Source organism: Syngnathus acus, chromosome 1 (genome assembly GCF_901709675.1).
Source record: "Syngnathus acus chromosome 1, fSynAcu1.2, whole genome shotgun sequence".
Classification (NCBI taxonomy): domain Eukaryota; kingdom Metazoa; phylum Chordata; class Actinopteri; order Syngnathiformes; family Syngnathidae; genus Syngnathus; species Syngnathus acus.
Genome location: NC_051087.1, coordinates 2897749 through 2961866, shown reverse-complemented (window position 1 = coordinate 2961866; position 64118 = coordinate 2897749). Strand labels below are relative to the sequence as shown.

Genomic DNA, 64118 nt, shown 5'->3' with positions numbered 1-64118 from the left:
CTGCGTTATTGGAGAAAGCACCGAGCGTTGCGTCAGGGCCCGCTGTGTCGGGGTCATGGGTCAAAGTTGACCCCCCCCCCCTGCCCCGACGCTCTACCCACTCCCTCATCCAGTTACTAATCAAGCACACGCCGCACCTCGCTGACCCCGCTCCCGCGTCTGTGGACCAGATCAAACGCGGAGCGCCGCTACCTCTGGCCTGCTCTTATCAGCTTGGTTGTCTCATCACATCAACATGCAGGGCTAAACAATAAACATCACCTAGACTGCTTTGACTCTCGGTGTGTGTGTGTGTGTGTGTGTGTCATGTTACTTCTGGCTGTGGGATCCCATTATGTCATTGTTTGGATTCCTTACATGAGAATTTTATTAGATTTGTGTATAAGGCAGCGCGGTGAAGGTAGTGGTTAGAAGGTCTGCCTCATGATCCTCCGGTTCAGGGTTTTATCCTCAGTTCACAGGTGTCTGTGGTTGTTTGTCTACTAATACCCTGCAAATGACTGGTGAACAGGTCAAGGTGTACCCCACCTCTAAAAGTCGTATGTTTGGGGCCAGGCTAGATAGCTGACTTTTTGGGGATTTACAGATTTTTCCAGGATTTTTTTTCCACCCCACATTTCTCCCCGTCCACTGTGGAGAACCAATGAATCTTTATAAGCGTTTTCTGAAGAATTTTTTGGTTTGGTAAAAATCTTGTTTTGCAGATATTTCTGGCCGCCCCATGACCCCCCCCCCCCCCCCAAAAGGGGAAAATAGATTCTAGCTCCGCCCATGCGCAAGATGTCAAAAGCAATGAATGAGTTCACAGTTGTATCTTGTTTTCAACATTCATCCAAAATTCTCTTAGAGCCTCCACATGGTGCTTACCGTCTCTTCCAGCACTTTCCAAACTACACACACGCAAACCTGCAGACATCCCAATAGATTTTTCCTTCTTGCCATAAAGTCGACTAATAATTCCATAGCGGTATTTTACAGAGACATGACATGTTTTTTTTTAAAATATCTAGCCAATAAAAATGATTCTGTTTCTCAAAGGGAAGTCCGGTGACGCTTAAATCTTAAAGTTTTTGTCACGCAAGCATGTCCTTGAGCACCGGCACACCTTGAAGCCATGTGACAATGGTGGAATGTTCAGTAAACATTCACTCGTGTACCAAACGTCCTTGCGTTTGAATAAAATGAACCAGGAAGACTTTCGTTTCGTTGACCTTCCAAAGCCTGTTGCTTTTATAATTTTTTTTCCGTTCTCTCCTCCTGTTTGTGACTTCCACCGCTGTTAATGTCATTCGCCCTCTTTTGGTTTCACTGCTCCCACCGAGTTGCCTTGGCGTCGACTCGGACTGATGCTCACAAACACGGCGCCCCTGGGTAAAGTCTGTGTTTTCATCTCCGTCCAGTGAAGGCCTATTACCTTATGAAATGTCCGTATTGCCAAATTGCGCTGAGGTCACCTTTTTCCCTGCACAGCCGTGGCGGAAATAAAGAGCCGTTCATCAAACCAAGTGGCCAAGATTGTTTCACGTCAAAGTCCGAGTATTTATTGTGGGTTTAAATAACAATTTTTCTTTATATTTACCTGACCTGTCAAAATTGATTGAACGTTAACAAGCTTATGGTTTGGACAAAGCCCAAAAAGAGAGTGATTGATTCTGAAACGGCATTGCTGAAAAAAGCCAAGGTCTCATCCATATGCCGCGTATCTCCGGTTCTGAGCAGATGACTTTTTCTTAGCATACATTACACATGCATATCATCTGGGCTAATCACACTATTTGTGGCGGCTGATTGCGATGTTGCTTAAGACGGGCGGCTTCTTTGTGTTGGAGCTAATGATGTCCCTTTGTGACGGAGCCCGGGCGCGAGGGCTGAGGACACCGCTATAGACTCCACAAGAGCTGTTGTGCGCGGGTCTTAGTCTGACTGGCAGCTGCGTTAATCCGCCCTTTGTGTCTTCGGCAGGGCCCCACTGAGCTCCCCTGACAGGGACCGACGTTCTCCACTCCGGCAGACAGCCCAGATGGGTCGAGTGAGGCAGGAGGAGGGAGGAGAGGGAGGGAGGGAGGGAGAAGGACGCTTTCAAGGAGGGAGAGAAGATCCGTAAGAGGTGCAAGGATGGAGGGGGAAATGAGGTGGATCCTTAGGACATTATTTGCAAAGAGCTGCAAAAGCAAAGTCGGTTGTAATATGCATGCCGGGCCACTAGTTGGTGATGTGTGAACAAAAAAAACAACTTTTGAAGCTACGAAAGTTTCAGGGGTGGGCGGTGTGCCTCACGTATTGAAGTTGAATAAAGTTGGACTCATTTGCTATCCTGGTTTGCTTCCCTTAAAGTATAATAAATTATTAAATGGAATACATTTATAACCCGGTGCTCCCTATATACAAAAAGATTGCACTTTAAAAAACGGTGAACAGTGTCGTCCGAGAAATACGGTACTTTTACTGTCCGTCACTAACGTTCAAAAAACAAAAGAAATTGGAATGAAAGCAAAACTTTTCAGGGAGTTTGCGCTGGATTCACACAAGTCATGTTGGGAGCCCGCTCCTAAGAAGCACTTCTCAGCGAACATGATGAAATGGTCCTTTAAAGTGCTCTCTGAGGCTGCCGACACTTCAAGGGCTCCTCAGAACCCTTAGCACCGCCTTGTATCACGCCAGCGGGAAGAAGCGGGAGCAAAAAGAGGACCGAGGAGACAAACACCATGAGGGAGAAAGCTCTAAAACACCCGGAAAAAAAAAAAAATGTGCAAAAGATGAGCAAAAAGAAAGTTGAAATGAAAGAATATTTCTGAAGCGATCCTATGATCAGACGAGATAAGAGCGCAGTAAATTCAGCCAGTGGAGTTGAGTTGCTTTGCTTTTTCCAAACTCCAGCGAAGGAAGGACTAAGAGGCGAGGAGCGAGAGCGGCGTGCCCACCAGCTTTTTACTCGGGGAAAGCCTAATGAGTTCCTGTGGGAAGGGTGCCGGCTGTCACTCATCGTCATTCTCCCGCAGCTCGTCCCGCACATCCAGAACCAAGGGGCATGAAATAATTAAAAGATGGCCGCCGCGGCTCGGGGAAGCGAGGAAGTCGCAGCTTGTTTCGCTGGAGAGGGGAGGGGTGGGGCGTTTGGAGAAGTCACGGTGCCCGAACGTAATTCATGGTGACAATGAGGCAACAGCGTTACAGCCTATTGCGTAATGCAAACAATGAAAGAAAGATGGCGCAAGGGGAGTTGAAAGGGAGCGCCCGCTGACGACGACGCGGCACGTTTTTATTTCGAGACAAAAAAACATAACGTGAATGAGCACGTAGTAACAAGCTCATTAGTTGGTGGCGAGTATTGGTTTTAAATTCAAGCTAAATGTCCTGTTCAAAGTCAAAATTTCAACCAAAATGTATAAATGTTGCTAAAATGTCTTTAAATGTATCCAGATTAGAGGAAAATATTTCTCTAAAATATTTCAAATAAATAGAAAATATTTAAATATAAATTACGCTCAAAATGTTTTTTTTGTTTTATTCTCCATACATAAATCAAGCTGTATGCGCCGAAAATAAAAACAGCCAAATTATTACGACACCTTTCGCTCAAACCCGAACAAGGAGGGCTGGCCCGGTGAGCATGACAAAACGAGCGGCACCTGAAACAAAGCAGCCGGCTTTGGTCAAATTTGCATGTGAATGGCCGCTGAGGGCTTCCTGTAATTGCCGACGTGCAACCGGTCAGCTTTGAAACGAAAATTATTTATTGACGCGGGTAGTCGGCTCGGTCCGTCGCAAAGGTCTCAACAAGGACGGTCTCTTTGTGATTATTTTGGGGCGGCTCAAAAATAGAAATATATTTTCTCTCAGGTCTTACTGGTTTAGAGATCGGGCCCAGTGACAAGCCAATGAGCCACAAAAGGTTAATCCACAAGTTTAGCCCCCCCCCTAAACTAGAGCGTCGCAAAGATTTCGCATTTCCCTTCCTCTCCACGAGTCAGTCCGAGGTTAATTGCACGTCCATCTCCTCAACAAAAAACATGGCGTCCGCCTCTGTTTGTGTAAACATTTGGCAGCCGAGACACGGCCGTGGCCGCCAGGGGAGGCGGAACGGGTCAAGGGGGGGGGGACGGGGGACGGAGTGTGACGACGGCCAAGGTTGGGCCGTGAGGTGGGCCGGCGGACCTGGCTGCAGATCAGAAGCGGCCGTGTTGAGGACGCCAGGGAGCTACGGGCAGAGCGCCAGCGGCGATTCTCTACCGACAGGCCAGTAACAAAACTCAGGAGGACGCCGAAACATTTTCCAAACCTGTCTTCGGTTACTTGAAGGAGTGCAATGTATCATGAGAAAACCTGGGTTGTATATATTGTACATTTTGGGTGGCCTCGCGATTGCCATTTTTCCATCCCGTCAACCGGGAGGTTGCTGCATGCTGCGCTGTCATGGGCTGAGCGCTTTGATGGTGTCGGGGGGATTAGTCATCCTGTTCATTGGCTCGTGTGCCACTGTCACATTTGCAGCCCACTCCTGACAAATTACCAATATTTGCCCATGCTGGAATTCTTGACACAGGCCCACTTTGATGTGAGATGCGTCATCGTGATTATTAAATGCAATCGCTAATTTGGAGCGCGCGTGTGTGTGTGTTTGACTTTTTTACTGTCATCTTCCAACACCACCATTAAAAATAAGTGAGTACGACTTTCCTATTTGGATAGAAGTTGGGCAGCATCTTGTGGCTTCAGAAGAAGAAGCAAAAAAAAAAAAGTCTTGGTCAGCGGTGCCATATACATCGCTAACAGCCGGGTGGAGTCTTTTGGCAAACAAAGGCGTACATTTTAACCAATCTAGGGGGACACATGCCAGTCTTTGAGGTTTGTGTGTATTTCCTTTGGAGGGGGGGGGGGGGGGGGGGTCTCGGGAGGAATTCAGGGGCATCTCCTTAATGGCAGCGAGAGAGCCGTCGACGTGTAGGCGAGCGAGCGGCCCAGCTCCACATCAGCTCATTACGGCCCACGGACTGGCGAGCTTGGAGCCACATTAAAGAGCCGCCGTGCCTTTCAACATGTGCCGGCTGCTCTCCCTTCCGCATTCACACCCGACGAGTTTGATCGCCGAGGCGAACGTTTGTACTATTTTGCCATTTTGTTTGATAGCGGCAGTGTTTCAAGCTTGCAACTTTGTGCTGTTCCGTTGACTGCGGTTGGAGTTTCTTGCTCTAGGGCTCCCTCAACAGGTCCGGAGAGGGAGTTATCATTTAAAAGAAGTCCCGCACAGTTCAAATGTCAAAGTGTGAGGACGCCCTGACATACAGACCAATCACAGTGACGGCGGATCCTCCTTTTCTGACTCCGGGGATCAAAATAATCCACTGGAGTCCTCTTCACACACTCTTAAAAGAAGTGGTGGGATTTGCCCCCTCACCACCCGGGGAGGTTTGACTTTTGAGGTTTCACCGGGTCAAGCCCATGCTTATCGTTGTCATGATGAAACAGCTGGTTAGCGAGCATGATAGATAGAGTAATCAGATGTAATCAACCCATTATTGTTGTTCATTTAAAATGGTGGGTGAGTGGTGTTTTTTTTCTTCCTAAGGTGTGGGAACGGATTAACGGTGTTTCAATTCATTTCAATAGGGAAAGCGTATTTGAGATACGAATGATTTGAATTACAAGTGTGGTCACAGAACGAATTCAACTTGTAAGTCGGGGTACTAAGTATAAATGTGGAAATGTCTATGATTTATAAAGTGACAGATGAACTTTAAAAGAAACAGAACAATTCATGAAAATAAAATAGAGAAGGGGGGGGGGGGGGGGGAAGGGTTTTCTACTGAAGTGAGTCCCTGTCACAAGTGTCACATGCACTTATTTTCCTCTTTTCACCATCATTCAATTAACTTTGCATTCTGTGATGCGGAAAAAAAAAAAACCCGAACATTTGATCTTTTTACATGATCACCCTGTGAACGTGTCACCGGCAGGCCTTTGATACGGCGAGACGCCCGTTGTGTCATCGCAGCACTGCGGGATACGGGAGCCTACGACTTCCCAACGGGGAGGGAACGTGACAAGGTAAACACGGGTGTCATGGCGATGCGCTCGTAATAACTTCCATAAAGCGCCTTTCAAGGGACGCGCCGCTGACTCGCTGGATGTTGTTGGATTTGAACTTTGAAATGACAAATATGGACATTTTAGGATCTTCAATGAATCTGACACCTGGAAGGCCAGAAATGCTAGCTAGTGCTAACCGCTAGCACATTTTACCGCCTCCGTTTTTTCCATATTAGTCAGTTTTATCTTGTTTCAGCAAGGATTTATTTTTTGTTGCTAAAAAGGATGTACGTTTCGGGGCACATCTGCATATCTTGATGCGTTCGCGCTCGCATGCTCGTACAAGAGTGCGACGACACAGCTGCGCTGGAGGTCTGCACACTCTCAACTTGCGGAATTCCCCTCATCCAGATCAAAGGAGGAAGAGATATATGGCCTCACGCTGCCTTCCAATTAATACTTCCCCTCACTTCCACGAGAAGATGAAATGCGAGAACGTTGAGCAGACAGAGTGATGAATAGACTTTATGGGATTGTTTGGAAAAAAAAAAAAAAGTGTGAAAAGCAAATACACCATTTGTGGGAGGAAGCTGGACTACGCAGGGCAAACCCATCCAAGCGCAGCAAGAAACCAAAACCTACAAACTGGGAAGCTAACATGCTAACTGCTAACACCCGTGCCTTGCCCTGCAAAGCAAACAAAAATGTTGATTCTATGCTCCAGATTAAATGGCAAAAACATGATAAGCACGGTCTCGTGGAAAGAAAGCGGAAATTGAGCCGCCTAGTTAGTCATAATTGGCTCATTTTGTTTTGTAAGGTCACGATAGCACTTAAAGCCTCTTTGGATGCTTTCCCGCCGAAATGCAACATGCAACACGGGCGGCCCTTTTGTGTGCCAGCGAGCGCTGATGTGCTTTCTGTTTCCATGCCAACTCACTTTCATCTTTCATCTTTCTTACGAGCTCATCCTACGCTCCAGATGAATTAGGTTGGTTACAAATTCTTTTGAAGTGCGCGCACGACCCCTCCCCTCCCCACACCACCATTTGCCGCCCCTCTTCAGCGAAACAAAACAAAAAAAAAAGAACGAAACCAGCACGGCGCTACAATTGTAAGCCAGTAATCTCGCTCGTTTCAGCTCCTTTAGCAAACGGGGGACGGCGCCACAGACGGGATATTCACACTTAATTTCTATTTGGAAGACGTCCCTCGCTCCTTCCATCCCTTCGCTCCCATTTTCTGCCGCCGTCACACACTTCCGTTTCCATTATGGAGACGCTCGTCGAGAGGGTCGCATTGAGGATTGTTAATGATCTTCAATTACGGCCATGCCGGCTCCCGAGGGCTAAAAAGGAAGGTGGGGGTCTCTTAAGGATCAAAGGTTTTAGACCTGAAGAGGGACTTGGTTCTCCATTTAGTAAAAGATGCTCGGCTCAATTCTGCCCGTGGACACAAAAAGGAAATTTCCAGCCTCGGGGTGTGTGCGCCCGTAATGGAGGCAGCGAGACATCTGAGAGCGAGTGGCTGCAACCCGGGTTGCAGATCGCCGATAAACACTTCAGCTCTGCTTTAGTTTGTGTGATTTTATTCTCAGCTTGACTTCATTAGCTTAGGGCTTCAAACGGGGGTCATGAGTAGACATTATATTTTGAAGGGGAGCAGAATGATAAGATCCCAACCCGATGGGAAAAAATACATCGGAAGGTCGAGCCAAACGTGTTCCGGGTTTAAATGATCACCCTTCGTTATTTTCAATCATTTTGAGATTGCAACAAGTGGGTAACATGAAAACGATGCTAGCGCTAATTCTGAGTTAGCTTAGCAATGTTAGCCATCATGCAGCACACCGTACACTGAATCATTTGATAATACAACTGGTGTGAAGACGATTCGACAATGCTTGATAGATAGTTAAGACCTCGAGGCGTTTCTTGCAGAAAGACAAACTCTGGCCCTAGTCTGAATCACAAGTTTCATGTTGAACTCCTCACCGCAGTAAAACTTGAAAGTAGCCTAAGACGGAAACGATTCGTCCCCGGTGGTGCCAAACACGCCGCCCGGATGTTCGTTTGAAGAACTCCGAGAATGCAAGCGCCGTTGTCTGGCGCTTCGCATCTGAACACAAAGGTCGCGATTCCTCCCGAAACAAGACGGCAGTTTTAAAACAAACGGAGATCAGAGCAAAGAAAGGTTTGCGCGGGTCGTCGATTCATCTCTTGAAACAAAGTGTTGTTGTCTTCTTTCAACTTAAGACGCCTTGACGGGAACACTAAAAAAAGCAGAAAGGTACCGATAAGCGTCCTTCGGTTTGAAATACAAATGTTGGCGGAGTTTGGTTATTATTGGAATCAGCGGCGGCTCTCTGTCATGTGCTCTACTCAAAATGCTTAGCCGCTAATTATATCCCCGTCAAACGGCGACAGCTTACGGAAGCAAGAGCAAAGTGAAAATACTGGATGACAAAGACAAGGCGCACACACACACAAATTCAGTTTTTTGGGCCTTCCTGTCCTTGACGGTCCACCCACCGCTGCGCAAATCAAGCAAACCAGGAAAGATCAGCTCATCAAAAGAGAAAAACAAGCAAATTCAGCGGCCAGCCTTTCAAAAACTGGGACGGTGCGGTCATTTCCTTGATTGGAAACACAATTTCCGAAACGCGATGAATTCTCGTCTGAATCGGAACGTATCGCGGGAAGACTGATTTATTTGGGTTAAGCTTAGGCGGGATCCTACGGCGGCTTTAAGCGGCAGAGTGACGTTTCATCGCGCGGAGGGGAGAAAACATCCACGCTGGTTGGAAGAAAAAGCCGATCCGAAGCGCATGAAAAGAGCCAAGGGTGATATTATAGCCCGACAACATTTGGTTAATTGGAGATTGGTCACGGCCTGTAATATTTGACTGTAATCTGAAGGGCCCGTGAAAGCGAGAGTGAGGGCTTGGCGAGGAGGGAGATCAGCACAAGCTGTGAGGAGCAGCCCGTGATAAGATTAAACCCATTCACATGCTGCAAATGGGAGAAAGAAAAAAAAAAAAAAAACAGCAGCGCCTCTTTATCAGCCTCATTGCTTACATCCTTTTGCTCCTCAAGCTTGTTTTCATGCAAATAACCGCATAAGAGAGGCGGCAACAATAACCTCCGACATGCTGCAACATACATCCGACGTGTTTGAGAATAGAATAACATCCGTTCTGGCCTTATTTTCCTCCCCGTTGCTGCGCACAAGAAAACCGACTCATTATGAACTTCAAAGACACAGATAGGAGTTTTAATTAAGAGAAATGCTGAGGAGCTGTGCAGATAAGTTAACACCCCCCCCCCCTTTCCCCAATCCCCCCGCTCCATTTTCCACCCCGCAACCCCCGTTAGCTCAGCCCCGCCCCTCCGAGCTCCGACAGCATCATTAGGGCATCGCGCAAGGCTGGCGGAGCGCAGCGGTGGACCGTCACGGCGACCCGTGAAACCAAGCGCTAATCCCACTATCGGGCTTCCTTTGTGCTGAAGCCGAGTGACACTGTGCTTTTTTTTTTCTCCGTGAAAATGTGCTAACAAACATGAGATTAGCGTATCGCCGCTGATCCGATGGGTGCTGCGGAGAATGAAAACCATCAATTTTCTATACGGTCCTGCATACTGGTCCTGAGCCTGACCCAGCTGAGACCCTGGACTGGTCCTAAATCAATCACAGGGTGTATTTTGCGACACTTCTTACGAATGTGCCGTCGACAAAAATGAAGCCGGTGAGGTCAAGGGAGTCAGGCGCAAAGTCAAAGATTTTGTTGACTGTCCATATTTGATAGCCTCATCAGGGGTGCGCCGGTGCGCGTCTCATATAGCCGCGTATACGCCCACGCACGCCTGGCTCACGAGTCAAGTTCGACCGGTGCCGAGAAATCCGCCGCCTTCGGGGGAGAGCCTAGTGTCGAGAAGATTAATTGGAGACGGCGCTCGGAGGCGCAAATGTGTTCATCTGCGAATGGGCCAAACTCCCGCTCAGGATCCGTCAGCACGTTGGATCCCACGTGAACATCAAACCCCTGCAGAGGTGCTTCTCTTTTGTCTCCGGGTAGTCCTGCCTGGCACGCTGCCCGGCGCCTCCCGCTTTCATGTGGCCAGGGAATTCTCCTCCCTCTGTGTGCTTTTGCGCCGGAGTGTGACGCCTTCGCAGGTACTGCCTTTCAAATCTGTTTTGTATTCTGGCACGCATCCAACCGGCCTCGCACAGGTGGCTGTTCTCCCGCAGGCTCCTCGCCGCCGACCAGACTGCAGCCAAGCGACTATTAACGGAAGCGCCAGAGGACCATAACTCTGGAGACGGCCGCACTCGCAGTTAAGCGGTGAAGTGTCGGGAAGTGGTTTGACATCCGCGTGAAGCTTGCGTGTGCCGTAAATCACCGAGGCTTTTTCATGTGCGCCGCCAGCGTGAGTCAGAATCCCAAAGAGTTTTTTGCGTGTGTTCATACGCGGCCACTCGTTTGGCTTCCTCCTGCGTTTTACTTTTACGCCGACATGGCGAAAAATGGAACGCGCAAACTTGCACGTGTGCCACCGCGTGTTGATTTTGGAGCAAACGTGACGACGTTTCTCGACTTTTTGCGGAGATCCCCGTTGTGAATCTAACTTAAAAGCTTTTCCATCCGCGCTGAGCATGGTGGCTGACAAAAGATCAGCAAAGAAAACGCTAAACATGGTTCAGACAAAGCACTCACTTGCGTCTTCTGGTGTCTTCATAGTTTTCCCAGTCCCAATGTGGTGCAGGTATGTTTACACGAGCAAAGAATGAGCCTGCAGGACATGCAGCACCTGGCCTCCATCTCGAGGGGCAACAGCTGGATGCCTTCTGTTGATAGCGGGCTGCAGCTGGACCAGGCGCTAAGCCGTCCTTCGCCCATGCGGAAACTGCTGTAAAAAGCCATGTGCAGAAACGACAACGGGGTTGGATCGATGTCGTTTGAATCTGGATTAAAAGGTACTGCAGATGGATGTGCTTTGTTCTGCCTAGGAAATAAAAGGATGGACGGACGGACTGAGTGGATGGATGGATTAAATAGGAGAAATGTTTTATAAATGACCACCAATACGGTATTTAAAGTGTTTCGCTATTCAGGTACTGGAAATGATTTCCTTCTAAGAAAAAAATATATATACAAAGAAAGCAAAGTATCGCCAGCCTTCTGAAACTAATTGCCTTCAACTTCCAGGAGCCAAGAGAGCCATTCCAGCTTTCTGATATCGGATTTTAAAAGAGGAGATGAAAAGGGAGAGAGAACAAAAATAAAGAACTCATCTAATGATTCATGTATGGTAACACAACGTTAGAAAAACTTTTCCAAATAATGCAAAGCAGAAGCAAGTCATGCTTGCGGCGCTGCCTCGGTAAGCGGCGACCAAAAAAAAAAAAAAAGATGTGAGACATCACTTATGGTTGCCTGATCACGCCGTTGCCTTAAGTCAATATTTCTTCCAAAATAGAAATCCATTCTCCCAGCCCTTGGTTGGCTTTGATGTGCAGTGTCTGGGTCTTACATCAGACACTGGGGTCAACGCCTGAAAAGGCAAGTCAATTTTCCGACAGACATCAGAGGGAGAGGCTTCTCCTGCGCAGGTAGCGGAGGGCCACGAGAGCCGTACCGCCATCGAAAATCTCTTCATCTGTCTCATCGGACTGGAAAAGACAGATGGGACAAAGCGGGCTCGTTGTTGCGTTACTTATTCATGTCGATTTACGAAAAGATAGGACAAACAGTCGGGGTCCGACGACAGCGACTGACTCCGGCGACGTAAAAGTCGGCGTAAAGGTTTTTATGTGTCATTACGATAAAAGGCAGAAAGATCTTGGTGAGTTCAATAATAACCGGCAACAAGAAGCAAGAACTACCAAAAACAAAATTTCAAAATCCAACTAATTTTTGTGCCAATTTCTGGCAATCTCCTCGTGAAATATAACGATCCGGTGGAGAGACATCAAATACAAGCACGAATGAAAGAGCGAGGCCCCTCGCCGCCAACGCAGCTCCCGTATGTGTCATTACACGCAGCGGCATTCATTAAGTCGAGTATGCGTGGAGAGTTAAAGGCTGCCGAAATGGGGGATTTCCCCCCCGACTGTCTGAACTTGACTTACAGCGTCTTGGAGTGTGTGTGCAGGCAAACGCATGGCTGACGGCGTCTATCCTTCCATATTTTTTTTTACAAGTATGCTAGTTGAACAGCACTGAAATACGGCTTTGATAAAGACGCAGTACTGATTTACCGTCCTGACTTTTATTATTGCTCGCAACGTAACGCAGCGACCCTCCAGGCATTTTTTTTTTCCTGTGGGAGGAGTTTCGGGGTTGGAAACCACCTGCTTTGAATGATTGAAAATCGTAGTCCGTGCTAATGTTGAGTGAACTGCCTGACATGTTGTTTATTCAGTTACCCGATGAACTTTTAAGTCCTACGCTGCGACGGAACCGTCCCTGTATTGTTTTACGGCTATCTCGACACCCACTCGGCAGAACGATGATCTGCGATGCTGTCGCCGATAGACGGCGGTGCCAGAGATTCCATTAGGCTTCAAATTAAAGCAAGCACATCAAAGGCTACCGAAAAGGCAGCACGAAAAAGTGACGGGGCAAAGGAGGAAGGAAAATGAAAAAGAAGAGTCTAATTTGCGCAATCAACCAAAACGATGCAGAACTTAATCCGAATCAATACGTGCCGGGATAGGAATATTGTTACCATGCTGGTGTGGAACTTATTAGCCAAAGATGAAAGCTTCAAATTGGCCGGCGAGATTCATTTACAGTCTTTTAGAGCGCAGGAGGGGAAAGAAAAATAAAATAAATTGCAGACGCTCATGTCAATTTTTTCTTGCAGACCACATTTGAACCGGGATACGTTTCTAAAGCCGAAATTTGGACGGCACCTGACTGACAGCTCAAAAGACTGTTTTCTCCGGCAGCCAGCGCCAATAAATTCATTAGAACAACATCAGTGAAATCACTTGACAACATTTTGACAGCAGCTACAACGCACTCCACTTTGTCTAGACGCTCGTACGTCCAGCTCCATTTTATGTACGCTCAATCCAAAATCTGTCACTATTGGACAAGAGACCACTGGGGGATTACATTGTCTCTGCGGATAATCGCTATTTATTTTGCCGTCCAGGGTGGAAAATTTACACGCGATCCCCTCGAGGGGTTTCTGCGAGTGTTTTATCACGTGGAGATATTGAAGTAGCGGACGGGACAGACTCTGGACTGATGCTGTCTGCTTAAGTCCCAAAGATTGTCCACGAGCTGTTTAAACAGGGTCTCTCTTGACTTTTTTTTTTTCTTTTCCAAAAAGCAGATGAAGGGCAAAGAGGGGTATCGGGTAAGAGGAGTGCTTGTGTATGAGTGTGTCTGGCTGATTGCATCGCCACACAAGCGTGCCTTCAAAGCGTTCCCCGCCGCCCAGTTTGACCAGATAAGCCCCACACACACACATTCTGCGGTTCAGCGAGGGGACAGGAAGACACACAGAGGGGTCAACGGTAGTGCCATCTGCTCCCCGTGTACAACAAATAGTATACGTCAACAAAGCTGATGCACCATCCGAACATATTGCTCAGAATGATCGGCGAGCAATTTAGAGGCGCATATGGTGCGGTCTATCTAGCTTGTTTATTTGTGGCCATACCGTCTTGCATTTCTATATACACCCAATACGTAGAACTCAATTATCACGGGAAAACCGACCCACGGTTGTCGTACGGCTAGCTGGCTTCTCCAAAATGCGGGGATACGTGACTAAAGCGAGATCTCGTCATCGGGAACTTTGTCTCTCTCTGGGTCGACGCTACAATGTTGCTTGCTAACTCGGTATCGAGCCGTTGAGAACGATCAACGCTTCAGGAGTTGAGTTGTTTTGGTATTTCCAGTTGGTCCGCTGAGGGACTTCTAGCCTCGAGACAGGGAGGCCAATGCACAATCAGTTATGACAAGTGCATCGACGGTTTTAATCATCTAATGAATGAACTTGCCGAGACAACAAAGGAGCTAGCTCGGCACAGGCACCGCGCTGTCATGAAACCCAATAACAACGTGATGAGTCACTTTCGAGGCAAACATGGAGAGTGAAACTGCCATGCGGGGGCTTGTCAGCGAGCCAAAGAAAACACAATCGGCTTAGCTGAAGAGAGAGGAAACTTACACAATAGCGGCCCTAATATCTGGTCAAACAAACCTAAGATGGACGCTTTTTCAGACAATAGACTGCGAGGACTGACTAGCATTGGTGCGGCGGCGGCTGACGAGTCATCTTTCGAGGGCGAGGCTTTTGCCGGTAATCATACAGTGCTGTATTTTGTTGGGATAACTCTGCTTCGTATTAGAGCTGATGGGAAACAAATGCGGCCAGCGTGTCTTCTTAAATTTGAGGAACACCCTCATCCAAATCCACAAGCTTCCGAAGGCAAGAGACGAGTTAACCTCGGAAAGCCTCCCGTTTGCTTTGCTGTGGCGGGGATGGTAATGACAAGGAAGGTTGGAAGTTCCCGATCCGTCTCCTGGCACGGGAATGCGAAATCCACAAGAATGACAAGGCGGTATTATGTACTTCGCCACAAGGTGTACGGGACATTGACTGGGGCGAGTCATATCACTGTAACAGAGACTGGGAGAGGAAGCGAATCAAAGGGGTGAAACTGGGAGACCACATAGAAAACGGAACAATGAGGTTCTTTCAGCGAGGCTTGACGATGAAAAGAAAGCGGACAGATGAAGGTGAAACGGCAGCGTTACGATCCTGAGAGACGACGGCAACAAAGTCGAGAAAGTTTTACGACGGAAACGAATCAGTGGGTAAATGCTCAGCGGTTGTTGACAACGCGTAAGGTCAAAGGGCGGGGCGTCCAAAGGGCGACTCCCCGAGCCCGACTTGGGAAGAGATTCTTTCATCAGTTCTAATCTTTGAAACATAAACAGGGAACGCATCCGACACGGTCGTTCTCTGGCCGATGGGTGGCCCTCCCACGAGGGGAGACGAGGGGCAACATAAACCAACTGTGGGAAACGCCTTCCCGCTATCGATTCAAATGTTTTGGGTCGGGACGCTCACGTTGCGGCGCACGTCGATGGAGCTGGTATCTCTCCCGGCAATCAGGGAGCTTCTGAGAATTGTGTTTATTACTGGAAGGCATCACTGCGCTATAAATCTTGGTGCTAGTTAGCAAACAGCTTCATCCGTAACAACACATGACCTACCACAATGTTTTATTTTTAATCGTATAATGTCCCGTGTGGGCTTGTTTGCGCTAAGCGGTACAGTTTGGTTCAGGTCATCGCAGTTCAGATCAGGGAGACGCTTTGATTTTCCACCGCTGGCCGGATGGTCCAAGCAAAACAGCAAAATGGTTGTATACGTTATGTACATGTTCATGGTGTAGCCCCGCCTCTTCCCCCAAGGCTACAGTACATCAGATTTGGGGGCAATAAAAAATATGAGTTGACTAAATATTAGGGATACGACGGAATCAGAAGGGAATGATTGTCGGTTTTGGCACAGTATGGTAAAACTCCGCATGACAGAGACACTGTGCGCTAAGAGCAGCTAAAGCAGTTTTTTTTAGGGGGGGGCATTTGAAAAGATAAGGCCAGTGAGCTAATACAGACATACTGCCGTAATCCTTTTTTTTTTTTTAACCCCCCCCCCACTTCAGCAGCTTCCCCGCGCTTCTGCCGCATATCTGTGACAGATTAGGCCAGATCACTGAGGATTACCTGGACCAGACACAGCCTCGACACGCCGACCATAGACACCCCCCTTCTCGGTGCGACGCATTTGAATTTCAAATTGAATAGATGAACATATCGACAGTCAAGAGTCGGAAAGTGTGATATGTACAAAAAAAGTATCTCATCACGTGTGCGATGGCGCCGCAAGGGGGTTAACCTGCCAGTCCGTTGGGATGTTGCCGAGTGAATATAGGTCAGACCTTGTTTTGGTTGCTATCTGCCTTTCATTGCGGGATAAAAAGGTGCCTACATCCTCCAGCTAATGATCAGTTCTTTCTAAAAATAAAATATATATATATATAAAAAAAAAAACAGGGGCAGCACTCTGTAGCCATAGCCAAATATCAGAGAGAAAGACATCATTACTGTCTGTCTTTGTTCTGTTCTCAAATTCGTCTCCAATTTAGCACTGTCTTCTGGTCGCTTGTGGTACGACACATTTTTAAGCGTTGGGTGGGGGGGTCCAGTAAGGGGGGGGGCATTCAGTCAAGGGGGTTTAATCTCACAGATTTGACGCGAGCGTGAGATAAAGTGAACGTGACGGCTTGCCACTCTCAAATGTTGCTTTTGATCATTTTTAAAGGGAAACTTTTTGCATTTGAAATTCATTTAAAAAAGGACAGAAACTTTTGGCTCAACTTTCACAGAGTTGATCAGATCAGATCCAGGGAGGATATTTGACGCAGAGCCATCAGACTCGACTAGTGAAGCGAGAATAAATCAGCAACGGCCTTCATCTTGAGTCACACAGACATTTTTGATTAAAGACAGTATATACAGATTTGTCTTTTCTTTCCTGTAGAAAAATAACAGAAATACACATCACGATCGGCACTTGGGGTGCCCAAGCATTTTTCACGGGGCGGGCAGTTCCCCCGCTGACCCCCTCTAGCTCCGCCAGTGCTCCACAAGTTATATTAGTTTCCTTAAATTAGGAGTCGAAGATTTATAATATGTAGTTGACCTGTTTTGAACTGATTTATTGGCACAAAGAAGCCCCTGCAGACGCTTTCATTTGCGCGTAAATGCCTGGGAGGTAAGGTGTGTGTGTGTGTGAGAACGGGAGAGTGATGGAGCAGGTGTACAAGAGACGAGGTTGTGTTTGTGTGAATGCTTGCAGGCGTGGGGTGGGGTCGCAGGCTGAGACCCCACCTGGACTCACAACGAGCGGGGACCCGGCCGGGGGGATGCGGACACTCCATAATGCTCACTACAAAGAGGCCGAGGCGGGGCGAGGTGCACGGCCGGCAAAACAGCGCCAAAGTCCCATTGTTCTGTCGCCGTTTCATCTCTCCTCCTCCTCTCCAAATATTTGGAGGAAGGCTCTGAATAACATGCTGGTACTGAGAATATTGCGCAGTGTATATTGTTGAAAGGAACTCCGGCAGTGGCAGTTTTTGGCTCTTCAAAGACATTTGCCTTTGTTTTGTTTGGGTTTTGTTTGCTCCTGTATTGAATTGTGTGGCGGGATTTCGTGGATATCTCATTGTTTCGGGATTTGGGATTGTTGGACAGCTGAGCGCCCACTGGCTCATTTATTTTTATTGCGTCATGTGACTCATTGTAATTGCAGCGCGCTGGCTGAAATGAGGCAAAGATAAGAACGAGCGGTTTCCCACTGTCGTCGTTTTTCCGAGGGAATTTTCTGCCATCGCTCATGCCGATGAATACCAGGGGGCTCCTCACTTTACCCGACCCGATCATTTTATTTGTCTGGGTAATGATGAGTTTGAAATTATATTAAAGTCTAGTCGTCTACATTGAACTATAAATATATGGGCGCATTACAGAACTCTATCCGAGGGACCTCTGCTGAATAGTGTACAGAACCGCAGCTTGGTGTTCAGGCGTTAATCATGTCATCGCAGAGGGGGGAGGGGGTGAGCATGATTCTCTGCATTTCAGAATTATGCTATAGGGCCGTTTGATGGTCCTTTCCTGGGGACACCAACAGTGATTGGGCCCTGAGGGTGCCCCGCGGCACGGCCCAGTTGCCCCGAGTCTGAGTGACAGCTCTAATGAAGCTCGCCATCGCGGGGCAAGCGACCGCTCCGGAGCAGCCGAGGCGGGAACTTCAATCGGCCTGCGTGACGTCCGAGGAGTTTTGATTTCTTTGCATTAGTGAGGGGAGGGGGGAGGGGGTGGGGGGTCCCTATGGGAGAATGGCAGCCCTCGTCTGTCTTTGAATACTTCTGCATTTACCGCATGTCACTTATCGCAAAGAAGAGACGACGGCGGAGGGGTTGTACATTAAATATAAGATCTCATTTCTATTGGATTGGATCATATGAAAACTGATTTTGTCATTGGCACTTTGTTATGCAAGTGTCCAAAATGTTGACAGTAAGTGTGGGCCAACCCTGAAACTAAAAGTACTTTGCGAGTTGAAATGAGTTGGGTTTTTGAGACTTGAAAACTCTTGCTCGACTGCAATTGCGCTTCCCGAGCAACAAATTAGCTTCAACTCGCTCACGAGAACACGTTCTTTGGACCAATAAAGAGCAGCCGAACCTCGGAAGACTCATCGCCACTTTGTTCTATTATTCAGCATCTCCGTGGGGTTGCGTTCAAGATCCTGACGGCAAGACTCGTGTGCCGCCGGGAGCGTGTTTACGCCCCGGCTCGGGCCCGCACGGTCCGTCCGACTCGAGCGTGCAACTCATCACGAGTGACATAAAAAATAAATCAAAAAGTAGACGAACGGGAGTGTACCGTTTGTTAATCGCATGTTCGCTAGCACGTTTGGGGAAACTTTTTGGTATTTTTTTTTTTTGTTTGCGGGCAGCCTTTCTTGGATGCGTGACAGCGTGTGACTCACGCAAACAAATGACTCGACTCCACTTTTGTTTTTGTCATTCAGCACGCGTGGAGCGGTCGTCACCGGCGTGACACGCTCAGAATGCTCATTTTGTAACCGCATAAATAGTCGTTTGAAAGATAAAAGCAAAACGTGTTTGTATTTTTGTTTGTGTGTTGTTGTTTTTTTAAAAGCTGGCCTCGGCTCCCCCAAAGGCATTTAGAGCACTTTGGTAATAAGGCGTAGGGGTTTAGTAGTAGCGGAGAAGAGCAGAGCACGCTTTGATGTGCTCTTAGATGAAGCGAAATCTACAGCGATGTCTACAAAAATACACGCAGCGAGACCAGACCAGACGAGACGCGCTCCTCTCAGCTGGCCCGTCTTCTCTGGTCCCGAGCCAGCATGAAAGACGGCAGCGGGAGGGCTTGTATGGACCTTGTCGACAGCCTCGCGTAAACAGTCCCCCCGCAGAAGTGCCGACCGGGGAGACTTTTGATTTTTTTTCACGAACATGTCTTTTCCAAAGTCGGAAATTTCCCTCAACGCAACCCAAACTAAACTTTTTAAAGATTAGCCTTTGATACTCGGCTCGTTTTGAAGAGCCGCAGTGAGGAGGCGTCGCTCTGAAGAGCACATGTCGCTCAAGGGACTTGAAGTTGACACAAGTTTGTAGAGCGTGTTGATATAATGTTGTTTGTTTTTTTTGTATTTCAACTCTCGTTTTTGGGACAATAAGAAGACAACTTCAGTTCGCTTCTTGAAGATAATAAATAATGTAGGTAAATTTTGTCTCCTTTTCCTTATGAAAATATGGATTGAAAAGTGACTATAAAGACATTCAGGATTCAACGTGGGTTTTCTTATACTCCAACTATTTCCCAAACTTGAACTACATCCGTGTCAAGTTGATGGATGGACGGAAGGACGGATGGATGGATGTTACGACTATTACGCCTCATCAGATTCCGGATTGGAGTGCGGAGCCGCAGATGAGGCAACTGCTGTGCAGATGCTGACCTCTCGTGGCCATCCACGTGAACGACAACATTCCTTATGCAGTAAATATTGATCAATATAAAGTCCTAACATAGAAACAACATTTCGCATAAGGTTGACTTACGCAACAATGGTTTGAGTTTCGAATTAATTTAACCATTAAAGGCTCATTGCATTGGATTAAAGGGGGACTCAACCCAAGATTTCAAATTATTTTTGTAGGTCTGCGAATGGGATTCTTTTCGACAAGGTTGTCTTTGTAAGTGAAACGTAAAAAAATGTAAATGATAACACATCGAACATAAGTTTTGCTCGCCTATAATATTTACATGACACGGTGTCATCCGCCATGACTAACTAAGGAATATATTTCTTTACATGCAGACAAAGGCCCAACTCCAACATCCTGCTTTTCAAGAGGCCACAATTCAAACAGATGCTCAATTAACTATGCGGGTCCAAGCCGTGTGAATTATATATGGCCTAATTATTAATAAATAATAAAGAAGCTCAAAGGAGACGCGGCCCGGTCAATTAGGAGAGAAATGAAGGCGAACGGCTCAGCATCTGATCACGCATCATTATCAGCGTCCTGTCAGGCACAATTACGTCATCCGCCACTTCAAACGGAAGATGGTCCCGCATACTTCCACACTTTGGATTATCTGGGCGCCATTAACACACACATCCTCAACTTCAGCGTGCAATGCAAGAGCACACTATTTTACTTGAAGGGGCAATCATCTCGGACAGCAAAGATATTAAAGACAAAACTGTCCTTCTCAACCCACCAAGCAAAGTAAAGAAAAAACGATATCAGGCGGCGAACGTTTTCATTTTTCCAGATATGATTTCAAAAATGTTGTGGCTATTCTGAGCTGACGGCTATGTCGGACATTGGCTACAACTAGTCCATAAGGTGGCAGTATAACCTACAAATTCGTCTGGGTGAGGGTGTACTATTAAATATCATTCCTTTAAGCTGTCAAAGGCACATAAATACCACTAAGCTTACCCAGCCATCCATTCATTCTCTAACCTACCATAAATAAATAAATAAACAAACAAATAAATAAATGTGTACTGAGCTATATTGCGCAACCTTCCTCCAACAGCTCATGGCTAATGTGGAGAATAAATCTCACATCCATGAAGAGTCAGCCATCTTGCTGATGCCGTTTTTGCTGAATTTAGTCATGTGATAGAGTTTGGATATGAATGAACAAATGGGTCTATTACTACCAAAAAAAGGGGGAAATGTAACATGCTTGCCTTAGAATATTGATCGCATCCATCCTTGCCCAGACTTCTCCGCGGGGGTATTGATGACTCGGCAGTCTGGTTGGCTGCACTTCTTTGCCCTGTATGGGAACAGGCACAGGCAGTGAGAAAAATGCTCAGAGTGCATCACATCCAGTTATGCAGATGCAAATAGATTGGTTTCTATAGTGTGACAGTTTTTTTTTTTTTCTCCATTTCTGTCAGCATTGCTAATTTACACAGTCTGCTATTTCGTGACAGGGCACTCTGGAGGGAGTGACATTAGAAAATTACTCGCCCTCGCCAACTCCTAGACGAAGAGTTATTGATTAAAGTAGAGGCAAAAGTCTTGAAAGGTTTGCGAGGGCAGGGTAAGAAAGAAAAAAAAAAAACTGTGGTCATCAATCAACATGATGAAAAGTAATGACGCAGATGTCGGTGCAATTTTTTCCCAACGTCAGCGTTAAATTCTTCAAAGCAGAAATTCTTATATCATCTATCAGAAAGTGGAGCTTCACAGTTGCTTGAAAGTGGCTTTGGATACTTACCCAGCCAAGATGATCATGATCATCAATGGAGGAGAAGTTTGAATTCGCGCAAAAGTTACATTGCGAAACGGCTTGCTCAGATGTAAACTAATAACAAAAGATTCACTTGGTTGCTTCATTTCACACTTGATGTGACGCTTGCTCAGACGTAAACCAATAACAAAAGATTCACTTGGTTTTTTCTTCATGACCCATTTAACTACCATTGAGCAGTCTCAGGTACAAGCAGCGACAAAGGAGGAAGGAAAGGAAGGTGTGAAGAGAAGTAAACAAAGGAAGGAATCATGTATTTAAAAAAAGAGGGTCTAAGGAAAATGAAGGCAAAAAATGAAAATAAAAGGGGGGGGGGAATGCCTAGGGAAAAACATAAATGCAATAAAATAGTAACTTCACTTTTCAATTACTCACCTGTGTTGTGTAATGCATAATGTAAGACTTATGCTTTTAAGAAGCGCTAAAATGGCCTCATTTTGAGACAAAATATCCACTTTTAACATTATGTTTTGCTTTACTTTACAGCACTGTCTTTATTTTCAAATGTATACAAAATTGACTGTGCTTAGAAGGTAGCTTGCCTTTGAACGTACGCTAAAATACTCACCGTGTAACTTTGGCCCGCTACTTCGGTTCGAGCCCAAAATGTCAGCGAGTAAAGCTTAGTCGCTCACTTCTCCTCCCTGCCGGTTGTTTTGCGCAAAAACAAGCAGCCAAGTGGAGCCAAAAGAGGGAGGGGAAGGGAAGGAAGGAAGGGAGGTCGGCGAAGAGGAAATGCGGTTCAACTGGGCTGTGCCTTCTTCAAACTATCCCGGCTGCTGTTGACTCGCCATTTCTCGATTTGGGAGAGAAGGGCGAATCCTTTTATCTTTTTTTTTGTCTCTCCTCACTTTTGTTGTCTCTGGACAAAACCGGAATGTCCCGACTCGGCTGCTAAACACAAGACGCCTAATAATGGCTTCGATAGTCGGCAAAGTTGCTGGGAGACTTTGGGGTTTACGTCTCGGTGCTCGTCGCCCCGCGTTGAAAGCTCACCGTCCGGTGATATGTCTTCACAAGGTAATGGACGCTCGCTTGTTTATTCAACGCGCAATTATGTTTGTAATTTGAACGGCACTTCCTCTTGCGGGACGAAATAACATTAGTTTGACACGTGGGAAGGACCGCCTCCAAAGTGCAGCAGCGATTTCAAAACAAATTATCCCTGTAATTTAAACCGGATGTGCACATGTAAGTTGGAACTTGGACGTTTTTGTGCCTTTAAGGTAAAACCATATGATGCTACAAGATGGCGTAATTAGCATCAAAGTATGTTTGAAGTGATACGTCTTCGTTGTTAAAGATCTTTGTATGTCAGGGAGGAGCCAAGTTTAGCCTGGGTTGTCAGTGGAAATGATGAAGTCTTTCCATGAAATAAATGCATGCTTGCACTTCTGATGGATTTTTTTTCTAAATTAAATCACCTTTAAGGCAATTATTTTTTAAATATACTGTCGTCAGAGAATGATCTTGAAATGATGTGATCATAGTTTGTGGTGTATACTATATATTGTTTACACTATTAATATATAAATAAGAATCTTTTATTGGCCATGTTTGAGCATGCCAAACAAGAGAAATGTTGTTTATGTAAATTGGTGGCTGAGCTCTCAGTGGGTATTTACTATAATGTTTGACGTATTATATTTATTAATATTATGACATCATCTTGTGGAGCAAAATATTGGAACATGCATCCACGTTTCTGCCTTGCCTCCAAAGCATTATTATGTTGTTTTTTTCTTCTTCTGTGCACGGCAAATAGAACCTAATAAATTATTCAAGTCCATTACTTCACTTGGCGGGGTTTTACGTAGTGTAAACACGTCCACCTGACCGATCATTACAGCCTACACCAGCTCATCAAAGCAGTGGTCATTCAATTACTTTTCAGTTCGAGCCCCCGTCTCGGAAGACAAACCGCAATTAGGCTTTAAAGTCTCCTTTTAGGCAGTGATGAATGTTTTGCTTTGCCCACTATGCCCGACAACACTGCATTGCTACACCAACACATTCAAGCTGAATGTGAACCAGGGGGAGACTCTACATAGTGACTCCGACACCACGTCAGAGTATCCCATCTCTGATTTATCGATCGGCTGTTAAAGTGCCATCTCTTTACTATCCGTGTGATCATCCATGACCATCAGCGTAGAGAAGGACGAATATATCGCCAGTGAGGGCCGACCGACCGATTGAGAAGCAAAGTGAGCGTTCTATCAAGGTTCACTCTCGCCTTTCATTTTGATTAAGATGAGCCAGTGCGTTTGTTACGGGACAGTGAGCGCGACCTCTGAGTCACTTCCTAAATGTGGACTAGTTTTTTTCCGTGGGAAAATAAAGGGAATCCTCCTTCTTGGGTCACACTTGGGCCTCTATAAAAGTCTTATTGTATGATTTGAGATCGAATATAGATCATTTTTTGTAATTTACATGAGTCATTTTCTCCACATTGCTTGACTCGTTTTTTTTTAATATCTTTTAAATGTATGGCTGTCTATCATTGAAAGAGTGACAATACATTTCGAACGCTTCGATCTCTCAATGGTGTATACTCCAGATCACAAAAAATAATCACAAACCCCAAATATTCATATTTTATATTTCAAATGGGGGGTGGCAATGCCCCTGCGGCCCCCCCCCCCCCCATCTAGCTCCACCAGTGCTTGTAAGGAGTCTGAGCGGTCAGACATTCCAGTCTCTTCACCTTCTTGTTTTGAAAATGTTCTCGCTCGCACTTTCTTGTTGTGGATTTTTAAGCGGTGTTTCTCCTCCAAAGCTGCTCGGTTCAACGCTTTGCTGCCTGCACTTCATCACAATGACAGCTGGGAATAATTGAATTTTCTTCCACAGTGGCTATCTTGTTTTTTCATTCCCCTCAAGCCTTTATGAGTTCAATCCTGCCCCACCAATCTCCATTCCTGCAATGTACACCAGCCATTCAAATTACTGATCACCCACTGTATCCATACCTGGACTAGCGTATCTCACTGTGACGGGAGTCATCAGGCGGTCGAGCCGCAGGCAGTAATGAGCCGCCTGTCGCTGTGCTCATCATCACCAATCTCTCAGGCGGGAAGGGGGGGGGGACGACTTGTTTAACGCAACCAGATGGCATTTTGTCACTTTTCGGCCTTGGCTGACTCCCATAAATAGGAAAACTCATAGCTGCAGGGGGGATGTCAGCTGAAGGTTTATTGTGATCATAGTGAGCAAGTGTGCAGCAGTAAAATGAATTCCAACCTGCACTGTTAATGAAGAAAAAACGTCCCCGTCTATGCGAACCTGAAGAGTCACATGACTAGGCGGATCCTTTACGTAGCTTGTTCGGTCTTGTTCATGTTTGCGTTTCGTCCTGAGGTAACACGTTCTTTCTCATTCAGCAGCCAACCTCAATTTTGTTTCGAGTTCCTACACAATGTGGACATCACGAAAACAGAAATGATCACATTTTGGCCGTCGTAAAACCTTTTAATCGTTCTTCACTGAATGAATCAGCTAACCGCTATCGATTTGTTTTGTTTTCTTAATGTGACCAACATATCACTCTTTGGCGTAATCCCTTCATTTTCTCCGCCCACAGTGGGGCAGCAAAGCAAAACGCATCAGTCCTTAGTCTAAGTTATTACAAACTGAGCCGCTGCTGCTCCTGAATAATAAAATAGCTGTTACACGGCAAAATTAGAATTCCACTGGTTTATATTTTGTCCACCTCCAGAACGTCAGCTTGGTCTACCTCCCCGGCTCGCCTTTTAATTTGATATTGATTGAATTGTAGACTTGCTGGAGGACAAAAGGTGATTTGAAAACTGGGCTTGGTTTATTCCCAGCCCCAAGATTGTCCCTCGAATAGAAAGATTTATTCACTATAAATAAGATAGCGTTTGATTTAAGAACTCAGCCTGGGGTCAAAGCAGACAAATGTAAGTATACGTCAATATCGATTGTCTGTTTATGAGCCAGAAGTGTTTTCATACAGATATTTATGGTACAAATTAATTCCATTTGGCATGCCAATAATGGTTCAAAAAAATACCCCTTACAACTTTTGACTCCAACCCAGCAATAAATGTGAACAGCCTCGATCACAGTTGCCAATTAATCCATTTAATTTCATTGAGACTGTGCATATGCCCATAATGATTCTTGGCACTATGATTATTGCTACGTCTATCTGAATTATTACAGTAATGTCGTTAAAATGCCAACTCCCGCTTTCTAGGTGTGCATGCTTGGCGGTGCTTGCTGAATCTCAACTAGGGCATCGGTGCTGACTGCCAAAGAAACGTACTGTTCCCCCGCGGATGAGTGAACGTTTATTGCGATACAAATATTATGAAATGTGAGGCAAAATCATGCGCTGGCAAAAAAAGTTCCACTTTCAATCAGCACAACCTGCATTCTGAGTGAGGCTGGTGGGATTCCATGTCATTAAGCAAGGGGGATAAAATGCACAGCTCTTTTTTTTTTTATGAAGTGGGAAAAAATTACATGTCATCATTTCTTCCCGGTTTTGTTTTTCATTCCCAGCCCTGCCGGTTTAAACAACAAGAGAGTACTTTTAGTCATTATGGATTCATTATCTTGCCTTTGCAGGTGCCTCTGCTTGGAGCTTGTCAGGCTGTGTTCTGCAGCACACGCCCGCCCCCTACAGGTAATTGCGGTTACTGCATGCACTATGACTTCTACGGCTACAATAATAATTCTTGCCCCGCCGAGCATTTACCGTAGCAAGAGTTCTGTAATACTTGCTAGATTAATTTTAGAACCCCCATAAATATTGTTTTATGAAAATGTTTTTTTTTTTTTTTTTTTTTTTATGTCTTTGTCAGAAGCCTTGCTCATGTACAAGCACGGGCGCTTGGCTTTGGAGGTGCCGCTGACGTGCAGGAGCGAGACGTGCCTTTTCTTTCTGCAGCCCATGCTCATGACGGTGGGCAACCTGATCGGCGAGCTGCAAAGAGAAGACCCCGGCGCCACAGCCACCGTGCTTTCCAAAGGTACCTACTCAAATTCAACCCCTGCCGGCATGTCGTCAAGCGGGTTCTGCGGAAGCGCGGCGGAGAACCAAAGCCAAGCCGCAAAAGCCTCATATAGTCAAACAAGCACTCCCAGCTGAGAAATTTAGAGTGGATGCTTCCAAAGAAACACTTGACTACAAGTCATTTGTCGATCAGGTTACAAAAATGAATTAAGTTGAATTTGTTTATTTTTTCACTCGGTCTAAAAAAATATATATATAACTTACCATTGGGGGATGCTCACAATGTGTTGGGCAATTTTGGGAAAGTGTGGTGTGCTATTCTAGTGGTTGCACTTGGTAATTAATTTTTACGTGACTTTTGTGATGGTAATTTGCAGTGCATTAGGTCATTGGATACCTGCCAGTTGCCACTATATTCTCAAGCTGAATGCGATTGTGGGCCACTACATCATTCTTAAATCATGCTGACTCTGCATCTTTACAAAGTATAGCTAACTTGGCGCTGAATGGAATGCTTTCCAATTCCAAGTAAGGTTGCCATGGAGACCGCTCAGCAATGGAATGAAACTTGTAACACTTGAACTGATAAACAGATTTTAACAAGGCGGCGGCGGCGGGTTGGAATTTGTTCAGTTAAGTCTTCCCTAGTGGTTATTTTACATCTGTTTCGCATTTCTAATTCTGATTCTGTCTATCCGGGCAGCTGGTGAACGTGTAGCCTACAACACGCTGATAGAAGCCCTCCTGATAGACAAGCACTTCAAACTGGTCATCAACAACACGGTTTACAATGTCCACGCACCTGAGAAAGGTACAAACAAATCGACACGATCAACATTATGAACGTGCCTTGAGCATCGTCTGCTTTGCTTCCAGTGTGCAAGTCCAGCGAGCACGCCCTGCAGCTGGACGACATGAAGCACGTGGTGCATCTTCTGCACACGGCTCTAAACCTGCCAGAGCATCAACTGCTTCAAGAGCGCCAACTGCTGGAGAGACTGGACAGCCTCAAACAGGAGTTGTCCCCTCTGGAGAAGGTGTGCCCAAACACTTGATATCCAATCGAATGAAAATGGAATCATGAATTGGTGAAGCAGCATGTGGCTCTCATCAATGGTTATTTTGATGTTCTGGACCACAAGGCTGCTCCGAGTTTAGAACAAGTGGTCAAGTTTGCCAGAAGACCTTGTAGTCTGACAGCACTTGCCGTCGCATTCTTTATCCTCTACGTAGAACGACTAAATTGGATCATGTCTGCTGTGATTTCCACCTTGTCCTAACATTTTCCTTGTCCCCGCATCCCTGTGGCCAGATGAAAGCGCAGCTGTCTCAAACGGCCGAGTTGCAAACATCCAGGGCGGTTTGGACGGGCTTGGCGCTTTTGTCCGTGCAGGGCGGCGCTCTGGCCTGGCTCACATGGTGGGTGTACTCATGGGACGTCATGGAGCCCGTCACCTATTTTGTGACGTCCGCCACTAGCATGGGGGCTTTCGCCTACTATGTCCTCACAAAGGAGGTAAGCAAGCCAAATTCTGTCCTACACACTCAATAGTTTTGTCATTTTCCTCCATTTGTTGTTTCTTTTTTCCAGGATTATGTCTACCCTGGTGCTAAAGATAGACAGTTCCTGCAATACTTCTACAAGGGAGCTAGCAAGAAGAAGTTCAATGTGGAAAAGTACAATGAACTTAAAGATGAGCTGGCTCAGGTATGTTGTGATTGCTACAAGCGCATGCATCTTTTCAAAAGATTCTGCATTAGTCTTATAGTTAAGTGCAATACGATACACTCGTGAATTATGCAAATGAAACATTTATCTGTATTCAATATGAACTAAACATGTTCCAGGTGGAGGATGACCTGAAACGCCTGCGTAATCCGACACAGCTTCAACTCCCCATCGAGCAGATCCAGTCCAAGCCATGATTACATCACAGAGCAAAAAGAAAGCAAACACTTTCGGTTTATTTTCATAATGCTGCATTTTTAATCGGAGACAGAAAGGAGAGTTGATTATGGAAGGGGGGGGGGGCAGATATGAACGAACTGGAAAATTGAAATAAAATTCATTTGCTGAATCTGTCACAGACTGCTGCGGTAAGATGTGATTGGAATTTAAGAGTTGTTCTGTTTTTCCCTGAGTCATACAGTACATCATGTGACTACAAAAGTAGGATTTTTATTTTTATTTTTTTTAAATGGACACACACCCATACTCCCTGAGGTACAGTCATTTGTGTCAGCTGCTGTTTTGGGTGCAAAAAAAAAAAAAAAAAATCATTTTTTGGAATCCAAGTTTAACCACTGACATGACTTGAAAGACCAATACAAACACATGCAAATACATAAATTCCCTTTTTCTTTTTTTTTTTGGTCAAACAGCATATTTAAGGAAAATCACAAAATGAAAAATGATGGCCAAACTGCACGAGTAATATGTAAAACTTATTGCAATTACAATTAAAATCTCTGTGACTACACAGAGTTGACGTGCTATGCTAAAAAGAGTCAACATTGTTTCAAATTTGTCACTTAATTACGCACATCAATAACGCACAAATTAATGAACAGCATCACTATACCATGTTTTGATTCTAAAACTGAAGGGGAAGAGTTTTCTTAAGCTTGTATCTCACTGAGCTGCAAATTCTTATGAAAGCTTGCAAACGTAGCAAATTTGGGCTTTTCGTCAGAGTTTGTTAAAGGTTGCAAAAGGCAAACAGCGAGGTCGTTTTTCCAAACAAGCACAAACTGCCCCTCAAGACTCAAAAAGGCCGTTTCCGCAAATCTGTTTATCTTTACGGTTGTATTTACGTTCACACGGGAAACGGAATAAAAAAATTGGGCAATTAGGCATGAGTGTAAAAAAAATAATAAAAATCGGGGAATCTTTTCTGTGATTAGGATGGACGCAACAAGTGACTAAATTCTTACTTCTTGGGGCGGAAGTAGAGCTTTTTGGTGAGCATGGAGGCGAAGCAGGGCACCTGCTTTTTGCCGATGGAATCCCTGTCCTTGCTACCCCAAACGCTCCTGGCCGATACCATGCGGTTGACAAGCGTCAGGAGTTCGGTGAATTCCAGAGAGTCGCCGTACTTCCTCAACAGCTCGCACAGGTCCTGAATGTACCACGAGCCATTCACCGTATCGCGATGCGAGTAGTAACCTTGAGAGTGAAATACCGCGAACATGACGGTTAAGACGCTGTACGGTGAGCTGATTCTAAAACGGCTTCAAATGTGAGCTCATTTTGTTTTCTTGATGGGGGTATCACTATTCATCAAAACGGGTACAAAAACAAAAATGTTTCTTACCTTCCGCCACCGAGTAGCACATGATGAAATCGGCTCCTGCCGGCAGCGTGTGAACAGCGCTGGCGTCGACAACCACCTCGCTGGTCTTCGACTTGCTGTCCACGGCGTCACAAGGCATCACGGGCTCATCGTGTTTGTCCCCGCGACACGCCTGGAGATGGACGGACATTTTCATTTGTATCTGGCAAAGCGATAACTGCGCCGGTGACTAGTTGTGGTGCGTACCTGCCAAACGAAGATTTTGGGCTTCCCGACCAGGCTTGGGCACTGGTCTCCTTTGAAGAGCGACGTGATGTGCTGGATGCTGATCTTGCCGTCGTAGGTGTACACGTGCTCGTCCTCGCCGTGGCTCAGAAAAACGAGCACGAAGCAATCGGCATCCGAGTGGTTATCCTCGCCGGCTGGTCGGACATTAGTTATTTGTTATCAGTATTTACAAAATGTACATTGGGTTCATCTATGACTTTTGTTTACGAAAATTTGAGAACTGTAAATTGTCTTAGAGCAGAAGAAGATAGGTTTTAAACGATCACCTTTATGGATTATCTCCAGGACTTCCTCGTTTTTGTAGTTTTCGTAAACTTTCACCTCAAAGTTGAGTTCCTTCAGCCTAGAAAGGACAAAGCAATGAACTACAAGTTTTTGGGGAAAATGGAGATCATCTCTACCTGATCTCCAGCTTGTAGCAGTCAGCGTTGGTCCCGTGCCGGTCGTTCATGCCGAGGCGCCAGAAGAAGCGTTCCTGATTAAAAATGAGCGCCTGGCCTCGTCGTCTGTATTCCATCTTGTATTCTTCGGCGGGGTCCAAAAGCGATTCGCTGTGCGATCACGCAACACTGAATATTTAAGGCGGGAACAAGCGGAAGCTTTGCTTGAGAAAATATGAGCCAACCTTCTGAAAGCATCCGTCTCCGTAAGATTCTGGACGCATAGATCTGAAATGACAAAAAAACAACACATTAACTTCAGTCCAACAACTGCAGAAGTAAGTTTTTTCTTTGTTAGTCAACTACAGGTGCATTAGCGCTAACAGCACGGAGGTCAAGCAGCCATTGTTTGGTCAGCTTAGAGTGCTAGCTGCTTACAATAACAGGCTGACCGCGGGAGAAAGATGACACCTGTGAGTACATAAATACGGATTTTTTTTGTTCACGAACTTTGTGAAATTAAAGCAAAGCAGCTCTGGTGACACACTGAAACAGGGGCATTTTAATTTTTGGTTCATGAAAAAAAAATTGTCAGCTTTCAAAACTTTGTCTTCCACAGATACAAAGATGTGTCATTAAACTCTTTTGAATATTTTTAGTCGTTTTGTTTACAAAATCATACACTAGCTTCATTCAAGCTTCAATGCTTATGAAAACAATTCCAATTTAATTATTGCCAAATACATACTGTCCAATGGAAAGTAAGTATGTGCCGATTTTGCGATTTATTTTTGTCCATTACAAAAAATATCCCAGTTTTTTTTATTAGTTATTTTATTTTAGCCCTCATTCCATGTAATGACGATATGCCAAGCATGGATCATCTACTCATTACTTGACAGAACAAGGCAGAAGATAACTTTAACTATATTCATCACATTTTATTACGAAATATAATGACAGTACATTAATTTCTAACGTTAAACGATAACGTGAAGCCTGCAGGTTAACATGGCTATAAACGGGAAATATGAGGCGTGTTAAGGTAATGATTAACCCATTCACTACACTTCTTTGTTTCATTTCCAAATCTTTTCCATACCTTTGTACTCAACCAAATAATACTTTAATGTAACTTCTTTTCCCCGAATAGCTCCTGTCACTTACTCTTGCTGTCTGTGACGGTCGTATGGTCCATGGCAACAGTCGCTGCTTGAAGAAAAGAAGTTAAGAAAAAGAGAAATCAAAATTGAAGAATGTTGTCTGGTGTCTTCATAACACTTTTAAAAGAAAATGGCATGACAGCTACACCCAAGTTGTATCGTAACTCTCGCTGATGCCGCTGACGATAATTATTAAAATGTTCCCAAAGAAACATTCGCGTCCTTCGCCCTCCATATTCATAAGACGTATGCGTACATTTAATATATATGTATATATAAGCTCTTAAAAGCTGTTTTACCTGGACAGCAGCGTTCTCCAATTCGGGACATATTCGCTGCTTTACCTCACCTTCGCCGTGACAACAGCTCGCCAACTTATATTAGCCCCGCCCTCTTCCGCGCGCATTGGCCAAGAGGTCGGCGATCATTGGCTGCTACAAGTTGTCAGTCAAATGTGACGCTTCCGCGTTACACCTCAATTCCAACTTCCAATCTGAAAAATTAATGAACTACAGATCCTCCCTTAACCCCGTCCACTTGTCTCTTTCATTTTTAAAATGTATTTCCTTTGTCTTTATCAATTATTTTCTGTCTCTTCTTTGTGTCACCCAGTTTTTTTTCCTTTGCTTGTGTCCCCCTTAAATTCTTTTCTCCTCTCCTTCTTGTGTCCTGATGTCTCTTCATTTTGGATAAACAGTATAAGTAATCAATTGTCTTCACAAGAGTGAACATGTGCATGCTCGGATCCTGCAATTAAGACGACATTGTTTATCATACCATGCAGTCAGTGTTTTGTAAATAAAATGCACACATATCCAGAAGCTTGCTCAACACACTCATAAAAGTATGCTAAAGCACTGTGGCAGTGTATTTAAATTATTTACTGAATTACTAAAATGTTCCTAGATGTGGTGTGGGTATCTCCCACGTTTGATATTTTGATCTATGACTTACTGCGTTTCCTTCTCTGCATCTCTTTCCCCTCTGTCTTTGGGTCTTCAATCCTGCCTCAGGGATTTCTTTGTGAGGCGTTGCACAAGAATTGCACTTTGGTTGTGATGTTTCAATTGTAACATCTTGTGGGTCTTGCTTGACAGGTTCTGCCGCCAATGCCTGTAGGGCTTGGAAGAAAAACAATTAAATATTTTCATAACTGTAGCCACTTCATTGACAGCAGAGCCTACAGAATGTAAAACGTTTGGCACTTTCTTCTCACGGAGTGAAGGAGACATTCCAACTAAAAAGTCAAGATTTCCAATGAACACAAAGGTAATTAATAAATTATCTTAATTTTATTTGTTCTGCAGAATAGACTACATCCTGCTAAAGCAAGGTGCACTACACAGTGATTTTAACCATATTATAAGTGAGCAAAAAACAATCACAAAACAAAAACAGCACACCACACACGTAGTACATGGTAGTACCAAGAGCAACCCGTGAGGGGCAGCATAGTGCCACAGAATACATATATGAAAACTAGTCAAACTAGACCAAACAAAGATTGTTTTTAACCATAATTATTGAACACGTTTAACTTTTACGATTTTTCGCCCAGATCATTTTTTTTAATTGAAGGGGTTAGGGAATCTTAGGGTAATCTTTTGCAGTCATCTGGGGGGGGGGGGTCGTTTGTACCCCACTTTTCAGCAAAAAAACACCAATGAACCAATCCATTGAACAACACACACAAAAACATAAATAATTGAATGCATTTCAAATTATTTACATGATATCAGTCAAAAGTGAGAATTTATAGAGTCCGGTGTCAAAAAGGCAGCAGCAGCATCACATCTATCCCTGAGAAATGTCTACTTTGCGGAGCATCAAAACAAACGTAGATCCAAAACTTGGTCACAGCTCCTTCTTCACCTCGTACTGACACACGCACGACTCTCGCTGGCTGTCCAAGTACGGTTTGCACCCCAAGTGCATCACGGCGTCGAATAGCAACGTCACGGTTGACTCGCACGCTGCGCAACAAATGACACAAAAGGGCAAACTGAGATCACAAAAATTCTTGTAAATAAAGCAAAATCCACTCTTAAGGAACGATTTTCAAGTCAGCTTCATTATTATACACGTTCGTTTGACAAATACAAATAAGCTCTTCTGCACCCTCTGCTGGACACATCTGTGATCACAAGGCACTATCACACCTCGCCATCTCTCACCTTGAACACTGTGGGCCAATCCCAGAGTACGTTGCACGTTCCTGCAGATGGTCTCCAGACAGTCCTGGAACTGCTCGTCGCAGTCATGCTTCTCGCGGCCGCATGTGTCGTAGCAGCGGTCGTGCTGGTTGCAGCATTTGGTCATGGATGGGATGCCAACGTCGAACTGGGAACGGAAGATCATTTCACATTGCTGACATTTGTAAACTAATATTGACAAGTGGACATGTCAATGTTGTGTCACTGGTGGTTGATGTATAAAAAACAGTTTAGGGGGGCTGAGGTCCCCCCTCTAGCTCCGCCTGTGAGTATCAGGAGCCATTGTCATTTCATTTCATTTACCTGGATTCCAAACAGTGGCGTTCCACATCCGTTGGGCGGCGGCGGCTTGTACCCGGGACGAGGCCCCGGCTTGTAACCTGAGAGGGGAGCAAAGGTGAAGCACTGTTATCTACCACAGCCTGATGAACACATCAGCAATGTGAAATTTAACACATATACACACCCACATATATATATAAAAATAACTACATGATATTAAAATCTGCTTTACCGTCACTACATTTGTAACGACACATGCCGTCGTCGCCGCCGAACAAGTCGAGAGCCGCGTTGAGATACGTGTCGATTTTATGGATGCCATTGCGTATCGTTTTCAGAGTCATTCGCCAGTCAGGAGTCTCCGCTTTCTGCTCACAGCAAGAAACAGAAGCCACGTAAATGACCAGGACGAAAACAACATGGCTTGTCGTTAGCATGACCGGCTAGATAAAAACAAGAGCCGATAGTGATAGAGCGGTTAGTGCAGTTCAAATCGTCTTGAAGGCATTTTCGACTGTTTTCATTTTCTCGCTTGGAGATTCATTTCCGGGTTTAACGTGGTCACGTGACGTATGCTGCATTCCCAAACGTAAGGAATATTAAAATATAAAGACCACTAAGCGGTCAGTTAATGTTTATGTTATTGTTTGACGCTAAGGTTTTCTTGATTTTGAATATTAAAGGACGTTGTTGGAATTCCGACTAGTCCCGAGCGGTGTACCTATTCCCCTTCCCCTGTCAAAGGCAAGAACATTCTTATTTCCAATCGTTATTGATAGCACCGTCGGGATAATCCATTGTGAATATTTGGAGGCTGTGACGATCGATTGTGTGACGCAATCAGCATGGTGTTTCCGTTTTGGTTCTGTAGTGCAGTGGGTTTTTTTTCCCCAGAGCACACCACCAAACCAAAATGTTTTAAAACAAATTAAACAAAAAGGTTAATCATGTTATTTCTGCCATCACTTGCAAAGATGGATAAACAAAGCTCCATTATTTGTATGAAACATTTTTGTTTTCCAAAAACATCTAAATACTAATGGAATAATAAACTCAAGTATTCAGTTATTAATAATATTACTTTATTTCATTGACAAGCGAGCGTGGAAGAAAATCTCTCTCTCCTATAGATACTTAAATAACTGCATGAATGTCCAACACTTCAAAAAATGAACATCTTGTATGAAGGCATGTCCCAAAGTAACTCCAGACTTCTTCTGGTGATGTTTCCCCATCAAGAATATTAATTTCATGCTGGAAGCTGATTGGTGGCATTACCAACAAGGAAGTGGATGAGCTTACTACTTTATTTTGAAAATCCCTCCTGCAAAAGAATGCTTCTCCGGAATGTCGAAAGTTTGTTTGAGATGGAACAGTGAGGTGAACTTGAAGTACTCGTCTTTTCTCAGTTGGATTTTTCTTGTGTTGCTTCTAATGTAAATTCTCTTCTTAAAACCAACAGAAAAAAAAAACTGTACATACACACATCTACTGTTATACATTAGAGCATCTAAGAGTGTGTAAGCGAGTCATCCGCCTCGGAAGAGGTTATTTAGTCTTTCCAGCTCTTTGCAGTTTTCCATGGTCATAAGCTCCGCCTTCTTGCGCATGCGCTCGTCCCGATACACCTTGGCGGCGTACAGCAGCTCTGTTTCTGGACCGGGGGAGAAGTAATTTGTTTGAGTGTATTTGAAATATAATATTAGTCATATTTAACCTGTGACTGAAATTGACGTAATTGGCTTTTTTATTGCATGAAAAGTCATCCAAAGTTGACCCTCTTACTTGTCTGTCTCTCCTTCCAGCAGCTATTCTTGACATTGGCCACGTAGTCTTCCTCCACACTTTTCTCAATCTGCTGCAGCGCCGCCGCCGTTTTGTACTCAGACTTGAAGTCTCTGGTGACGTAATAGTTCACGTGCAGGTTTTCCGTCTGCCGCTTCACCGTCTGACTCGTGGACCTGGAGAGGACCCATGGCGTTATAAATACGTCTAGCTAGACGTAGCAGAGTTTGGGATAGCGATGTCACGCTTACGGTCGAGAGTAGAGACTGTAAGGAGGAGGGGAAACCATCATCTGGCTCAGTATTGACACCAAGATCAGGACCACGATGGGCATGAGCTGAATGAACATGGAGAAACCACCCTGGAGAGAAAGATGGCGTCAACAACATGCACGCAGCAGAAGCGGCAGCGGTAGCCGAGGTCACGTACATCTCCTCTTTCGTCTGTCCGCTCTTGTCGGTAGTCGCCGTGATGGCTGTAGTTCGTCCTGCCGTTGGTGAACGTCTGTGCGCTTGCTGAGAGACAGAAAGGAAAAAAGTCACGCAACATATTTGACACCGATGAATCATTTACTTTGGATGTTAAATGTTTTTTAATCCAATATTTATTATTGCGTTAACACTTTTTTTGTTAATTTTTGTGAATGAGGAGATGGAAAATAAAATATTATTTTTAACTTCATTCATCTTTAAACAGTCAAAATAATCAACAGATTGATCGATTACTGAAATAATTGTGAGTTGCGTGCAGCCCGACTTGCCACATTTGTATGTGTGTAACTCACAAGAAGGGAAGCCTCCTCCGAAGAACATATTGAAAAGGTCTTCAGGGGTGATGTCGGCTTCGAACCCTCTGTGGAAGTCAAAGCCGTTGGCGCCGCCATGGGCGTGGCCTGCTCCGCTTGGTTCTTCGCTTCCCGTCAAGTCATACTGCCGCCGTTTGGCCGGATTGCTCAGCACCGCGTACGCATTACCAATTTCTGCTCGGGGACACGGAACTCCTATTAGATTTTCCGCACACTATTTTTACGGAAGCCGAGTGAGGGAGACGAACTTTTAAAGGCGTCCGTTGCTCCGGGAGCGTGATTCTTGTCCGGGTGGAACTTGAGGGCCAGTTTCCTGTAGGCCTTCTTCAGCTCATCTTCATTGGCTTCTTTGGTGACACCGAGCACTTCGTAGTAGTCTTTACAGCGCTTTATTCTGACAGGAAGAAAACAAGTGTTAAGGTAACCCCGCTATCAACACATATTTACAGTTCAGTGAATTTGAGCGACAGAAATTGGATGGCTGAACATTAACAAGTGTCGCTGTAACATTTTAAGCCAGCATTGTCACCTTTGGACGCCTTCCACCTGCTCTTGCGTAAACACCTTGGACGATTCGGCTCCCGTGGACTCGGCACGTGCCCTCGTCGCTTGCGTGCCGCCGTCTTCCGAATTGTGCGCCGGTCGTCTGCGATGTGCGCCATTAGCCGCAGAGCTCCCGTTTTTTGTTATCGCGTCAAGCAAGGCTGTGATAAGACAAATAAGAAGATAATGTTACATCGATGTATAGGAGTGATTTTTTTTTAAGAGTGTGGTAGTATTCGTGCCACCAGTGGATTCCTTTAGTACAGTTCAATTGTATTGTCATATATTAAAAAACATAAATGTTTAGTTGTTAATGTTGACATTCATTCAGGGTTATTTATATACGGCAATTAAAAAAACAGGTGTGTTTGTTATTATTTATTTTACATTTTTAACAGTTTTCTTTTGATTTTTAGAACAGGATAATGTGTTTACGGCTAAGGAGCTAATTCACCTTACCGTCTGGAAGCATAGTGATGACGTCACGCCACTGACAGTTCTGATCCGCTTCGTCGGATTTTAAGTTAGCCAAGATGGTGCTTACGCTCACAACTACACCAAATCAACACGTTTTTTCTTATCATTTGGGGTGAAAATGTGAACATATCCACGATAGTTATGAACGACGCTCACTTTAAATTGCGCTAACGACACGCGCAGCAGCCTAAATAGCTTAGCTCGGTTTATTAGCGTACCAGCTCGCTGTTAGCTTTTGACAAAACTTCACTTCTTGTTGACATTTTTTCCCATACATTAGCTTTTAAAAATGGCGTTATGAGCTTAAAATGTCTGATACATATTTCATGATTATACAGTCGCTCTGGCCGGCCGGTTAGATTGTCGTCTCTGGTGGACTCACCCCCACTCCACCTCCCCATCTGGGAGCTAGGTTAGCCGGAAGCAACGTCTTTACCTTTGGCTCGCGCTGTCGGGAAGAGCTTCTCCGCTTTGTGGAGGAACTTGAGCGCCTTCTCCTTGTCCCCCGCCTCGATGGCTTTTGACGCGATGTTGACACATTTCTCAGCCTCGTCTCGATTCCCTTCCATCTTCTTTCCTCCTCCTCCCTCCTCCTTTCCTGGGCGGGTCACATGATACACCACGTGACCCACCATTTGAATGACACGTCTCGGTCGCCTAATTAAAAACCCGTTTTGTGATTTATTGGAAAGTTATAGACTATTAAAAAAAACTTTTGGGGAGTGATGATCTGAAATTACAATTTATGAGTGGGAGATCATTATTAAATAAAGTTATTTGCTGTCGTGTGCCGTGATATTTTTCCAAATGTAAAATATGTGCCCCGGCTCAATATAATTTTCAAAAACGAATCAATTATTTCGCATGCCGTTTGACTTTATAAAGTTTGATCAAACAAACTTAAAAAAAAAAAAGCCTACTGCTCAGCATTGTATACAAATATAACCACAGCCCTAAAAAAAACTTCAAATACCAAAGCCATATTATCACAATTATGCTCATTTAAGGTTTATTTGGCACATCTGATACATTTCATCCAGAAGAAAAATATACATAATCAGCTATTTACAAGACATCACATCCACAAGGATTAGAATCTGACTGTTTTACCTCAAACGGCACCCCCAACTTTCAAATATATATGCTTCACTATATATGCTAGCCTAGCTCCCAGATGGGTGGGGGGGGGGGGGAGTCCACCAGAGACGACCTAGATGCCAACATTTTAACACCTAAACATATCAGAATTTCTCCACAGAGTTGCAGAAACAAAATTCAAATATATGTAAGTTGATGTTCTATGTGTATAAATGCTTTAACAGTAGAAGAATATTACAGAAGACACAGTGACGCATTTACAGAAGCATCGTAAAAAGATGTCCTGGGGGGCCAGTCATGAGGTTGGAGGAGTGCTCGATAATAGAGAGTGCGGTCGGTCATGAAGTCGTTCACGCCGCCATGCGTGAAGGTGGCATCTTGGCCTCAAAGGATTCTATGCTGTTGAGCACGGCGTGGATGCGGAAGTGGAGACGAGACTCCATGCTGTAGTCTTTGTAGTTCAGCCTGAAAATCGCAGCGGCTTCTTTTAGCATCTTCTCAGGGAAGAAAAAGAAAATCTTAGAAGATACTTACTTGGCGCTTTCAAGCACAAAAATGGCCTTTTCCATGTCGCCCCTCTGCTTGTGCAGGAGGCCCATCTCGTACATGGTAAACGGCACCAGGTAGTTGTCGTGCTTCAGGTCGCTTTCGCTGCAAAATTTGATTGCATTCTTTCTGGCATCAAGCAAAAGTGACCAAGCCTATTTAGGTATGTGGCTGACCTGGATAGGACGCGGTTGAAGCAGACCTCCGCCTGGTCGAGTTGCCCCAACTGCCTCAGACACAAGCCCTTGAGCAACTGAATCACACACTGGTCGTCCAGGTGGTAGTCTGACGGGCCTGTGGGTGACAAACACCGTGTCATGTGTGAGGGAAAGAAAAACTTGACGCACTACTGTTGTCTTTCTCACTCACTTGAACTATACTTGATTTCCTCCTCCGCTTTCTCCAACGTAGCCAAGATGTTTTCCGTCAAGTCGGCTCTTTTGCCAACAATGGTGAAGCCGTTCCACACGTACATCATTTCCTGCAGGATGAAATTTCCTTTAATTTAATCAAATTGTTTGATTTTTTTATTAATTTTTTATTTTTTATTTTCATTTTTCTATTTTTTTATTTAATTTATTGGTTTTTAATTTAATTTAATTTAATTCTGCGAATGCCACAAAACAGTCCGCACCAAAGCTGGGACGACCAGCTTGACTGGTTTGGAGGAGACGTAGCGTTGAGCCTTCTTGGCCGCAAACTTCTCAGTCGGAATGGACTTTCCGGCCAACCTCAGCCGCAGACCGTCCACCTCCCTGCGAAGCGCACTTGCGTCATTCCCATGACTCAAAAAATGCAAAAAGCTCTTTGTCTGCTTTTTGTTTTTTTGCATACCTAAATAAATCCTCCACATTTTCACCCAGTTTCTTGACTTCCTCCTCCGGGAGCATGCTCAGTATGGACGCTTTCTGGAACATGTAGACGGCCTACGAGCAAACAAGATGACGTTGAGTCTTTCCAAAAATGTAACAAATGAGTGACTATTTTTTTCTTTTTCACCTGTGACCATTTGCTCTCCTTGCAGAGCAGATCGGCATAGTGGTACGCTTCCCGCCAATTCTGCTCAAAGGAGTAAGCCCACATGAGCTCCCAGTAGCACAGGTGGTGAATCTGGCGCCACTCATGCTGAGCGGCGATGCAAGCGTGGAACTTTTCCTCAGCCTAACCAGAGAAACACAGCAATCAGCAAAAACAAAAAGTGGAGCCACGAAAAAAAAATGAATTCTCTGAGCATCCCTTACAAATGTGATGTTTCCCTTGAGCAGGGAAATTCTTGCAACGTAGAAAAGCATGAGAGCCCCCTATGGAGAAAATTAATATGGTGAAGAACATGATGCAATTTTTTTTTAATATAATTTATTCATTTATACAATAATATGAAATAATGTAATTGTTTTAACAAGCTTACATTCGGGAACCTGTTAGCGTAAGGCTCCAGCAGAGCCTCGGCCTCACTGAGATCCACGTCGCCAGATCCTTTGAGTAAATAAAAAAAAAAAAAAAGTTGATTTAAAAAAAAAAAAAACCCTGTTTGAATTCCGAGGTCCAAAAAAATCGGCTATTTACCCAGAATGACAGAGATGTAGAGGTGAAACATGAGCAGAGTCAAAGTGCTGAGAATAGAGCGCAGGCTGTCGCTGGAGGCGCCCGCTCGCAACTCAGACAAACCCACCTCCTGAAAAAAATAAAATAAATTTGCATTCTAGTTTCATCTTGAAATTTCACCCAAAAGCCAAATTTTTTGTGAGGAGTCTTTATCCACCTACCCTGTCCCCTGAGAAACCCAAAAACTCCATCAGTTTGAGGATTCTAGCTGGTAAGAGAGATAGCATCTGGCAAAAACAAAAATGTCAATTCTTGCTATGTTTTTACGTGAATGTCTCGATTATTAGTTCACGAGGGTTCCCACCAGATTAAAAGATCCAATGCCCATGCTGACTCCGCCCTTAAAGTGAACATACATGCTCGTCTTCTCCATTTCCGTGCTGCCTTGCACCAGCGCTTGACACTCCCTGCGAACACACAACATTGACCTTCAAAATACCTCCAAGCGCCAACCAATGCGTGCAGCGTACTTGAAAATCTGATAGCTGTTCCTGATCCTCATGCCTCCCTTGATGAACCCGATGATGCTCTCGTCGAGGAACGTGAGCGCTGCCTTCTGCAGCAGCACTTCGGCGTAGCAGAGCTCAGCGTGCATTTCCTCTGTGTGACAAAACGTGACGTTAGAAAGTGTCTCAAGAGACGCTGGGCTCTACGTCTACGTGACCTCTCACCTTCTGTCAGACTTTCAGGTGATTGCCTGTGCCACAAATTGACCAGAGTCTCCATTATTCCTGTTTTCTTTCTAAACCTAGAGAAGATTAAAAAAAAAAAAAACTATTACGCAATTCATTCTGGTTCCGACTGACTACCTGTCGGGCCGTACCTCTGGCATGTCAGAAGCGCGTCGCTGAGTGACTCCATCGCAGCGTTCATGTCCTTCGGGTCAAAGGTCATGCCCGCCTGCATTACGAGCATGCTGCTGTAGCCCATCGCGTGGTACATGCTCTGGCTTTTCCTGTCGCCAACACAAATGCATCTTATGTCATATCTTGAGCAGCATGTCATGCGGAAACGGCAAAACGGGACTTACCAGGGTGCTAAAAGAGCTAAGGCATCTGAAAACTTGTTGTTTAGGAAGAGATCGAGGGCGCTGGAGCATTCCTTCAAAGCTGCTTCTAAATCTATTGGTGGTTCTCTGGATGGAAGATATTCTTTATCCGTTAGTTTGCATACATGTACAAAATTAAACCCTATTGGTGTAGATTAGCCACTGAAGCTGAAAATCAAACTGAAAGGACTGACCCACCTAAACAAAATGGATACCACAGGACTCACAGTAAGGGAAGTTTGAAAAGGTTACATTTAAATAGAAACACAAAAAGAGGGTGACCGAAGTAATTTCACTGGCACATCGTAAGTGTAATAAATATGGAGTCACTAAAAAGTAGCAAAAGTCTTGTAATACAAAAATATTCAAGGTTTAAGTGACAACATTTCAATTGGCTGCGATTCATTGTGCTTTTACCGCCCTCTAGTGTGTATGTAGTATATTGCAAATAGAAATGACCCCCGTTTCTGATAAACTATCACGCATATTACACATATCACTGCCTGTACAGCAATAGTGGGCATTTAGAAAGCAAAAATCATCACATTAAAATGGATGAAATAACTTACAATAAATTTCCAGAACAGGGTTTTTCCACCTAGAAGAGAAGGAATGGAAAAGCTAAAGATTTTGGCATAATAATACGCAATATTCCATTTAATGTTCATAAAGATTCATTTTAGTCCCCACCAGTAAAAATGCAAACAAAAAAAGATTGACAGTGTTATTAAAAAAATAATTGTTAGCAAAAACGAACCTGATGCAGCGAGTAGTTTCCATTGGCGAGCTCCATCTCCAAGAATAAAAAATTCTCTCGATGGATAAAAAAAAAAATCTTCTTTGCAACTCCGTTTGCAAATCTTCACCTTCACTTGGAAAATAATTATCCATTAGAGTCCCTTCATTGATATTTATACTTTTCTATGCTTACTACGGCCTGCCCACTTTATCTCCTGATATGACACAGTGATGCTGTGTGTGAAGGCACACAATCAGCTAGTTGTTTGACCATCTAAAAAGTAACCTATCCAGGCAGGGCTGTGGTGTGAAATTGCAATTAGCGTTCGGTATTGTGCTTAAAAGGCCAACCAAAAAGGAAAAGGAATGTTAGTGGATCATGTTCATATAACAAGCATTTTACAATGCCAACCCTTGATCTATTTGACATTACAATGCCTAAAAATCATATTTCAACTTTATATTTAGTCCAGTACTGCAATGTCGTGTAATGTAATACTCATGAACAGGATTTGTGCCTTAATCCGCAAAATATTTTCACATGTTCCACCAGACCACTGCGAAACTGTACTGGTACTACATTACCCACAATCCCCCGCGCGCTGCATTTACGTACTTCCTTATTTTTTAGTAAACATGGCGACTTCCTCGGCGCCAGCGTCCGAGCCCAATCCAAGCATTCCAGATTACGACTACGGCAACAAGAATACCAAAAAGTTTCACATAGATTCGTTCAGAAAAGAGTGGCTGAGTAGACTCAAGCCGTCCGACTATTCCTACGGCATCGAGGACGAAGACACGTTCAACGCCAATTTTGCTCACGAGATGGGAGTCAGCGTGGACATGATGCGGGAGCTCAAAGAAGTCTGCAGGTACCTTTGAGCTCACTCCGAGGAGAAGCCAAGAAAGAGACAGGAGCACTTCACAAAGGGGGCATGACCTCCATCACACACTAACACCTTAAATAAGCTTCACACCTGAGTCTCATTACATGTTTCTTAATTGCATCAACGTTTGGGTGCATACTGCAACCTTTGACCTTTCCAGGAAGTGGACACGAGCCTTATTTTCTTGACTGCTTTTGTCTTATATGGCTTTTTATTTCACCTTTCCAATAGCCCCGCATTACTTCGTTGCCATCCCGAGGACCAGGAGCCGGACCCTGAAGTTGTACCTGAAGACTCCACGTTGAAAACTCTCATGTATGCATTTTTTTTTTATATATATATATTCGCTTTGAATTCCTCTATTGGCTGACCTCGTGATTTTGTCTCGACAGCGAAAGGAAAAAGAGGCAAGATTACAAATCCTCTCTAAAAATCAACAAGAACAGACACGACCTTTACGCAGACGAGCAGGCGAGTTGGCAAAGGTTCGGCTTTTGCCGAGGTACGAGCTTGACGGATTTCTGCCTTTTCTCAGGAGCGACTATCCGTCATGACGAAACCAGATACCGTGGAAAATTTAGTCCCGGAAGGAGACGTGATTCTGACAATCAATATCTACTATCCGGCTACATTTGAAAAGGTGCGTGGAGAGTTCAAGGATTATTTTTAGAATATTCTCAAGAAATTTGGATTCTCCATTTGTTCCCTTTTCCCCTTGCAGTTTTGCTACGTCCGACCCCACATGACGCTGCTGGTTCTGGGCTCACAAAGCCTGTCGGAGCTGCGAGACGCCATTTGCTGCGCTAGCGACCTACAAGTGTGCGGCGAGTTCAGCAACACACCGGACATGGTGCCCGATGTCGTCAACAAAGTGAGCGCGCATCACCCTCCACCAAACACCTCGCATTTTTGTAACGCAAACATTTTGTCGTGTTTCAGGACATCTACAAGTCTGCTTTCTTTTTCTTCGAAGGGGTGTTTTATAACGACATGCGCTACCCCGAATGCCGCGACATCAGCCAGTAAGTTTGCTTTGTCGAGCCCAACATCCCTAATTTTTTGGAACCCCAGTAACAAACGCAGCCTTGTGAATTAAGAGTCCTTGAATAATTATTCGTACAGGTTTCAAACAAGAGTTACCGCTGATAGCGTCCGCGTGAGGGAAATTGGAAAAAGGTTAGAGGAGGAATTCTCGGTGAAAGGCTCGTTTGTGGTCGGATCAGCCGATTGCTTGAAGTTTATCGTTGACTCACATTTGCTAAAATAAGAATGATAGGCCCGTGGGGCAGATCATTTTTATGCCAACACTAAAAATCTGGATAAAATAATCCCTGTATATTCTGCTTCAGAACTCGTGTCGTATGATATGCACATATTTCTGTTCTTTGCAGGACCACGATCACATGGGCCAAGGCTAAGAACTTCCCGCCGTATTCCCAGGCCAAGATGGAGGACACCAAGGTGGCGGATCTGGAGGTGAAAGTGGGCTTCCCCTACTTCTACTGTCACCAGGGCGACTGTGAGCATGTCGTCATCATCACAGACATCAGGTAAAACCAAAGCGCCCCCTAGTGGGAATTGACTGCCTGTGGATGTTCTTGAGTGATGCCAAAGGAATGAAACGGTCATCAAGATTTAGTTTTTATCAGAACAAAAAAAGACGAAACAAACACTTTCATTTTCAGAACCAAGCGGCTTTTGAATAACAACCATGTTGATTTTTTGAAGAGCTCATACAAGATAGCTGAGCTCAGTGCATTCCTTAGATGCCATTGAGGTTTCTTGATTCTCACTGCATCATTACCAATATTCAACACATTCAAGAAACCTAGAGTTGGAAACCAAAGCTTGCTCAAGCTTTCATACTGTTATAATTATTAGCAAGTTTTATGTCACAGAATTGGCCCAAGAGGTCCAATGTGAAAGTTCAGTTTCTTCAATTTAATCGGAGTTCAAATCGACATTGCAGTGTTGCAGAATACAATTTTCTAAAGGCCATAATTTGATCATTCAGTCGGAATCATCTTGCTAAAAGATAAAAATAGAGACTCAAAGAATAAGCTCATCAACTGAGGTCATAAAAATAAGCTTTATCGTCGTTTGGTTGCTTCACTACCAAACGTTCAGTCTCCGGCGGCGAGCCGACCGTGACCAAGTTGTAAGCTTGTGTTCGGAAAGCGGAAATAAATGGAGTCACACAGCCACGGAATGAATGAACTCCACCGTTGTACCTCCTCCAAGCAGATCATCTTGCGGCCGCTCTGCCTTTAAGGATGTGACGTGCTCAGGAACCGCCGTGATGTGAAAAGCGGTTTGTTTCGCAAAGAGGCTTTCGTGACACCTCAAATGAACCGTGTCTTTGATGCGTAAGCACGTGGGGGGGGGGGGTACCCATCTCGTGTAATGGAGCCCATCTGCTGACGCCAGTGATTTTATTTTTATTTTTTTTGCTGGTCTTTTTGTAGATTGACGCACAAGGACGACTGCCTGGACCGGAGGTTCTACCCGCTGCTAACTCACAAACACCGAACCGCCACGCAGAAATGTGCTGTTTGCTACACTTATATTGCCAGGTACGTTCTAAAAAAATATATATTTTTTTATTGCCCACCCGATTGACATCCCACTTGCTGTTTTTCCTCAGGTGGTGCACCACCGGCGACCAGTTTGCCCCGAGTCACCCTTGCGTGTTTTGCGACAAATGCTTCCGCATGCTGCACTACGACGCCGACGGTAACAAGTTGGGCGAATTCCTGGCTTACCCCTACACGGACCGCGGCGCTTTCAACTGACGCCGCTTTGCACCAGGTTGACTTCCTGTTTTGTGGTTTATATTTATTTGAAACTTGTAATAAAGATTTGTTGACTGAGTTTAATTCATCATATTAGTGGTTCTTGTTTAACAGGATCTCTATGACAGGTTAATGTAATATAGATCTAGCTTTTTTTTTTTTTTTTTTAAATGGTAAAAGCAATTCGATGAAATCAACAATCACCGGATAAAACTGTGCACTACTTTATTATTTGACGCTGAAACGTATCAAACTAAAAGGCACAAAAATAACTCTTATTTACACGCGTTTAAAAGAGGAAACAGCTTTTTAAAGACTTACACAATGGATGAAATCAAACTTCCCTCTTTAAAGACTACGGTAACTAAAAGCAGACAAAGTGCTTTGTCTTCTACGACGACGACTACCGAAGGGCGATAAGCAGCGACTTTGACTGCAACGCTCGTTAATGTGGAAACCAGTTGAGGTGAGCAACTGGATGGCACATCCCAGTGTGAAGACTTTGAGGGACCAGTGCGAGCTGTTAGGTGGAGGCCTCTGGAGCAACGGGAGCGCTATGGAAAAGTGGATCGACAAAGTTAGACCAATTGCAGGAGAACACCTGCTAAATCATTTTTTTTTTTACAAGAAATACTTTTAAGATGATTCAGATTACAATATTTACTAGTTTTGAATAAAAGCACCAATACCATGACACCGATACCACTTTGTCAGCCTGACAAGTGGGCTACTGTACTTCCAAAAAATATCCAAGTAATGGTGTGAGTCACATCTTTCTTTTTTTTTTTTTACACGCAGAGCTAACATGACATGCAACAAGTATTTTCTACCAAACTCTGAAGAAGTGGCAATAATGTTAAATAAAAAAAATTCTTTAAGACGCTACCTGAGATTCTCCCCCGAGGAGGTATCTTCACGTGGCTCCTGCTTATTTTCCTCGGTGCTGTGATCTCCTTCGCCTGCCTTGTCTACACGGTTAGAGGACACACAGGCTCAGACGTCCAAAAACCGCAGCAAAGACAAGCGCTTGGGAGCATGTGATGACGCATGTCCTCGCACCAGACCTCAGGGAGATAACTCCAATTTTCCGTCCATTGGCCACGCCGCGCATTAGAAAGGAACCTTTTCACGCAAGTCAAGTATTCATCCGGTCGTACGAGATGCTCAAGCGCAGGATGTGGTGTGTCCTCCCCCTCCCCCAAGAAATCCTGTGACCTGCCTAAAAGGGACTAAGGATGCTCACCAGGAGTTCTCAGGATACTGCGTGACTGGTCGGGTTTGAACAGAATTGCCCGGCGGTTAAAGTCAGTCAGAACCTCAATTGACTCGTACCAGGATGTTTAAATTTTGACATGTAACAAGCTCTGTCCTCTCATTGCATAACGGGCTGCAATTAACAGGAACGGCCGCTTTTTTCTTTTTTTTTTGTTGATGTTGCCATTTTATTTTATGAGCAGGCTGGAGGCGGCGTGTGTTCTCGGCTTTTACAAAAGGTATAACTGTTACTCAACCATTAGATCGCATCACAACAAAAACGATGCGTGTCAATGTACGTAAAATGTCTGCGGTACAGCGGAACCTTTGGAATTTAACCGCTTCCTCTTTAGCTTTTTTTGTTTTTTCTTTGCAAGGCCAACAGAAGGATACCAGTGAGAATGAAAAATTATATATAGACTCCACGTTGCTGCTAAAAAAAAAATGAGTGCAAATAATTGTTTAATCTGCTCTGGCATGTGCAACTAGCAGATTTGGCTTTTTCTTTTTTTATCAAAAATAAATCCGTAATATTTTTTGTTACTGACAAGCTAGTCACAACATGGTGGCGGCAGAGAGAAGCTGGCTAGCTAGCATCCATCCATCCATCATGTTTCTGCACTCTTATTCATTCTATCCAAACAAAATGGAGGTCAATTTTTTTTTTCCACCTACCTGTGCTCGCGTTGTTTTCTTGCGCTTGCTCCGCTTTCTTCAGCGTCCCTTTCTTGGCCTCCTCGTGCTGCCGCTGCTCGGCTATGGACCTGTTGAGGACCTTGCTGAGCATGCACTCGCCCTCGCCCACCAGGAACATGGTCTTGAACTTATTGTACAGCATGGTGGCTTTGTCCATCACGTCCTGGCTGGCTTTGAATCTGCGGATCTGGAGATACAGCAAAACGTAAAGCGGCGAGTCTCAGCTGTAATTTTTGGGGGCGGGCGCCGCCTTACCTTCTTCAGAGTGGCGATGAGTTCGCCCTGCTTCTGCAGGTGCTGAGTGGTCACCTGAAGGGTGCTGATCTCATCTAGGGCAACCAGGCACTTCTTCACATCCTTTACACGTAACAAATACACAATTATACTTCATCAAACAAAAAGTGACGTGGTGGGAGAACTAGAATTAAGGATTGCCCCATGCGTCACCTCCCGTTTTTTATTTCCCAAAAGAAAAAGGAACTCACGGGATTGTCTATCTTCAGCGAAATCTTGATTTCACTGTGCAGTCGCTGGAGCTTGACATCTGTGGACATTTCTGTGAAGAAAGAAGCTCCACTTCAATGGTTGCTTTCAAGGTTTTTTCCCCCCCAAAAAGAACAGGGAGGCTTTTAACAGTGAAAAAGGATGTTCAGAATTTTTGAATCACTTGTTTCACTGTGCCGTTGTCAAGCAACGGGTTTCGTGGTATTAGCTGCTTTATTACTCGAAACCAGCGATTGTGGCGATAGACTATCGCTCACAGTATCGAGAGGTTAGTCAAGGCGCTGAACTCACCCTTTTTCTTAGCCCCGGAACGTTCGTCAATTTTCTTGCCGTCGTCTTTGCTTGAACTGTTTGTGGTAACAACAACAAAAAGGCAGATTCACACATTGTTTAACTCTAGAAATGACACTAAATAATCCAAAGTGAATTTTGGACTAAAATGATTGCATTCAAATATCTGTTGCTCAATGGGTTATGCTAATTCCGTTAGCCAATCTATAACGTTATACATTATGTGTTAGCATTAAGCTAGATTTTTCAGACTCAGCGCTTATGCAATGGAATACTTTGGCAGCAAAGCATGAGCACTTACTCCTCTTTGCGCCGCCGTCCGTCCTTGTCCACATCGATGTTCTGTTTTTTCTTGCCTTTGTTTTTCTAAGTAAATAAAATTCATAAAAATGTGAGATGAAAAAATGTGTCCAATATAATTAATGGCAAATCTTTTTCCAAAATTATTTCAGGGGGGGCGAGTAAAAATAAACAAGTGAGAAAGTGTGGTTGCATAAGTGTAGACACCCTCTTGGAACTGGGGATGTGGCTATGTTCAGAATTTAGACGTTAAAATGTATGTTACAATCTTAAAAATTCCAACAATTGAGACGTACTGCTTATTGTATACAATAATGGTGGGGGAAAAAAATCATTTGTTTCTATCACATGAACCTTTTTCTACCCACTGTACATGTTGTCTGGTGAAGACCACACTTACCTCGTCGTCATCCGAGGCACCGGAAGAGTTGCCGTCTTTGGACTGCTTTTTCTTCTTGGCCTCTGGCTCTCTGCCCTCACCGTCCTTGGCCTTGATGTCGTCCTTCCTTCGCTTGTCCTCCTCAGAGATCTTGGACTTGTCTTCCGCCGCTCTCTTCCTCTTTTTATCCGACTCAGCGATGTCTCTGATGGCCGAGTGGCAATTATTATCATGTCGTGAGACCACCGTGTGTGTGTTTGTTTACATTTCACTTCCTGACGCTGGTCGGTCTTGATGCTGCAGCAGGAGTAACTTTTCACTTTTGGGCTTCCTGCCTCGTCGTTTGGGGGCCTCCCCACCTGACAAACGAGTACATTATTGGTTATTGCGACATCAGGCGGAATATTATCGGATGGCCAAGGACATTTCAACTCGCCTGCCGGACTGACGGGACTCGCCGGGGGAGCTTCGGCTGTCTCAATCTCCTGATCACCCTCATTCTGAATTAAAACAATATCAATATTTAGTCTCTTTCAAATATGATTTCATGTGCTCCTGAAACTTCTAGGGACGTCAGGAAATAAAAAGGCACCTTTCTTTTACGTCCTCGCTTGGGTTTAGAAACCTCTGTCTGGACTGAGTCCTGCAAATTGACAAATAATTTAATAGATTAAATAATTAAAAATGCATTTTATTGTATAGGGAATACCGTACTGCAAACAATTTACACATTGAATTCATGAAGCCAATTTACTCTATTTTTGGTTGTTGTACTATAGCACCATCTTGTGGCGAGATCAGGACTCGCATGCTTTTCAGACTAGCAATCCACCCACTGGGTTACATTGAGTAAATTTCAATATTAGCTAAGAATTGTTACTCCTAAATTTTATTTAATTTTAATCTTGTTAAATTTCCATTTTATGAACTTCTGGAACATGATGCAAAGCAGGAAGCAGTGACAGCAAAGCCCACAGATGAAGCCATGCAGGAAATGAAACCAATGACAAACAAAATGATGATGCCTCAAGCGCACAGACCTCATGCAGAATTTGTTAACCCCCCCCCACGCAATCTACACCTCCCAGCATGCAAAGTACGTACATCCTGTTTCTGATCAGTGATCATAGGCCCTTCTTCCTCCTCCTCCTCCTCCTCTTCTCCCTCCTCCTCCTCAGCCTCCCTTCCTGGAACCTGAAAGGTGGTGTTCCATTTTATGGAACCTCAAAATTATTAGTCCTACAACTGGGAACGTTGTTGATTTTAGGGACAAAATTGCTTTGACATCTGAACAAATGGAATTCGAACTCATAAAAAAAGCAACAAGACAACAAGAAGCTGTGATGAAACACAGGCAGTGTCTGTGACATCAAGCGGATGACGTTATAGGTAGATTTAGTTGAAATAAAAACGCTTACCTCAGATGACTTTGTTTCCTTATCGTCTGTCTCCTCATCCCCCTCCAGGCCAGCGTCTGAATCCTTCTCAGACAAAGATTCAGGACGAATCGGCTAAAGAAAAGAAAATAACATGAGCTGCACAGGAATGGTTTTCCCACAATAGAAGATGCAAACCTTGGGTGCCGTCAGCTCCACTTTGGGGTTGTTTTCAATCTCCCACAGTCCTTCGTTGAAGCCCTTCCTCTTGTTGGGTTTGGCATACTTGTCTTTGTTAAGTTGGTACGGGAAGATGTCTTTGGGGCCGAGAAAAGCACTGTCGGGAAGATAGGTCGAATTATTTCCCCATTTCTGTAAAATGTGTGCGCTACGGAAATGTTTTTGTGTCGTTTCTCACGTTTCATGCGTGCCGAAGAAGAAAATGGGTAACTTAATGTTGGATGGCTTCACAGCGCCATCTGGGACTTCATCTATCTGTAAATAGGATGAAAAAAATTAAGTGAATTTATCACTTTCATCATCATAGTACCTGCTTTTAGGTAACATTTGAACATTCCTCTGTCATATAATTTATATTTCTCCATTTTATCCAAGTGGTGCTGCATCTGAAGCATGTTTATACCTCACACTCTGGCTTGCAACAGAAAGTGAAAGAATGCAACGACGGGATGGCCCAAAAAAACCAACAACTCAATTTTCTAATAAAGGCCCAACTTACTCTGGCTGGCCAGTGGGGATAGCCCTTCATTTTGGCAAAAATCAGATCACCAGGCTTCCAGTCTCGGGCCATTTCTGTTGGAAAAACATCAGAAATGTGAACTTTTCAGCCACTACAAATACTGACAGCATCAGGGAGCCCCTCCCCCTGATCACCACCATCTTTCCCATTCATTCGCACACTGGTCATTCAAAGTACAACAATTATATTTCACACGAAAGCATAAATGAATATGACTAAATTACTCAGTAGCTATCATGAGTGTGGTAGCACCGATGTCAACAAACGTGCTAGTTAGCTAGCTAGCCGCAGGTTGGTCGATACTGATGATGTAGCCTCGATAAAAAAAAAAACAAATCGTCTCCCGACCGACTGAGCCGCGTGGAGAATAGAAACTTAATTATGAGTTGGTTGTTTACTTGACAGTCGCTGTGGCGTAACGTTTTCTCCTCCGCACAAATGCTGCTTTTCCGCACACAATCCCGACCACGTTTTCCCCTCCCGCCTTCTACGTCACCAGTCAGTACCACTCCGATGTACAATACAGGGGTGTGTTACTTTCAAAACTTCCTCGCTGAGATTATTAATTCCGTTTTTGAATCTTGTTGTATGAGCCTTGTGTTTTAAACTTAACAAAACCCAATAATCTCTTTTATTATCTCACGTGGATTGTTTAGTAAATACGTTCAAATAAAAGAAATAAATATGTAATCCCCGTTATAAATAGATGGGAGCATTTGTGTGGTATCGTTGCTTAGAAACATGCATATGTATTTGCTTTACGATGACGTCACGATTAGTCGCCATCTTAAACCGGGAGCTACCATTTACTTTGAAGTGGAGAACTCCCGGTTCAAGGTGGCGGACCCATCACTTCTTGTCCTGCTGCTGAGTATATAAGTTTTGCATTCATATGAGTGAGTTATTTAGTGTCAACATGTGGTAAGACGACGAATTCTACATATAGAACTGTAAAATTGAAGTGGGAAGTCGCTGATGTTGCATACTAAATTGCAATATGTAATCCATCCATCCATCCATCCATGCATCTCAGAAGCTCTGGTGTGTATGATGTATTCTATTTTTTAAAATGTTTTCTGTAATTTGATTAGATCAATACCGATTCTGACCACTCAAGATGATGATGGTTTATTGTATTTTTGTATTGTATTGATGGTTTCAAAAATGACCACGTGATAGTGTATGGTATTAAGAGATGGATTGGACCGTTCATAATTCTAAAATTGAACAAACAGATGTTATACTGTAGTATTAGAGTAACTTTTGAATATAAATAACTTTTCTTCTGGCTTTGGTAAGCTATGAACATCTAATGTATTTATCGAGTAATCCTGCCATGGTGTTAATGAACACACTGACCTGTCTTGTGACTACTTTATCATTCTCCAATGGCTTCTCTCGAACACGTTGAAGACTTGCCAGCGGTAAAATGGGGAAAGATGCCAATCCGTGTGTATGACACACACACACACACACACACACACACGCACGCACACACATTAAACACACACAGCTCAAGGACGTCATCACTCATTGAAGTCCAGGAAAGGTGCCCTTCAACGCAAAAGTGCTTCACTAGTCCAGAATCAATGATTCAAGTTAGTTATGGATTTTTTTTCCAGGTTTAATATTTAGGTTGACGACTTAAATTACAAAAAAGTTTTTGGGCAGACCCTTATAAAATTTCTAATATCTCTGTTACACACAGGAAGTATTTTGTCAGCTTTTGATGCCTCGGATGCTCTTCAATAATTCTGAAGCAAAATTTACTTTCCGGCACATAGTGTCTTGACTCTGTGCAGGATGCAATAAAATGTAAAAAGGATCAAAGCCCGGCAAACAATTTAGGTCGAGGACTATAATTACAACACATATATGGACAGACCCTTGCAAAAACGGAGACGTCTCTGCTCTTGAAATCACAGGAGGTGGTCTGTCAGCTTTTGACGTTTCCTCATCAAATGAATGCTCTCGTTGGCGCCATGGCCAGAGGGCAGCGGCCAAACCGGGAGAAGTGGAGAAAGTAGCTTCTCAGCGTGGGAGCGAGGTCGCAGCAAAGAAGCTTTAACAAATGAAGGCTTTTTACGAGAGCCTCCGGAGACGGAGTGGGCCGGGATGTTGTGCCAACGCCTCGTCTGTCGGGGTGAAGGATACGCGCTCAGTCATACGCGTCGTACACGTTGTCATCTCCTCGTCTGAGCAGGACCCCCACCAAGCTGGCTGGGCTCCAACACGGAAGGTCTCTCACCCGGCAGGCTGGGCAGGGGGAGGGAGGGGGTTGGCTCGGTATTATTCCTGGACCTGCCGGACCCCCGTCCTGGCCTCCTCGTCTCCCTTAACCCCCTCTCTGGGAGCTCGAAGACAAGCGTCCTTCAAGTATCACCGGCATCCTTCATTGTCTTTAAACGACATGCAGGATATATGGAGGCCTAATTGCTGGTGTACATCACGAGAGGCCGAGGCAAGCGTCCAGCACCATCTGTAGCGTGTTATTCTTATCAAGTGACAAATGTAGACTTTCATAAAAGAGAAATGAGACCAAGCTAGCTCAGTTCCAGCTCCAGGACGTCTTGCCAATCCTCAAATGTTATTCCATTTATTTTATTTTATTTTATTTTATTTTATTTTATTTTATTTTATTTTATTTTATTTTATTTTATTTTATTTTATTTTATTTTATTTTATTTTAACAGAGCTGGCCGCATTAACATACCCTGGGTTGGCAACTAGCCAAAAGAACATAAACCAAAACCAAGAATACTGACAGCGGGGCGTACAATTAGCTACTACAATTCTTGCTAGTTTTGAAATCTTGCTTAGATTCATCGGCTAATAACGAAGACTATCAAATGTCATTGTACCAAGCACGAATTCATGACACCCGAAGGACCCCACACCAAGTTTATACTCTTCATTGTGATTCAATTTAGAACTCAAATTGTGTTATTTGGGGGAATTTTTGCTCATTTACTCCATTTCTAGCCTCAAGTCATTTCAGACCATTGTTACTTTTTCTTTCTTGACTTAACCTCAATTTTGTCCATAAGCTGAACGTTTGCAATATGTGGGATTCTCCAAAGGAGGCGCACGAGAGCTTCTTATGTGATGGGAGGAGACGAGAGGACGCGGGTGGCGAGCCAAAGAGGAAGACAGGACCAGTCGGGCCCTCGGACAGCAGGTGAGTGTACGAAGAAGGCAAGAGGATGACAGATGCTTCTGTCAGAGTTCCAACCGTCGCCACTTTGTGGGAGCTGCGCAGATGCCCAGAGAACTCCCTCCTTCCTCGCCACCCCTCCATTTCTGTCAACGGGCCATGAAGAGCGGCTAACAAGACAGGAGCGCTCCCTCGCAGCGGTCAAGTGACCGCCTTGGCACTTCGGTGATGGAGAGGGCCTCGAGTCTGGGCCCGAGGCTTGGAGGGGTTATAAATGTGAGGGTCATCGCGCGAGGACAGCGGAAGGGCTCACTCTCGCCGGGGCCGCGGCGGCCAGCTGAGGCGCGGGGGTCCGCGGGGGTCGGCGGCAGTCGCGCCCGCGAGGAAAGCAGATGTTTTCGCTCGGGGGCGAGCCAAGTTTGCCAAGCAACCTTCAGCTGCTTGGAGGTCAGCTGTTGAATAAGGAGGCGGGGGCCGGGCGCGGGACATTTCCCAGGCTTCAACTTTGATACGACAACAAATTAATTACGGTGCTGGAGTGGAGGGGCAAGAGGGTTGTAGTGGAACATACTACCCCACTGCTCCGGAAACCCCCATCAGGCTGACATAAGCCAAAAACGGCTTGTTGTCCTAGCACTGACCCTCAACCTGACCGCTGTTATTCAACACGACCTTTGAGTTGATTGTCCGACAAGGAAGTTCTATTTCAGAGTTGAGGTGCCAAGTAATCCAAAATTGGGTGAAACAGCGAAACGACCAGCGCGTTGCCAATTTTCGGTTATTTATAGCCAAAGGATTTTATTTGTTTAATTTTTTATTGATGTCCCGATACTTTTTTCCCCCCATGTATTTCAGACACTTCATAATGGATTTAATCAGCTTTTCCCTTGAGCTCAAAATAAGTCGAATATTTTTCTGATATGGTCGAAAAAGAATCCACACAAAGGCCCGCTATAAAGGACATCATGCTAAGCGGCTACAGAGCACGAAATCGCACCATTAGTTTCATCATGGCGCCACTGCAATTGCACCAAAAAAAAAGTGATCCCAGGACTTTATCACTTCCCAGCTCGATGAGTTAAGAAGGAAGTTTCACCCCCTCTCAACCTCGTCATCGATTTCCGAGAGAGTGGGAGATCTGGGGATTACGTCGATGAAGACCCGGCTTACTGGGTCTTTTTTTTGTATTTGGCAAAAAAAAAAAAAAGATGGGGGAGACAAAATCTAGGGCTTACGGCCATGGCACCCAAACGGGGGAACTTGAAAGCGGCGGCAGGATGGGAAGCTGGGAGAGAAGGTGTCTCATTTAGGAGTGTTACATTTAAATTGTGGAGGGGGGGGGGTGCTTAAAGTAAACCACCGAGGCCTCAACAATCGTCAGGAATTGAGACGTTTTTAAACCTTTAACGGGGGACTGTGATCAAAGCCGCCGCCGATCCTCGCTGAAAGCCGAACCGGAGGGAACAAGGGAGGAGGGATTGCGGGGAAGGGATCACGGCAGGTTGAAAACGTAAAATCAGCACATTAGCTTTTATAAGGGCCCTCGGAATACGGGATGATCGGAGGGGATCACGGGGGCCCGTTGGGAGCCCGGCGGAATTTCGGGTATGTTTTTAGAGATGAACGCGAGAAAATCAGGCCTCTGTTGAAAGGACGGGCATTAGCCTCATTAGCTTATTAGCATTTAATCAACCAATACGTTCAAAGGACCAGACCGTTTTCACAAAAAGGCAGCTCACAAAAGATCAACTTTACAGTCCCTTTTTGACTTTGCACTTGGAATTGGAGCCAGCAAGAAAAAAAAAAAACGGAGCTAACTTTTCGTTTTGAAGTGACTGATCCCATCTTTCATTTATTCAGCTCAGATGCTTGACTTTCTTCAGCTTGTCTCCGTTTGCCACATTCTGTGATCTCACCTCGCCTCGCAGGCACAGGTATGGACCTCACGTCTCTCCTTCCCTTTTTAAATCCACCTCAAACGGAGCGCAAATTAGTCGGCTTCTTTAGCTCGGGCCCCCCTGATCCGACGCCTCCCCCCACCCGCTGCTGAACGCTCTCCCAGTCGCGGGTCTCATTTCGAGTCATCCCCTTAGCCTTGGGTTAGCGTGTGTGGGGGGGAGCGTTCACTCGCTCGTTTGCAGTGAATTATAAATCAAAGCGCTGCTACGTGAACCTCTCTAATTGCGCTGCTTTCTTTCCTTAGAGTGTCACTTTAGTCTGTCAGTGCAAGGTGCGCGGATGCTAAGGAGCGACCATTTTCCTGTCATTACCTTACATTGATGTTAATGCTCCCTATTTTGGGCTCAGTCCTTCCCGTGTGTGGCAAAAGGCTCTGCCTCGTCCTCGCTGAAAGGCTACACGATCTCGGGGCTACCGTGGCCTCTAATCCGGGAAAGTGGAGCACTCCACCAAAGATATTTTTATCTCCAATGGCTGTATTTGTGACTTCCTCATCCCCTCCGCGTCCTCCCAGTGTCATTCTCCGCCCTCGCCTCCCAAGTACGCGAGGCGAACCAATTTATCACTAGGCATCGCTTGCGGTCTGTTTTCGCTTCTAATGAAAGGGGGGTGCCGAGTCCTGACCGGTCCACGGAGACTTGAAGGGGCCAAGAAGTCCAGTGCCAGAGTCTAACTTGGGGAAGTAATTACCCCTCGGATGGACTGCTCACATATAGACGACGGGCCTTGTTGTTAGAGAGGTGCCCTGGAACTCATGTCATCTGACCTGGATGGGTGGGGGAGGGGGTGGAGTCCGCAGGCTTTGGCTCGGGGGTAGTTGGTATTGGCGAACACACTCGAGGATCAGTGCCAACCTCAGTGGAGACCAATGTGGGGAGGGAGGGAGGAAGGGGCTTTGACAGGAAGAGGGATGAAGCGTTCCAGGGAGATAAATAACGGAGGTAAGGGAGTGGGCAGCGGATGACCCTCGACAGGGCGGCCTCGTCGGGACGGCGACCGACTGACCTACAGGCTGGCTCTGACGGGGCTGGGGAGGGGCAAGCTGGCCATCAACTTCTTTTGAATTAAAGGAGGTTTTTTGCCGACCTAAATGCAATTTTCCTTTCAAATAAAGAAAAGGAATGAGTGGAGCCGATTTCATTGGCTGGGAATTAAACCCTCTTTGTTCACACCCACAGTAGCGCAAACGCCCTGTTTGACCTTTGCCAAGCTATGAGAATACCAAAAGAAAGAAAACAAGTACGTCTTTAAACTTTAAAAATAGGGTCCAGAAATCATGATTATTTCAACGGATATACTTTAGGGCGCAAACCACAGACTCCTCTTTGTTGCTCATCTCACAAATATTCCTTCAACCGTTTAAAAGACAAATAAACACTTTCCAATGTTATAATATTTCCTGCCAAGAATCATCATCAAACAAAGAAATAATTGACCAAACATACATTTCCTTCTTATTTGTGCTATGTTTATGTGCCTTGGCTGGATAAAAGTAGGGAAAGATTCCGCCTCATCTAAACAACGAGCCCGGAGAAGACACAGAGCAATTAATTAAAACCGCTGCGACGAGTCACAGTCTTTAATCTAGCGCGTGCAAGAGGATCCCGGAGACCACATTGGCTCGCTTCCATTGTCTTGATTGCAGCATGGTTAGCGTGAAAGGGGCTTCTGGGAGACGCTTACGAGTCTCTGGCAAACACATGAACCCGAAATGGTCGCAGGGTGACAGCGGGGCTGTTATCTGACGACGGCGGCGGCCATTACGGATCGTCGCGCTTCAGTTTACAGCCGAAGGAGAAGAGCCCAGGGTTCGAAGGAACAGCAGATCAATTTTGCTGTTTGATCTCGCTCAGGCTCTGAATGAATGTATATTTTATACTCTCCGGCCGCTCTGTGTTGATTCTTGACTTTTGTGGCGAGAGAGTTGATTTTAGACAACATGACCGACTTGGTATTACTCAAGCGCTGCTTGAATAATCTCCGTGATAGACTTGCCAGCTATTAGCGAATTAGCATCTTGTGATTAAACGACCCTTAGCAGTCCAATGATTCCTGTCGAAACGTCGGCTACATACGTAGCAACTTGGAAGTCAACCAGCGTCACAAAGTAAAGTTTGGTGTCTCCAAATTGCAATTCAGAGTCCATCAATGTCGCTATTTAGCATCCAGGCCCAAGTAGGGACTTGGCGGTACTGCTCACATCTCACTCCTTGCAGGACAGAAGACACTCTTCTATTCAGCCCTGACTGATGCAAGCGTGATGTAAAACGCCCCAACACTCGGACAAATAAGCCATCCGCAAATGGTAAACAGTGTTGCGTTTTGTTGCATTTGGTTCGGGCAACTCCATCACACGCGTGGTCAACAACAAGGCTGGTCGGTATCGAGCCACTGTGCTGCCTTTAAGTCACATGGCAGGAAAGATTTTGTCCATCAAAATCATTTGGTTGGGATGTAACCGAGTGCTAATACTGAGAAACCAAAGTTTCCCCAAATATCGACAAGTAACCAACCCCTCAAAAACTTTATAATAGATTCAGAAAAAAGAGCAAATATGCACTTCACTGTACTTTTTTTCTCCTCAAAAGATTGTCCTTGAGCAGGTTTAAAAGAGCTCCCCATCCCGAAAGTCGTCATAATGATTTGATCTGATTTAGCAAGCCGGATTAAAGTGTTTCAAGGCCGCGCGAATTGGAAATAAAGAGGGATTTGGTCCAGAGTTAATGAATTACACCGAATAGACATTGGTGTGAATTATTTATTGTCTGTATGATATTAAAAGCTACTTGATGATTAGCAATTTAAATGTCTTGAGGGCTGAGTTTTATTACATTCTATATATATAAAGGGAAAAATAAAATACATTTCTGAAAAAGCAGCTTGTCAAACCGAGCCTCTGTAATATGTGTTCAAAAGGCATATTTATTCCTCGGTTGCTTGGCATTGCATGAATTATGCATTCCATCAGGGTGTGAAGCTGTTTTATTTTATGAAATGCAGCGTAAGTGCAACCATACTCAAATAAAGTGACATCACTGAAAGGAGCAGCTGGGACTGTCTTTCAGGTGAACACTGTACGTGTAACGAACGAGTTAATAATTATTATGTTTTTCCTTTGTGTGTGAATTTAAATGATCTTTTCAGGGAAATGATTATTATATTTGTAAATTTAATTTAATGAGACAATTTATTTAATTAATATTTCGTCATTTCCTGTGTCATCTGCGCACTCTACTTCCGGTATGCTTGCTAGCTTCCCTAGCAACTTCATTACGCCCGGTGCGATTGATGAGGGTAAGTTGTGTATAAAGAAGCTGCTACTTTGGTTCTGTTTTTGGTAAATATTGTGTATAGTGACATTTTATTGTGGTATTAATGTCTTTTATCTAATTCTCATTGATAGTAATACTTTTATAGAAGGTTTCTATCGTCGTCGTTTTGGCGCCAATTCAATTCGTCGTATTCGTGAACATGGAGGAATCGTTCATTCATTCTACATTGTAATTATGAATATTTTGCTTGTTTAGGGAGCGGATGTGCTGGTGGCAACATTAAAAGACAAACTCTATTCCGTATTGTCTTCTACAGGTATGTTTTTCTTTGACATTGTTTTTGCCGTTAGTTTTGTGTACTCCCTTGTCTCACTTTGACCACTAGACGGCGTTGTTTCCCCATTAATTCCCCCCAAATTGTAAAAGTGTTTTCTTAGAAATTTTTGTACAGTTTATGCAACAGCGTGTTTAACATAATTTGTCTTTTTTTTTTATATGAATGCTTTTCATGTTGAAAGGGAAATTTGTGTAGATTGTGTCGATTACTAAAGGGAGCACACGAGGAGATACATTGGTCGAAACACACCAAACATGAAGGAACGACACGCTCCGTGACAGCATCTATTTTGTATTCCGCTGTTTACACCTAGTGCAGGCGCTAGCTTTAGACTACCGTGCGCGACCTGGCTTGCTAATAACACATAGGCCCGAGCCCGCAGGTCTGCGTGACCCGGCGACCCGGGCCCCGGCTAATGAGTAGACAGCACAGTTGCACCGAGGCTGTGCAGCTGCTGAGCCTTCCTCCGTGACTCTGTGACATCTGTCCACGAAGGCGGCGTGGATGTTTTATTCCGAGAGGCGAACCGGGACAGGGGCGTTAATTATTCACTAACAGTAATTATGACATGCCCGCGTCTCAGTTTGGCGGGGACCACCCCATTCCTCCTTAGCTCATCTTCGCGCGACCGGCCGCCGCTATCGGCCAGCCGGAGTCCGAGAGAGACAGCCACCGGGGACCTAATTAGCACAACATAAATTATGGGATGCTGATAGAGCAGTCACCGATGCCATCGGAGGGCCAGCGTGCCGCTGAGCCTGTTTTCGCTGTCCATGCAGCGCAACCGACATGGCCGACTGTGTTCGCTCGCCAGACTGACTCTGTTTGGGTTTGTGTGTGTTTGTAACATCACTCTTATGAATGCGAATTAGACATTTGACTGTTTTTATTGGCACAGCCTCTGAGGAAGATTTTTTAGTGTCCGTCCAGTTAGCAAGTGCCTTGGTCTCGAAAACCAAGCAAAAAAACGTCAGAAAAAGTATATGCTAAAAAATCTGTTAATATCGAAGCGGCAGCATATTGATCTATAGACAACAGAAAAAGTACTCAAGAGATCGGAGTGGTGAATTGTAGAAATCGAGAGGCGGTCGGCTAATCTAGACGTGTCGGGGACCAGCGTAGAGAAGCAGACAGCTGACTTCAAATCATTGTCGGGCATGATGGCGAGTCGAGAAGAATAAAGTGAAGCAAACTGTGGTCTGATGAGCCATGAAAAGATGAAACCCACCTGCCCCGACATCTCCGCCAAGACACAAACAAATAAAAGGCTACGGAGGCGCCCGGCGTTCTGGCAGCCTTGTTGTCTGTTTATCCGGGAACGAGCGAGGGGGCGCGTTTTCTCCTCCAGGTGCATTGTGGGGATCGCCCATGCGCCCTCCTGGACGCGCCGCTTGATTCGCGCTCGGCCTCGCTGTTGTGCATGTCGGTGAGCTCTTGACATGTGCACCGCCGCATGAATAATTGAGGCCTCGCACGCAGTCAGGCTCCAGCAAGTACTGCTTTGCTCCGCAGCCTTCGCGTTCCCCCGGACTCGATACTCCCACAAGCCAAATGCACTCACTACTCGCCTTTCAAATGGACTCCCGTAGTCTTTGTGAGGAAGTCCGGGCACTGCAAAGGTTTCTCCATTACCTTGCTGGTTTTTGTGCTAATGCAACCGAATCAAATGCCATTGCACATGTCACAAGTACAGCGCAGCAAAATTCATTCAAGTGTCACAACCCGACCAACAGTGGCAGACTGATTGGTCGCCACTATAGATGAAAATGACAAACATATGGAAGGTTGGGGGGAAAAAAACCAATTCACAAATTATGCTATGAAAAGGGAAGGGCATAGTATGGGTTTGGAGTAAAACGCAAATCTCCACAAATGAAAGACACAACGTTTTATCCCAAAGGTTCAGCTTGTGGACATCACATGACAAAACCTGGAAAACATGTGAGCCACGATTGGTCTTTACCTGAGCCCGTAGGCACTGTGATGTCATTTTCAGTCGACAGGAAGCGGCAAAATGGCTGCCCCTGAGATGAATCAAAACGGGTAGACTTTAACCATAACATCACCAAATCAAAGTTTTCACCCACAGAGTATGGAATGAAGATTTACAAACTCCGTCCCTCCACAGCCAGCGTTCGAGATCGACAAATATTCCTCTGTCTTGTTTATCTTTTCTTTGACTGACACAAGCTGGGCGGAGGCTGCTGTCAGGCCGGTAGCAGCGCTCTCAGCTGGAGCGCCGGATAAAGAGCCACGCGTTAGTCGGGGTCAGCCGTGATGAAGATGTGCTAAATCATTGAGGAAAGACCAGAGGAGATAGATGAAAATATACGAGCTTGCTGGGCATCTCTTTTTTTCCCCCCTTTCACTTTTCCTCAAGTCTTTGGGCGTCACACGAGCTGGCGCGGTTATCAGCCCCAACAGATAAACCTGCTCGGCTGCCAGATATAACTTCAATATGTGGGACTCAATCATCACCGGACAACAAGCGGCTGGGAATGTACGACGGGAGGGAGGGAAATGAAGACTGTCGTGCCCACAGGGCGAAAAAAAATCCCGGGTGCCTTATGGCAAAGCGTTATAACTTATTTATCGAGAAAAAGGAGAGAAAACAGCACATGTACTTGTGGACACTGTTTAGTTTTTATTTTATACACTATAGAAAAGAAGAAAGGCTCATCCTAAATTTCAAGATCCACTTCATACTTGATGTAGATAACAAAAATGCTATTTAAAAATTGGACCAAATACATGCATATGTGTAAAATAGATGTAGCTATAGATATAAAAGTTCCACGATGCTAACCCAAAGTGTTTGAAGCAAACAACAAAATAACCAGATACTGTATTTTTTTTCTACAGTGGGCTCCCTTGCATAAAAATCACACAAAACAGTAGAACAAGAAATCAACATTTAAGGTAAGAACTCAGTTTGTACATTTTTTCCACACAAAATTAACTGACTCAATAAATTTGTATTATATACAAAATAAGAGGCCGACTCACATTATAGTATGAGGCAATATTAGACCCAGTGTAAGTGCTATGTCTGCCATCTAGTGGTGATTGTTGATATTACAATTTAAATTACAGTCACCACTCCATAATTGCGGTTTGGCATTTATTTGCAGATTTTTCTTCCTTTTTTTAACATTTTTTTCCATATTGTGTATTTTCTTGTTTGTTCCCAATGTTTTTTTTCTTGGAAATGCTTTTGAAGAATTCATTGTGATTGTAAAAAAAAAAGCACATCATATATTCACATTCATGACACTGAAAAAAAGTCTCCAGTTGCCGATACACAATCAAACCTTTTCAAAATCCAAAATGAAAACACTCGCAAAGAGCTGCTGTCGCTCACAGCTCACACCCAGACGCTCGCACGCGGACCAACCAGCCAGTATGTTTCCCCAATCTTTGAGCTCTTTTGACATCGAAGGCCTTTGGAAGGCGAGTAGGACCAACAAGCCCACAGAAGC

General features: G+C 44.7%; 7 protein-coding genes and 1 long non-coding RNA gene across 13 annotated transcripts; 3 read left to right on the top strand and 5 right to left on the bottom strand.

Annotated features, from left to right (window-relative positions):
• Positions 1 to 9447: 9447 nt before the first annotated feature.
• Positions 9448 to 20949, top strand: LOC119122933. Its single transcript, XR_005097975.1, has 3 exons — positions 9448 to 10936; positions 14861 to 14863; positions 20867 to 20949. It is a non-coding gene; the product is annotated as an uncharacterized LOC119122933 (long non-coding RNA).
• A 1196-nt stretch (positions 20950 to 22145) lies between these two features.
• On the top strand, positions 22146 to 28496 carry LOC119122902 (calcium uniporter protein, mitochondrial-like). Of its 2 annotated transcripts, none has more exons than XM_037251575.1 (8): positions 22146 to 22450; positions 26027 to 26084; positions 26263 to 26430; positions 27118 to 27225; positions 27291 to 27451; positions 27727 to 27930; positions 28006 to 28122; positions 28263 to 28496. In XM_037251575.1, exons 1-8 carry the CDS (start codon positions 22346 to 22348, stop codon positions 28338 to 28340), a joined length of 999 nt encoding a protein of 332 aa, XP_037107470.1. In that variant the 5' UTR covers positions 22146 to 22345; the 3' UTR covers positions 28341 to 28496. The 2 variants fall into 2 exon arrangements, with proteins under 2 accessions (XP_037107470.1, XP_037107479.1); XM_037251584.1 differs by having other exon boundaries at positions 22154 to 22450; positions 26266 to 26430.
• A 106-nt stretch (positions 28497 to 28602) lies between these two features.
• LOC119122915 (caspase-6-like) lies at positions 28603 to 32609 on the bottom strand. Of its 4 annotated transcripts, none has more exons than XM_037251614.1 (8): positions 32493 to 32609; positions 31543 to 31587; positions 30621 to 30663; positions 30397 to 30546; positions 30262 to 30338; positions 29954 to 30129; positions 29729 to 29879; positions 28603 to 29580 (listed from the first exon to the last, which is right to left on the bottom strand). In XM_037251614.1, the coding sequence occupies exons 1-8, from the start codon at positions 32509 to 32511 to the stop codon at positions 29345 to 29347; spliced, it is 897 nt and encodes a 298-aa protein (XP_037107509.1). In that variant the 5' UTR covers positions 32512 to 32609; the 3' UTR covers positions 28603 to 29344. The 4 variants fall into 4 exon arrangements, with proteins under 4 accessions (XP_037107509.1, XP_037107517.1, XP_037107501.1 ...); XM_037251622.1 differs by having other exon boundaries at positions 31543 to 31584; positions 32493 to 32597; XM_037251606.1 differs by lacking the exon at positions 32493 to 32609 and adding an exon at positions 31838 to 32088 and having other exon boundaries at positions 31543 to 31584.
• Positions 32610 to 32811: 202 nt separating this feature from the next.
• pla2g12a (phospholipase A2, group XIIA) lies at positions 32812 to 34595 on the bottom strand. Its single transcript, XM_037259421.1, has 4 exons — positions 34266 to 34595; positions 34055 to 34131; positions 33713 to 33878; positions 32812 to 33511 (listed from the first exon to the last, which is right to left on the bottom strand). The coding sequence occupies exons 1-4, from the start codon at positions 34468 to 34470 to the stop codon at positions 33393 to 33395; spliced, it is 567 nt and encodes a 188-aa protein (XP_037115316.1). The 5' UTR covers positions 34471 to 34595; the 3' UTR covers positions 32812 to 33392.
• Positions 34596 to 35097: 502 nt separating this feature from the next.
• On the bottom strand, positions 35098 to 38257 carry dnajb14 (DnaJ heat shock protein family (Hsp40) member B14). Its single transcript, XM_037258267.1, has 8 exons — positions 38080 to 38257; positions 37153 to 37327; positions 36872 to 37017; positions 36603 to 36797; positions 36248 to 36333; positions 36070 to 36179; positions 35819 to 35994; positions 35098 to 35687 (listed from the first exon to the last, which is right to left on the bottom strand). The coding sequence occupies exons 1-8, from the start codon at positions 38210 to 38212 to the stop codon at positions 35563 to 35565; spliced, it is 1146 nt and encodes a 381-aa protein (XP_037114162.1). The 5' UTR covers positions 38213 to 38257; the 3' UTR covers positions 35098 to 35562.
• Positions 38258 to 38852: 595 nt separating this feature from the next.
• On the bottom strand, positions 38853 to 42820 carry LOC119127792 (tetratricopeptide repeat protein 39B-like). Its single transcript, XM_037259947.1, has 18 exons — positions 42698 to 42820; positions 42510 to 42538; positions 41923 to 42027; positions 41716 to 41847; positions 41564 to 41640; positions 41363 to 41492; positions 41197 to 41299; positions 41054 to 41119; positions 40854 to 40962; positions 40696 to 40763; positions 40529 to 40588; positions 40287 to 40448; positions 40122 to 40213; positions 39922 to 40042; positions 39657 to 39768; positions 39464 to 39581; positions 39276 to 39392; positions 38853 to 39206 (listed from the first exon to the last, which is right to left on the bottom strand). Exons 1-18 carry the CDS (start codon positions 42731 to 42733, stop codon positions 39092 to 39094), a joined length of 1752 nt encoding a protein of 583 aa, XP_037115842.1. The 5' UTR covers positions 42734 to 42820; the 3' UTR covers positions 38853 to 39091.
• Positions 42821 to 43287: 467 nt separating this feature from the next.
• Positions 43288 to 46445, top strand: snapc3 (small nuclear RNA activating complex, polypeptide 3). The gene is made up of 9 exons (XM_037257487.1): positions 43288 to 43550; positions 43797 to 43880; positions 43958 to 44036; positions 44101 to 44205; positions 44287 to 44436; positions 44505 to 44587; positions 44957 to 45115; positions 46031 to 46138; positions 46210 to 46445. Exons 1-9 carry the CDS (start codon positions 43315 to 43317, stop codon positions 46355 to 46357), a joined length of 1152 nt encoding a protein of 383 aa, XP_037113382.1. The 5' UTR covers positions 43288 to 43314; the 3' UTR covers positions 46358 to 46445.
• Positions 46446 to 46565: 120 nt separating this feature from the next.
• On the bottom strand, positions 46566 to 52420 carry psip1a (PC4 and SFRS1 interacting protein 1a). 2 transcript variants are annotated; one of them, XM_037257467.1, is made up of 17 exons: positions 52316 to 52420; positions 51897 to 51970; positions 51576 to 51652; positions 51356 to 51494; positions 51200 to 51292; positions 50886 to 50975; positions 50374 to 50424; positions 50218 to 50281; positions 50047 to 50140; positions 49803 to 49986; positions 49404 to 49468; positions 49103 to 49158; positions 48793 to 48863; positions 48563 to 48664; positions 48287 to 48494; positions 47244 to 47325; positions 46566 to 46911 (listed from the first exon to the last, which is right to left on the bottom strand). In XM_037257467.1, exons 2-17 carry the CDS (start codon positions 51966 to 51968, stop codon positions 46881 to 46883), a joined length of 1479 nt encoding a protein of 492 aa, XP_037113362.1. In that variant the 5' UTR covers positions 51969 to 51970; positions 52316 to 52420; the 3' UTR covers positions 46566 to 46880. The 2 variants fall into 2 exon arrangements, with proteins under 2 accessions (XP_037113362.1, XP_037113369.1); XM_037257474.1 differs by lacking the exon at positions 50886 to 50975.
• Between the last annotated feature and the right edge of the window lie 11698 nt (positions 52421 to 64118).

Excerpts from the sequence above, each read along its gene's own strand:
- LOC119122902 (XM_037251575.1), top strand. The coding sequence starts at position 22,346 with ATGGCTTCGATAGTCGGCAAAGTTGCTGGGAGACTTTGGGGTTTACGT. Across the intron at positions 27,452-27,726 it reads AGTTGTCCCCTCTGGAGAAG|ATGAAAGCGCAGCTGTCTCA; the intron begins GTGTGCCCAAAC and ends CCCTGTGGCCAG. Across the intron at positions 28,123-28,262 it reads TTAAAGATGAGCTGGCTCAG|GTGGAGGATGACCTGAAACG; the intron begins GTATGTTGTGAT and ends AACATGTTCCAG.
- LOC119122915 (XM_037251596.1), bottom strand. The coding sequence starts at position 31,868 with ATGTCCCGAATTGGAGAACGCTGCTGTCCAG. Across the intron at positions 30,547-30,620 it reads GAGACGGATGCTTTCAGAAG|CGAATCGCTTTTGGACCCCG; the intron begins GTTGGCTCATAT and ends GTGATCGCACAG. Across the intron at positions 29,581-29,728 it reads GTGCTACTCGGTGGCGGAAG|GTTACTACTCGCATCGCGAT; the intron begins GTAAGAAACATT and ends TTCACTCTCAAG.
- pla2g12a (XM_037259421.1), bottom strand. The coding sequence starts at position 34,470 with ATGCTAACGACAAGCCATGTTGTTTTCGTCCTGGTCATTTACGTGGCT. Across the intron at positions 34,132-34,265 it reads TCGTTACAAATGTAGTGACG|GTTACAAGCCGGGGCCTCGT; the intron begins GTAAAGCAGATT and ends CTCCCCTCTCAG. Across the intron at positions 33,512-33,712 it reads ATTGGCCCACAGTGTTCAAG|CGTGCGAGTCAACCGTGACG; the intron begins GTGAGAGATGGC and ends TTTGTTGCGCAG.
- dnajb14 (XM_037258267.1), bottom strand. The coding sequence starts at position 38,212 with ATGGAAGGGAATCGAGACGAGGCTGAGAAATGTGTCAACATCGCGTCA. Across the intron at positions 37,328-38,079 it reads CCCGACAGCGCGAGCCAAAG|CCTTGCTTGACGCGATAACA; the intron begins GTAAAGACGTTG and ends GTCTTATCACAG. Across the intron at positions 36,180-36,247 it reads GGACAGACGAAAGAGGAGAT|GGTGGTTTCTCCATGTTCAT; the intron begins GTACGTGACCTC and ends CTTTCTCTCCAG.
- LOC119127792 (XM_037259947.1), bottom strand. The coding sequence starts at position 42,733 with ATGGAGCTCGCCAATGGAAACTACTCGCTGCATCAG. Across the intron at positions 42,539-42,697 it reads GAAACTACTCGCTGCATCAG|GTGGAAAAACCCTGTTCTGG; the intron begins GTTCGTTTTTGC and ends CTTCTCTTCTAG. Across the intron at positions 41,120-41,196 it reads GCATTGGATCTTTTAATCTG|ATGCTATCTCTCTTACCAGC; the intron begins GTGGGAACCCTC and ends TGTTTTTGCCAG.
- snapc3 (XM_037257487.1), top strand. The coding sequence starts at position 43,315 with ATGGCGACTTCCTCGGCGCCAGCGTCCGAGCCCAATCCAAGCATTCCA. Across the intron at positions 44,588-44,956 it reads GAATGCCGCGACATCAGCCA|GACCACGATCACATGGGCCA; the intron begins GTAAGTTTGCTT and ends TGTTCTTTGCAG. Across the intron at positions 46,139-46,209 it reads TGCTACACTTATATTGCCAG|GTGGTGCACCACCGGCGACC; the intron begins GTACGTTCTAAA and ends GTTTTTCCTCAG.
- psip1a (XM_037257467.1), bottom strand. The coding sequence starts at position 51,968 with ATGGCCCGAGACTGGAAGCCTGGTGATCTGATTTTTGCCAAAATGAAG. Across the intron at positions 51,293-51,355 it reads TGGAGCTGACGGCACCCAAG|CCGATTCGTCCTGAATCTTT; the intron begins GTTTGCATCTTC and ends TCTTTTCTTTAG. Across the intron at positions 48,864-49,102 it reads TTCCGGGGCTAAGAAAAAGG|AAATGTCCACAGATGTCAAG; the intron begins GTGAGTTCAGCG and ends CTTTCTTCACAG.